Source organism: Suncus etruscus, chromosome 11 (genome assembly GCF_024139225.1).
Source record: "Suncus etruscus isolate mSunEtr1 chromosome 11, mSunEtr1.pri.cur, whole genome shotgun sequence".
Lineage (NCBI taxonomy): Eukaryota > Metazoa > Chordata > Mammalia > Eulipotyphla > Soricidae > Suncus > Suncus etruscus.
In genome coordinates, this window is record NC_064858.1 from 57,385,228 (window position 1) to 57,457,316 (window position 72,089).

The following is a 72,089-nucleotide window of genomic DNA, read 5'->3' on the forward strand; positions in this document are numbered from 1 at the left end:
CGCTAGCCTAGGAGACGGACCGCGGTTCGATCCCCCGGCGTCCCATATGGTCCCCCAAGCCAGGAGCGACTTCTGAGCGCATAGCCAGGAGTAACCCCTGAGCGTTACCGGGTGTGGCCCAAAAACAAAAAAAAAAAAAAAAAGAAAGATGTGAGGGGCCAGAGGTTGGGCGCAGCGGCAAGGTGTTTGCCTTGCACGCATCTGACCTAGGATGAACTGTGGTTCGACCGACTGGTGTTTCATGTGATCCCCCCAAGCCAGAAGTAATTTCTGAGCACATAGCCAGGAGTAACACCTGAGTGTCACCGGGTGTGGCCCAAAAGTAAAAGAAAAGAAAAGAAAAGAAAAGAAAAGAAAAGAAAAGAAAAGAAAGATGTGAGGGGAGAGAAAGGGAGAAGTACATATTTGAGAAAGAACACAGGACACTAGAAGAAGAAAGCAAGCAAAGAAACAAGAGACAAGTGACATATATGTTCAAAGGACAATATGGGCTTGAAAAGCAAGCCCTGTAGTGATGTTCTATTTGGATCATATAAAGCCTGGTTCCTGGAGCCTGACAAGTTGGCCCACCCTTAATCCGATTCAGCATTTGACTGTAGGGCAATTGATTCAGGCTATCAAAGTGTATGAGAAGTCATGGACTACCACACCCTGCACCCATCCCTGCAGTAATCTTGCCCTGTAGTAAATTGCTTTAGACTTGACTGTTCTCCTGTCCTGGGTAAGTCCTCGCTTTTGAAGCACTTTTTTCCATTTTTTGACTCTCCTTGTCCACAAGGGTTCATTTTACTCTCCCAGATGACTTCACAAGGTCAGTATTATTTTTCCCCTTTCCATACTCCAATAAGAACTATAATATGGATCTCACCTGACATTCAGGACTTGGCATAAATCTGACAATTGAATCTTTTACTTTTTCAACTAAACCCAGCTATTCTCAGGAGTACTTATGACTCTACACTCAGTAATCACTCCTGGCAGTGCTCAGGAGACCATATGCCAGGGACTGAACCGTGGTTGGCTGCAAGCAAAAAAGGTACCTTACCCACTGTAAGAAAAATATCAAAGTCAAAGGAAAGCACTAAATTATTTAGAATATTTCCATGAGGGGCTTGAGAAATAACTTTGCCCACCCAGGAGGGACCCGAAAGAATTCCTGGCAGCCCATATGGTCCCCAGACTGACAGAGGTGATTTCTGAGTGCAGAGCCAGGAGTAATCCCTGAGCATTGCCAGGTGTGACCCAAATGCCAATCAATCAATTAATAAGTAAATAAAGTTTTAAAACAGAATATTTTGAGGGGCCTGAGAGATAGCATGGAGGTAGGACATTTTCCTTGCATGCAGAAGAATGGTGGTTCGAATCTTGGCATCCCATATGATTCCCCCAAGCCTACCAGGAGCAATTTCTGAGTGTAGAGCTAGGACAGGTGTCGGCAACCTGCGGCTCCGGAGCCGCATGCGGCTCTTTTGAAGGCTTGCCGCGGCTCCGGAGCCGATGTCAGAAAAAAAAAATACTGCTTTAATCTCAGCTCCGCTTCTCTCCGCTATATCTATAGCAGTGAGGCGGAGCTGAGGAGCGGAGCCAATGGAGGCAGCCGTACCTGGTGACGTATATAGCATTAAGGTAAGAAACAATATATGCAGTGTTATATTTGTTTTAAATGTTGCAATGGTTTTGCGGCTCCCAGTTTCCTTCGGAAACGGGTCCAAGTGGCTCTTTATGTCTGAAAGGTTGCAGACCCCTGAGCTAGGAGTAACCCCTGAGCACTGCAGGGTGTGACCCAAAAGCAAAACAAAAAAGAATATTTTGAGCAGAGAGGGGCACTTTAGTGCTCTCCTAAACTACAAAAGGAAGGGTATGGTGAGTAAGATAAAGCAGAATTAAGATTAGAGAGATAGGGGCCTGGAGAGATAGCTCAGCAGCATTTGCCTTGCAAGCAGCTGATTCAGGACCAAAGGTGGTTGGTTTGAATCCCGGTGTCCGATATGGTCCGCCGTGCCTGCCAGGAGCTATTTCTGAGCAGACAGCCAGGAGTAACCCCTGAGCACCGCCGGGTGTGGCCCAAAAAACAAAAACAAAAAAAATAAAATAAAAAATAAAAAAAATAAAGATTAGAGAGATAATGTCTGAGTGATGCTTTCCTAAAGAAGACCTGGGTTTGACCCCAAGCACTGAATACTGCTGGGTATTCAAATACAAAAAGACAAAAAAAAAAAAAAATAGCCCCAGGATCAAAGATTGGTCTACTGTCATCAATGGTGTGTGATCTACACTGTGTAGATCTACGCTCCTGGATATAAGGCTCTCAATGACTTTCATGTTATTCATGTCCCCATTCACCTTGCCAAAGACAAGGTGTCCTCTTATGGTTCCCTCTTGGCAGTGCGGATAAAGAACTGGGAATTCTTTGTAATGAATCTAGTGCTCGTCCTCAGAATAGTTCTATGAGAATAAAAACGTCATCGTGTCATTTCTCCCCACAAATGGATGGATGTGGTACTAGTGTCTCTGGTTTGCCAGTCTCCACCATGGTATCATGAGCAATCCAGGGATAATTCTGGGAAAGGAGGAAACACTAAATCCTTTTCCCCAGGGCTCAAAATACAATAGTTTTTCTACTGCTTTTGGAAATTGGTTTGCCAAGAGCTCAAGGAAGATTCTGCCAAAAGTCAGGAATGTGACGAACACATGGAGTTGCCCTGGACTGTCCTACACAGGTGGACCATTCTGTCCGCAAGATGTGCTGATTTCTCATTAACCAATGCAAGGCAGACTCTGGGTGCTTTCCCAAGAATAATTAAAACCAGGTGGGTTAACTATTATATTTTTCCAAACTGATGGGCTTGAGAATCCACATGATAGATCCAGTGTTTTTTTGTTTTTGGTTTTGGGTCACACCTGGCAGTGCTCAGGGGTTACTCCTGGCTCTACTCTCAGAAATAGCTTCTGGCAGACTCGGAGGACCATATGGGATTCCGGGATTCAAACCACCGTCCTTCTGCATGAAAGGCAAAAGCCTTACCTCCATGCTATCTCTCCAGCCCCAGATCCAGTGTTTTCTGATGGAAAATTATTTCCACTTGAATATAAGGCTGCAATCAAGAAGCAACACTTGAAATTTATTGGCAAACAATTGAGACAGAATCTATTCTCTAAACTGCCACCCTTCTTCATAACTTATTCTCCTTTACTTGTCATAATTTTGCAGTCTATGTTTAAGTTATGCAAGATTTTTAATAGAATGAGTATTGTTTTGCAAAGCTGACTAAGTGTTTTTTCTAATAAAAGCAAACTATTTTATTCATTGGCCTATGGATGTGTGACCAAGACATACCTGAGAAGTCTGAGAGAGGCAGGATAGCTTTATTTGCATGCAGATTCAACCTGGCTATTGCTACAAGTGGGTTGAGTGTTGACAACAATTCACAAAGAACTTTTATAAACTAAAGGTTTTATTTTATTTTATTTTATTTTATTTTTTTGGTTTTTGGTTTTTGGGCCATACCTGGCGGTGCTCAGGGGTTACTCCTGGCTGTCTGCTCAGAAATAGATCCTGGCAGAGGGGGACCATATGGGACACCGGTATTTGAACCAACCACCTTTGGTCCTGGATCGGCTGCTTGCAAGGCAAACGCCGCTGTGCTATCTCTCTGGGCCCTAATTTTATTTTAATATAATATTTTATTTAAGTAAAGAATTGATTTACAATGTAATTGATAGCTGAGTTTTAAACATATATTAATCTAGCACTAATCACATCACTAGGTCAACTTTTCTCCACCAATGTACCCAGATTAAATTATTTCTAGGGAAATATATTTCATACACAGTAGTTATATTAATGGTTGCTAATATATACATAGTTGGTACAATCAGTTATTAATACAATATGTTTAAATATTAATATTTGGAACCAGAGAGATAGCATGGAGATAAGGCATTGGCCTTGCATGCAGAAAGTTGGTGGTTCGAATCCCAGCATCCCATGTGGTCCCTGAGCCTGCCAGGAGCGATTTCTGAGCACAGAGCCAGGAGTAACCCCTGAGCGCTGCCGGGTGTGACCCAAAAACAAAAAACAAAAAAAATATTATAAATATTTATTACTGGCTGAAAAGGATTCTGAGAAACTTGTGCAGGGATGTTGATACTCTGTGGTAGGTGTGGTGTTGGAATAGTGTGTATATGAAACTATTATGAGCAGTTTGTGAATCCCAGTGCCTAATTTAAAGTTGAAAAACAAGCAAAAAACAGAAACAAAGCAAAATTTCTTCTCCAGAATATTCAATTTTGAAATATCCCCTACTGCATTAATGACCTTATATCCCTAGATCCTTTTGTCCATATAGTTTAATTTGTTACATTATTGAGACACATAAATGAATAATGTTCTCTCCTTTCACTAAAACAAACTCCTATGAATTTAAAATTGCAAATTTTCACCTTGCAAAAATATATTTGCCATACCCTAAGGTGCTCAAAGCACTGCACTCAAGAATAAGTCCTTGCAGTGCTTGGGAACCATATGGTGTGCCAAAGATCAATCTCGGCTTTGCTGTGTGCAAAGCAATCACTTCACCCTTGTTTTAGGGCTTAGGTCCTAAAATGGTTTGTTTTGTTTGTCTTGTTTTGTTTTGGATCACACACTATTTGGGGTTATTACCATTTTGGTGCTAGGGAGAACCATATGCTACTGGGGATGGAACTTGAGCCTCCTGTACCAAAGCTCAGCCTATTGCGCTCTTTCTTTCTTCCCTCCCCAAACTAAAATCACTTTTCTTTTTAGGAGGTCAAACCAGGCTGGGCTCATGGCTTACTCATAGTTATGAGCTCAGGGATCTTACTGGAGAGGCTCAGGGGGCCATAAGCTGGGAATTGAACCTGGGCTTGGCATGTACAAGACAAATGCCTTATTTACTATATTATTGTTTTGTTTGTTTTGTTTTATTTTGTTTCTCTTGAGTTTTAGGCCATCCCTGTGGTGCTCAAAGGTTACTCATGGTTTTGGACTCAGGAATTACTTTTGGTGGTGCTTGGGTGACTATGTGCAATGCCAGAAATCAAACCTGGGTTGGTTGCATGTAATGCAAACACCCTATCTGTTGTACTGTCATTCCAGTGACCCACTGTACTATCCTTTTGGCCCTTTGTCTCCTAGAGTCCCCTCTCTCTGCATTCCCTCCCCCCAACTTAACTGCTGACATCAGTCAGAATGAGGTGCTGCTTCTCCATAAGAAAGTTTGTTTCTCCACTAGTGATGATGTTCCTTGTGCAGGGCCACATCCAACAGTGTTCAGGGGCCACCAAGGTGACATCAGGTGGTAACAGGATGGAAGCATGTGGTGCTGGGAAGTAAACTCCAGGCCTTCCACTCTCCAATACTACTTGAGCTTTCTCCCTGAGCCCTGTTAATGGGTTTTTGGTAAAAACTACTTTCTGAAAGTTACCTAGCTAGTTTGCAGTAGAGATAAGTTTCAAGCAGTTCTTTTCTTTTCTTTTTTTTTGGTTTTGGGTCACACTTGGCAGCGCACAGGGGTTACTCCTGGCTCTAGCTCTGAAATTGTCCCTGGCAGGCTCAGGGGATCATATGGGATGCCAGGATTTGAACCATCGACCTTCTGCATGCAAGGTGAACTCCTTACCTCCATGCTATCTCTCTGGCCCCTCAAGCAGTTCTGATGCCTATCAAAGACATTTAGCCATTCAACCAGCACTAGTACTTTGTTTTACTTTGTACTGTATGGATCAAACTCAGGGCTTCACACATATAAATGCTCTACCATCCACCTCCATGCTTGTCTTCATTCAGTGAGGGTTTGAATGGTAGCACAGTGGATAGAGTGTTTGCCTTACATAGGGCTGACTCAAGTTCAGTTCACTTCATCTAGTCTCCTGAGCTCTGCTATAAAAAAGAATAAAAAAGAACCAGGAGTAAGCCCTGAACACTTAAAGGTGTGCTCCAAAAAACAAAACAAAAAAGAATTGAAAACTGGGCCCGGAGAGATAGCACAGCCGTGTTTGCCTTGCAAGCAGCCGATCCAGGACCAAAGGTGGTTGGTTAGAATCCCGGTGTCCCAAATGGTCCCCCGTGCCTGCCAGGAGCTATTTCTGAGCAGACAGCCAGGAGTAACCCCTGAGCATTGCCGGGTGTGGCCCAAAAAACAAAAAACAAAAAAAAAAGAATTGAAAACTAAGAATATAAATGAGAATAACGTATTGCTAGTTCTTTTTGGTTTTATTGTTTGTTTTTTGGGCCACAGCCAGCTGTGCTCAGAATTTACTGCAGGCTCTGCACTCAGAAATCACTCCTGGCAGGCTTGAGGGACTATATGGGATGCCAGAAATGGAACCTGGGTCCTTCCCAGGTTGGCAGCGTGCAAGGCAAATGCCCTACTGCTATGCTATCTCTTCAGCTCCATACTGTTAGTTTAAAAAAAAAAAAAGGTATGTTAGGGGGACAGGGATATGATTCAGTGATAAAAAGTCAGTTTGAGAGTGTAAGGCGCCTGCCCTGTACGCGGTTGACTCAAACAGCCCGAGGTTCGAATCCTTTTTTTTTTGGTTTTTGGGTCACACCCGGCAGTGCTCAGGGGTTACTCCTGGCTGTCTGCTCAGAAATAGCTCCTGGCAGGCACGGGGTGGGGGGGGGGGGACCATATGGGACACCGGTATTCGAACCAACCACCTTTGGTCCTGGATCGGCTGCTTGCAAGGCAAACACCGCTGTGCTATCTTTCCGGGCCCCGAGGAACCCCTGAGAGCCACCAGGTGTGACCCCTAAACAAACAAACAAACAAAAAACACTCTCCCTTTGGGGCCGAAGAGATAGCATGGAGGCAGGATTTTTGCCTTGCAAGCAGAAGGAAGGTGGTTCGAATTCTGGCATCCCATATGGTTCCCCGAGCCTGCCAGGAGCGATTTCTGAGCGTAGAGCCAGGAGTAACCCCTGAGCACTGCTGGGTGTGACCCAAAAAAACAAACAAAAAAAAGTCAGTTTGGCATGAATAATTTCTAATATTACTAACTCATATATATATTTCTAATTCTTAATATTGCAAAATAAACATATAAATTAAAAGCATTCTGTCTAAGCTTGCTTTTTCAAACCTGTGTTCTTTTTTGTTTGTTTGTTTTTTGTTTTTGTTTTTGGGCCACATTCGGTGATGCTCAGGGATTACTCCTGGCTATGTGCTCAGAAATCGCTCCTGGCTAGGGGGACACTGGAGGGATCAAACTGCAGTTCCTCCTAGGTTAGAGTATGCAAAGCAAATGCCCTACCGCTTGTGCCACTTCTCCGGCCTCTACCTGTGTTCTTTTTTAATATGTATTTCTCTGGAGGATGTTGTTATTGTTTATTTATTTATTGTTTTTTTTGGGGGGTCATGCTTTACCTCCATGCTATTTCTCTGGCCCCTGTTTATTTATTTTCAGCTCTGGAGTAACCATTGTACTTTCTTGAACATATATACTTCCCTATCTTTCCCCTCTCATATTTCTTCTTTTTTGTTTTGCTTTCGGGCAACATTCGGTGATTCTTAGGGTTTGCTCCTCACTCTACACTAAGGAATTACTCTATTTGGGGGGGGGGGTTTGGGTCACACCCGGTGGCTTTCAGGAACTACTCCTAGCTCTGTGCTCAGAGCTCCTGGCTCGGGGGATCATATGGGATGCTGGGGATTGAGTCAGTGTCCATCCTGGGTCTGCTGTGTACAAGGCAGACACCCTATTACTGTGCTACTACTCCAACCCCAAGGAATTACTCTGTATAAGCTCAGTGAACTATATGTGATGCCAGGAATGAAGCATAGGTGGGTCCCATACAAGGTAAACAGCCTACCTTATCTATGATCACTTTGCCCCCTCCCCTTATATCTTTCTAGGTAAACTCATTTCAATTATTTCATTTAAAAATAAATTCTAAAAAAAAATAAAATAAAATAAATTCTATTCTTTATAATCATGTCCGGGTCACCAAAACAACAACAACAACAACAACAACAACAATTCTATTCAAAAGCATCTGGAGTTGAAGCAGAAGCAATAGCAAGAAGCCTGTCTTCATAGTGAACTAGAAAGCGAAACTAGACTTGAAAAAATCCAAAAAAGAAGAAAAGAAAAAGAAAGATGGTGGGCTGGGGAGAGTTCAGGGACAAGGGACACATGCCTTTTATGCATGAAGTGTGATCTCCTGCACATACCCCCTCAGTCATGCCACATTGCTAGGCCCAAGTATTGAAATGGTTGGTCTAGTGTCTGGGGAGTCAGCATGGGGGTTAAGGCAGTTGCCTTGCATGACACCACATATGGTTTCCTGAACACCTCCAGGAATGATCTCTGAGCACAGAGCTAGTAGTCATCCTCGAACACTATTAGATATGGTATGGTCCAACATCCAACTCTCACAAAGAAAGAACTATCTATGCTGAAAGATTTCAGGGTTAAACAGTCCCAAGAAACTGAGGTAGACAAATATTGCAGCAGCAGGATCCTCTTTGTGCCTCAGAAGTGCCATTTTTTGGACCTCAATCAGTGTTGTTTGGGGGTCATACCCCTGATGCTGAAGGCAATTCACTGAACCTGAGCTTAGTGGTCATTCCTGGCAGTGCTGAAAGACTCTATGGAGTGCCATAGCCCTATATGAAGAGTAGCTTTTTGAATCCTACTTCGACCCCATTAATATGATGATCTTTCAAGAATAAACTGTGGGGGCCGGAGAAATAGCACAGCAGCATTTGCCTTGCAAGCAGCCCACCCAGAACCTAAGGCATCCCATATGGTCTCCCATGCCTGCCAGGAGCTAATTATGAGCAGATAGCCAGGAGTAATCCCTGAGCACCGCAGGGTGTGACCCAAAAACAAAAACAAAAACAAAAACAAAACAAAACAAAGAATAAACTGTGAAGTTGAAGAAGTTTCTGTCTACTAGAATACAATCAGACACATCTGAGATCAGAGAGCACTCAGACCCAGAGTGGTGGGGTCTAGAGTACAGGACTGACAGGCCATAGTTTCCATGGAGACTGAGAACAGATCTGTCACCTGGCCTTCTCCCTGCAGATGTTGCTCTCTAAGAGCTACAATAGCAGGAACTTTCTTCATCAGTAAAGAATACTAGTAGGAGTTACTTGTTTGATTTTTCTTTATGTTTGGGTTGGCAACCACACCCATTGATGGTGAAATGAACCAAGACTGGCTCCATGTCAGGCAAACCTCTTCACTCTTTTCTCTCTCTCAGGTTCTGGTAGGAATTATTAAACTCCTCCATTGTACAGAGAGTCCTGGAGATTGTGCAACCCAGGCATCAAGAAGAGGCCCTGGATCTGGCAAAGTAGGCAGTGGTAAGTGTTCAGCCTCTGCCACTTGCCTGGTGGTATCAGTCTCCAAGAGGGCAAATTAGGAGTCCTTTGAGTGACTTTACTGCATTCAGAGTATTTACTACTCTTCAGCCCTATCTTGGGAAAACCCTCCCAATAGCCCATAGTCACAACTCCTTTATCAAACTCTCCTCATTCACTCCATAGATAAGGAGTTTAAGTTGGGATAGAGTGATAACAGGATTTGTGTAGGAGTTGGGTAGAACTGGTTTGTGAACTTTCACCTCTGCCTCTGCAAGGATTAGCAGGGTGACCTTGACCTTCAGAAGAATATCTAGCTTCAAAAAAAAAAAAAAAAAGAATATCTAGCTTCCTTCATCTGTGAAATCCAGGTTATTACAAATCAGGACCTATCCCATGGCTAAGGATGTAGTATAGTCCAACAAAATACTAGCCAAGAAGACAGGACACAGTAACTTTAGGCTATAGGTAAACAAACTCACATTTCATACAAAACAGACATTTTTTAATATAATTTTTATTTTAATCATAGTGGCTTACATATCGTTCACAGTAATATATGTTTTGTTTTGTTTTTGTTTTTGGGCCACACCCGGCATTGCTCAGGGGTTACTCCTGGCTGTCTGCTCAGAAATAGCTCCTGGCAGGCATGGGGAACCATATGGGACACTGGGATTCGAACCAACCACCTTTGGTCCTGGATCGGCTGCTTGCAAGGCAAACACCACTGTGCTATCTCTCCGGGCTCCGTTCACAGTAATATTTTAGGTACATATTAACATTGAATCAGGGGAATTCCCATCACTAAATTGTCCTCCCTCCACCTCCATTCCTGTCCTGCCTCCCATATCCTCCACCCTCACCTCCGGGGCTGCTAGAATGAGCGGTCCCCTCTGTGCCTAGCTTACTACTTAGTGATTTTACAACTGTTTGGTCATGGTACCTCCATTATATTCCCCCTCTAATTGGGAGGCCGGACTAGATAGTTCAAGTTATGTGGTTTTGTTTGAAGAAGAGAAAAGTAATAAAATGGGGTAAAAATCAAATACACCGAAAATGGGCGGAGTCCTTCTAGAGGCTCTCATCCTTGGTTTGAGAGACTAAGGGGGGGAAAAGAAGGTGAAACACCACAACAGTATAAAAAGCAGTATCAAATAAAACAGACATTTCATACAAAAGAAATGGAGGGGCCCAAGTGGTGGTAAAGCTTCTGCTTTGCAATTGCCAGCCTAGTATGGACCGTGGTTTGATTTCCCCCAGCGTCCCATATGGTCCCCCCCAAGTCAGGAGCGATTTCTGAGCGCATAGCCAGGAGTAAACCCCTGAGTGTTACCGGATGTGGCCTCCCCCCCCAAAAAAAAATAAATGGAACAAGGGAGCAACTGTGCACATTTATGCTGAGAAAGGACAGAGTCACAACAGAGGTCCATGGATGACAATACCATCATGCAGTGTCATTACTAGGCAGGTCTGGCTATTGATAACACATGCAGAAACAAATACTTGATGGGTTTTATAGAACATCACAGGGGTATAAATAGAATTATATTCTTATGAAATTCAGAGATCCCCAAGTTCAGAGATCTCCAAATTTATTTAGTCTACCACTTCATTTTCAGAAATAAAAAAATTATACAGTAAGCTCTCTCTTCCCCAAAATCTACCTTCTTTAAGTTAATGAGTACAAAGCAATGTCCCCTTGTCCCCCATCACACCACCAAAAGATATTCAACAGGCTGAGCATTTGCTTTGAGAAGCAATTTGAACCCCAGCACCAGAGAGAACTTAGCATTAAGCCAGAGTAGAGGCTGGAATAATAATACAGTGGGTAGGGTTCTTGCCTTGCATGGAGCTAACCTGGGTTCAATCCCTAACATTCATGTGATTTCTTGAGCCAACCATGAATAATGCTCAAGTACAAAGCTAGACATAAGTTCCTATGTATTGCAGGGTATGACCCCAAAACTAAAAATAAACAAAACAAATTCCCAAACCAAAGTTGAAACAATCCCCTGAATACCATTGATATGTCCCCCACATTAAAAATAAAGCAAAAAAAGCACATCCCAATTCTATCTGATGCTACTATTACTCCATCACTTACTGTTTCAGTCACCAGAGAGGAGGAGTATTTGTTTTCTAGTTTGGAAATTTTTTGCATAAGGTAGTTAATAGGTGGATTAAGTTGGACAAAGATCAAGATTCTATTGTAATCCAGAAAAATAATGGAAAATAAATTACAGGGGTTGAATTGACAGTGAGTAAAGCACTTGCCTTGCAGGTGATTGATCTAGGTTTGATCCCCAGCACCTCCTATAGCCTCCTGAGCACCACCAGGAATAATCCCTGACTGCAGAACCAGGAGTAAGCCCTGAGGATCACTGGATGTGCCCCCCAAATATTAATAAATAAATTAAGCAGTGTATCATACACATACATTATATAGTATGATATTTTGGTTAGTTGGTTCTTAGTTGTTAATTTTTTTTTGGTCACATCTGGCAGCATTCAGGGGTTACTCCTAGCTCTATGCTCAGAAATGGCTCCTGGCAGGTTGGCGGACCATATGGGATGCCGAGATTTAAACCACCGTCCTTCTGCATGCAAGGCAAATGCCCTATCTCTATGCTATCTCTTCGGCCCTTTTTTGCCATTATTGGTGTTGCTCAGAGGTTCTTCCTGGCCTTGCAGTCTAGAATCATTCCTGATGGGCTTTGGGAACCATATGAAATGCTCGGGGTCAAACTTGGGTCGGTTGTGTGTAAGGCAAGCATCCTACTTATGGACTCTAGCCCCAGTCTGACATTTTTTCAAAGTTATGAAAGATTTATGAAAACAGTATGAAAAGTTATGAAATAAAATAGCAGTAGTTCGACAATAGGAGGAAAATAATAGTTATGAAAAATAATAAAGCCAAAGTAGGAAAATTTGTGCTGGAGAGATAAGTAAAGCACTTTCCTTGAATGTAGCCAATATAGGTTTGATGCCCAGCATCTCATATGATGCTTGAAGTGATCCCTAAGCATAGAACTAGTAGTAAGCCCAAAGCATAGCCGGGTGTGGTCCAAAAACAAAAAATACAAAACCAAACCAAAACCAGAAAAAAAAGCAAAATGGGGCCAAAGAATAAAAAAATGAATGGAATAGACAAAAACAAAACAAAACAAAACAAAAAAAACAAGTGTTAGACTTACATTTAACCAATTGTTAAATTGAACTTATCACTGGAAAGCAAAGCTTATCAAATCGACTTGTTTAAACTCTCAGAATTTGGGAAGATAACTCAGTAGGTGGGAGTCCATCTTTGCACTACAGGTCCAGGCTGAATTCTTGGTACTGTGTGGTCCCCAAACACCAGAAAGAAGCAAGAAGCCTGAGTATCACTGCTATGAGCTTGTCTGCACCAGACCCCTGGCACCTCATATTCCTTCACTTGCTATCACTGGAGAAAACCTGGTGGATCCGAGAACTACTGGATGCTAGCAACACAGCTGAGCCTGAGCACAGCTAGATAACAACAGCAGTGGCCCATTGACTCCCTTTAGAAGAATCCCTCCAGCCCCAAAGAAGCCAAAATTCACTTAAATGATCTTTATTTATAAAATTATTTTTTTAATTAGGCACTATGATCTACATAACTATTCATAGTTGAGTTTTAAGCATACAATTCTCCAACATCTATGCCATCACCAATGTCAGCTTCTCTCCACCATTGTTCCCATTTACCTTTCAAACACCCAGCCTGCCTCTTTCTTTTTTTTTTTTTTTTTTTTTTTTGTGGTTTTTGGGTCACACCCGGCAGTGCTCAGGGGTTACTCCTGGCTCCATGCTCAGAAATTGCTCCTGGCAGGCACGGGGGACCATGTGGGACGCTGGGATTCGAACCGATGACCTCTTGCATGAAAGGCAAATGCCTTACCTCCATGCTATCTCTCCAGCCCCAATTTTTTTTATTTATTTATTATGAGAACAAGGGTGCAAAGAAAGAGGACAAGGTAAAGTTACAGTGGAAGGACAATCACCCATAACATAATTCTCAGAAGTCCCCTTGCTGATATCTTAACTTTGAAATTTCAGCCAAAGAACATTAAGATAAATAAGACAGAATCCATGTACAAATACTTTGTCCCTCAAGTACCCAGATTGTAACACATTATAATATTTCTTAACAGTACACAAGGCAATCTAAAGCATAAAACTTACGTAACTCCTTAAACATTACAGGCATAGTATTTTCTTACATTTCCATATACATGCATATTAGCTTAAGTTAACCTCAAATTTTAAGTGAGTTCTTTTTAAGGATTAGAGTTAAAGGAGCACAGTAAAAGTGGTGTTAGAGTGGCAATTGTTGTTTGCATAGGCCCACCAAAATATGAGGGACATGGAAAGAAATAACCTTGGCCTAAGTACAAAAAGACCAGACCCCTGAAGTTTCCTGGCACAAGACCAAGTCTAGGCTCCAGGCAAGTTAGATTGTCCAATCCAATACATTGTCTGTAGTGCCAACACACTTTTATTTTTCACACAGTCTCTGTTGTTGGTATCATGTTTCTGTATTAAAGATCCTGGAATCTGCATATCTTACATTGAAGTCAGGATGTGGAGCATCCTCTCCTTTTTCCTCACAATCAAAGGGCAACGCAGGGAGCCCTGTCCTGTAAGCAGGTCGTTGTTGTTGTTAAGTCTTCTCAGTGTTAAGGGAAGTCTCTTTTGAGCAGGTCGAAGTCTGAGCAGTGTAGGTCTTCTGTGGTAGAGGATTGCTTCCAGGTGATGTTATAGACCAGCCTGGATGTTTCGTGGATGGCTTCCCTGGTTCAGGGGAGAATGGATTATGCCCTTTCTTCTGAGGTCTGTGCCAGGTCGTTATGTCAATGTTCAGGGTGTAAGGTCCCTTTGCACTACGTGATTTGTGTGTTCCAATCGCTATCAGATAGGATCTTATTTGTATGTATAGTATTTTCCCATTTTAATGTGCCTATGCAAATAAGAAGCAATGCCACGTGGTGTTATTGGTGCATATGGGCCAGCCTGCCTCTTTCACAGGCATATTTTAAAGTTTAATTATTGTAGTTTGGATTTCATGCTTTCAGTTTCATTGATTCTATGGTTCAGCTATATAGTTAAGTAACACATTTCCCCCACCAATGTGCCCTTGCTCTTTTAAAAGATACAAAGATACAGGGGCTTGAGATATAGCATGGAGGTAGGGTGGATGCCTTGCATGCAGGACAGTGGTTCAAATCCGGGCATCCCATATGGTGCTCTGAGTCTGTCAGGAGTGATTTCTGAGCCAGGATTACCCCTGAGCACTGCTGTATGTGACCGCAACCCCCCTCCCCCCAAAAAAAGATACAATATACATTATTGTTCTTTTTTGCAATATTGGGGGGAGTCAAACTCTATCTCACACATGCAAGTATCCTATTAATGAACTATATTTCCAGTCTAAAGACATATATATAAATAAGACTATGGTCACAACATACTCAGCTCAGTGGTGAGGGGTCGTAACTGAGCAATGCTTGAGAGTTGAACAACTTTATTTGCTTATTAGATTTTTCAGAGATCTTCCTTGATCTTGATCCTAAAATCAAGATTAGTTCTTTGAAGCCGGAGAGAAAACATGGAGGTAGGGTGTTTGTCTTGCATGCAGAAGGACAGTGGTTTGAATCCTGGCATCCCATATGATCCTCCCGGGCCTGCCAGGAGCCATTTCTGAGAGTAGAGCCAGGAGTAAGCCCTGAGCACTGCCAGGTGTGACCCAAAAACCCAAACCAAAACAAAACAAAAAGATTAGTTTCTTAGTTTTTGAATTAGTTAAATATAAATCACAGGGAATGATAAAACTTAAATCTAAATTTAGCTCAAGTTTAGTTTTTTATTCTCAGGAAATGCTACTTTCACCTAAAACTTGACATCCTACAATTTGGACAACAGTTTATAGGTTACTTAAATAAAGCCCAGAGAGATAATATGGTCAGGAAGGTGCTTGCCTAACAAGCAGCAGACCTGCGTTCAATCTCTCGCACCTCACATGGTCTCCCGAGCACCACCAGAATGATCCCTGAGCACAGAGCTAACAGTAAACCCTGAGAATGGCCAAGTGTGGCCCCCAAAACTAAAACCCAAACAAGACCAAAAAAAAAAAAAAAAGACAAAACAAAAAGCTAACTAGCTTAAGTCTGTAACTGATATTCACTTCTTTTCTCTTCCAGTGCTCTGCATGCATGTGTTTGTATGTATATGTGTTCTGAACAGTCACAAACACCAAGATCTTAAATAATGTGAGAAGAAGCAAACCGAATTCAGTGAGATACATGGCAAGTGTCTTAATTCCTATATTTTCTCTTCAGACCCTCTCATATTATTATTATTATTATCATTATTTTTTGGTTTTTGGGTCACACCCGGCAGTGCTCAGGGGTTAATCCTGGCTCTATGCTCAGAAATCGACCCTGACAAGCACAGGGGACCATATGTGATGCTGGGATTTGAACCACAGTCCTTCTGCATGAAAGGCAAATGCCTTACCTCCATGCTATCTCTGTGGCCCCAATTCCTATATTTTCTCTTCAAACTTCATATTATTTTAATAGTGCCTATAATTTGACATTTTGGTTCTTTGTTAAACACATTTATCCTCATCAGAACTTGTTCAGGGATGAGATCCTGGACATAGATGGCGCTCATCAAGAAAAGAATTCAGTAGTACGTATATCTAAGGACAAAATAATAAGTGGTTCAGAAAGTACATACAAAGAGAAGATTAAAAATTCAGCAGCAAGGGCCAGGGAGATAGTACAGAGATACGATCTCCAGCATCCAGCATCCTACAGGGTCCCCTTAGCATCTCCAGGAATCACTCCAGAGTGCAGAGCCAGGAGTAAATCCAGAGCACTACCACTACCACAAGTGGGAAAGGAATGAAAGTAAAAAAGAAAGCAAGAAAGAAAAGCAATAAAGAAAGCAATGCAAGCAAAACATTTCAACAGCATCATTAATTAGCATTACAGGCTGTTGAAAATTTACATTTCAGAAGGGGAGTGGATATCTATGTTGTATTTGCATAACAAATGATTTTAAAATGACTTAGTTGGTTTAGAACAATAGTCCATATCACAGGTGAGGCAGATTAAGAAGACACAAAACAAAACAATCTCTCTCCACCCAAAAGGTTTCCAAAAAATTCATAGGTGGGTTTCCCCCTGGCCAAATATAACAGCTTTAAATGTCTAGGTTTCCAAAAAATTCATAGGTGGGTTTCCCCCTGGCCAAATATAACAGCTTTAAATGTCTAGGGTGTTGGAGAAACCTCCTCTCTGGTAAATGTGAATGCCCGACTGGATGGATGCTGATGGACAGGTAATGTGGTTTGGGCAAATAGGCAGATACGTGGAGATGGGTGGACTGGAAAGGAAATTTTTAATTTTATTTTGTTTTGGGGCCACACCTGGTGACACGCAGGGGTTACTCCTGCTATGCACTCAGAAGTCGCTCCTGGCTTGGGGGACCAAATGGGACGCCGGGGGATTGAACCGAGGTCCATCCTGGGTCAGCCGCGTGCAAGGCTAACGACCTACCGCTGCGCTATGGCTCCAGCCCCAGGAAAGGAAACTATAAGCGGAAGAAGTGTCCTATAATTTTCAGCAGAGACACCCCCAAACCACATCACATAAACTAGCAGTGCTAAATAATGGAAGTGGGCCCGGAGAGATAGCACAGTGGTGTTTGCCTTGCAAGTAGCCGATCCAGGACCAAAGGTGGTTGGTTCAAATCCCGGTGTCCCATATGGTCCCCTGTGCCTGCCAGGAGCTATTTCTGAGCAGACAGCCAGGAGTAACCGCCGGGTGTGACCCAAAAACCAAAAAAAAAAAAAAAAAGAAGTGGTTCTGCTCTGCAGTTGGAGGTGCCTCACAATTCCAATCCAGTAGTTTAGGAGGCTGGAGCTGAGGGTAGGGCATTTGCCCTACACACTGCTAACCTAGGTTCGATCCCCTACATGTGGTCCCCTGAGCCACTACCAGGAGTGATTTCTGATCGAAGAGATAGAGTAACCCCTCAGTATCTCTGTGTGCCCCCCCAAAAAAGAAATCAGGTGTCTTCTCATAAGCCTCTCTTGTGGGATTTCTAGAGGAATGAAATGTGAGCGTGAGTTCCAGCCCTTTGGCTTTCTAAGTAAATTCATCAGTGAAGAATAGTATGAGTACAGTGGATTGACAGCAGAGATCTGTTTGGGGATGCAGAGGGCCAGAAGTGAGGACTGTTACAAGTCCAGACAATGTGGCCAGATACCTAGTATCATGGTTAGGGGCCGATGCTCTCAGCAGATACTGTCGATCCACACTGCATTTGGCTCCCAAACACTGCCAGAAGTGATGCCTGAGCACAGCAGAGAGTCACTCCTGAGTACAGTCAGGTATGACTCTGGTTTCTTCTATAAAAAATCCAGAGAAGTGGGCAACAGAGATAACTTAGCTGGGTTAAGTGCAGGCTTTGCATGTGGAAAGATACTTGGGAGCAATTCCTGAGGAGGAGAGTAGCCCCTGAATACCACCAGCTATGGATAAAATAAAAATCAAAAAGTCCTGACAAGGGGCCAAAGTGATAGCACAGCGGTAAGACATTTGCCTTGCACATACCAACCCAGGACGGACCCCAGTTCAATTCCTGGCATCCCGTATGGTCCTCTGAGCCTGTCTGGAAGGATTTCTGAGCGCAAAGCCAGGAGTAACCACTGAGCACTGCCGGGTGTGATCCCCAAAACAAACAAAGTCCAGACAAGAAAGTGAAAAAGAGTTTAAAATGGACTTGAGTTCTGCATGTCGGATGTTTCTGGTGTGTAAGTAAAGCTGGCAGGGGTGGTGGTGTTCCATGGGGCTTCTTCTAATGCTTTTGGGGGCTGGAAATGGGCATAGGACAAACTGTTTCTGGACTTCTTCAAAATAATAGTCTCTGGTGTCTTTGGCCCTGCCATGGAATAGAAAGTACAGAGTCACTGCATCTTTTAACAAAAATCCCCTTTTATAGCACTTCCTTAAAAACAGCTATTTAATGCGACTGGGCCAGTGAGTTCTTGACAGCTCTGTCTTAGGGAGTTTGATATTGGTGAAGCAGAAAGGGTTGAGGAGTCTCCTTGGTAAGTGTTAGACTAAGTTTCTATAATGTGGGTGATAACTTAATTCTCTCCTTTGCACTCTTGGATTTCTCTTTGCCTGTTCTCTGGTGCAAGAAGTAAACGAACAATTGGAGTTATTGACGCTTTCAAGTTTTGTGTTGCTTTGGATTTGTGATTTAAAAACATTGTCACAGTTGTAAAGAATGTTGTAGTTAAAAAGAGTACCTTCATTATTTTATTCAAAATAAATGTACTTGTATTGGCTTTCATGTTTGAGATGGGATAATGAATTTTGTCTAGGGCTTTTAAAATATGCATGTTATTGGCAATATTCATGAATTACTACATATACTGTCACATTAGAAAGTGATTTATATCATTTGGGGGGGGGGATTGGGCCACATCCGGTGGCGCTCAGGGATTACTCCTGGCTCTGTACTCAAAATCGTTCCTGACAAGCTCATGGGATCTTATAGGATGCCATGCATAGAACCTGATCAGTCACATGCAAGGCAAATAACCTACCCACTGTGCTATCATTCCAGTCCCTTGATTTGTATCATTTTTATAGAATTTTTCAGCATGTTCCATATGAAGATGCTGTCCTCCACAGTTTTTTTTTTTTTTTTTGGTTTTTGGGTCACACCCGGCAGCGCTTAGGGGTTACTCCTGGCTTATGCTCAGAAATCTCCCCCGGCAGGCACAGGGGATCATATGGGTTCCGGGATTCAAACCACCGTCCTTCCTGCATGAAAGGCAAACGCCTTACTTCCATGCTATCTCTCCGGCCCCTGTCCTCCACAGTTTTACTGAGAAAACTGACATATAACATTGTGTAACTACAGGTGCTTACTGTGATTATCTGACATAGGTGTAATAGTATATGTGTGGAAAACTTGTGTAAACAGTCTCTTGTGATGAAGTGATGAAGAGTGTTGTGCCTCGCATTTTCCAGTCAGGGAGATTTGTTTTGTGTGTGTAGAAAACATGGAGAAAAAAACATAAAATGTGAATCTGTGTGATAATTACTTATTTAAAATAAAAGCTGTATGGGGCTGGAGAGATAGCACAGTGGTAAAGCGTTTGCCTTAGATGCAGAAGGACGGTGGTTCGAATCCTGGCATCCTATATGATCCCCCGAGCCTGCCAGGAGCGATTTCTGAGCATAGAGCCAGGAGTAACCCCTGAGTGCTGCTGGTTGTGACCCAAAAACAAACAAACAAAAAAAGCTGTATTCCATACAGAGATATGAACATTGATCATATAAAATTAAGGATAAAGTTTCTTAGGATTTTAAGAGTTTACAGATGAGGCTTTATAGTTAATATTTTATTTGTAATATAAATCATGTAATGTGGGGTAGGAGAGACAGCATGAAGGTAAGGTGTTTGCCTTTCATGCAGAAGGTCATCGGTTCGAATCCCGGCATCCCATAATGGTCCCCCAAGCATGCCAGGAGTGATTTCTGAGCAGAGTCAGGAGTAACCCCTGAGCACTGCCGGGTGTGACCCAAAAACCAAAATAAATAAATTATGTAATGTAAATTTGTAAATGTAAATTTATGTGAGAAAAGACTCACTAAATTCTTGAGCTATTATGATGCTCCCAAATTTCATTGCTAAAAAGTTCACTTGAGACTTGCAGTGTAGCTCAGTGATAGAGCATTTGCTTTGCATATATAAGGCTCTGGGCTCGATTCTCAGCATCTCAAAATAAAAGAAAATTAAAAGGGCCTATTTTTTGTTGTTGTTTTTGGGTCACACCTTTGATGCTCAGGGGTTACTCCTGGCTATGCACTCAGAAATTGCTCCTGGCTTGGGGGACCATATGGGATGCTAGGGGATTGAACCACAGTCCAGTGTCACTGCTCCAACCCCGAAAGGGCCTCTTTTATCTATTTCTTTACCTTGTAATTTGAAAATTAAAATTTTCTGTCTCTCCCAATTTTTTTTTTAATTTTTGGGTCACATCCAATTACACTCAGGAATTACTCCTGGCTCTGCTCAGGTGTCACTCTTTTTTGTTTGTTTGTTTGTTTGTTTTTGGGCCACACCCAGAGACACTCAAAGGTTACTCCTGGCTATGCACTCAGAAGTTGCTCCTGGCAGCTTGGAGACCATATGGGATGCTGGGGATGGAACCTGGGTCAGTCCAAATGCAAGGCAAATGGCCAACAGCTGTGCTATCCTCCAGCCCCGTCAGGGTTCACTCTTGGAAATGCTTGAGGGACCAAGATCCCTGGGATGTAACTCTGGTCAGACACTTGTAAGGTAAAGACCTTACCTGCTGTATTATCTCTCTGGCCCCCTAATTTTAATTGATACAAATACAGAGCTATGCTAAAGTAAACATTTTGATTTTTATGATTTTTAAGTACCTAGAAGACTTTTGAAATACTTCTGACTTTACACTCAGGGATCACTACGAGCAAGTGTACTCTTCTGCTTAAGGGACCATATGTGGTGCCAGAATCAAACCTGGATCGGCTGTGGGCAAGACAAGCTCCATACATGTTATACTATCATTCCAACCACTTTTGAGTAGTTTCTATATTCTCTTTGCTAAGCACTTTTGGGTAATTAATACTATAAAAATCCTGACATTAAAATTTGTAATAATGAAAAAGCAGGAACTGGAAGGACAAGAAATGCTAAACAAAATGTCTGTAGGAAATTTTATAAAAAGAATGTATTCATCAGATAATTTTGTTTTTGTTTTGAGGGTCAAAATTCCTGGTTCTATATTTGCCCAATTGCATGGCATGCTGGGGATTGAACTCAGGTTGACTCCATGACTTCTCTGCTGTATATCTCTCCAGCCTCTCAGAATTCTTTTTCTTTTCTTTTCTTTTTTGTTTTTTGGTGTGTTTTTTTTTTTTGTTTTTTTGTTTTTTTGTTTTGTTTTGTTTTTTGTTTTTTGTTTTTTTTGGTCACACCCGGCATCGCTCAGGGGTTACTTCTGGCTCTCTGCTTAGAAATCGCTCCTGGCAAGCTCTGGGACCATAAGGGATGCCGGGATTCTAACCACAGTCCTTCTGCATGCAAGGCAAACACCTTTACCTCCATGCTATTTCTCCAGCCCCTTTTCTTTTTTTTTTGGTTCATGTATAATATGATAAAATCAATTTAGTAAGATTGTATTAATTCTCAGGTAAATTAGGCTGTATTTAGCTTTCTATTTAATATGTGGGTTTTTGTTTTTCAGAAATTGGCCAATTTATTCATGAAGCATGGTGAGTTGATATTTCAATATTTTGATTCTTCCTCCACTTTGAACATATTTGTATTAGATAAGAATTTATCTAATTTATCTAAGGTAAATTGTAGGTCTTTTTGTTTGTTTGTTTTGGGGCCACACCTGGTGGTTCTCAGGGTTTATTCCTGGCTCTGCGTTCAGAAATCACCTGACAGAGCTTGGTGGACAGACGATATGGGATATAGAACCTGGAGGGCTTCAGCAAGGCAAGTTACCTGTTTGTTATACTATATCTTCAGCCAAAGTATAGGTCTTGAATGTATGATTTTAAAATGAATAAAATTGTTTTCAGCTTTTAAAATATATTTATCTTTTTAATTTATTATATTTAAGGTAATAATGTGTTTACAATGCTATTGACATTTATGATCACAATGTAGTTACCTCAAAATCACCAGAGGGGGCCCAGAGAGAGCACAGCGGCTTTTGCCTTGCAATCAGCTGATCCAGAACCTAAGGTGGTTGGTTCGAATCCCGGTGTCCCATATGGTCCCCCGTGCCTGCCAGGAGCTATTTCTGAGTAGACAGCCAGGAGTAACCCCTGAGCACCGCCGGGTGTGGCCCAAAAACCAAAAAAAAAAAAAAAAACCCACCAGAGGATCCCTGAGAGCACTTTATTATTATTATTATTATTATTATTATTATTATTATTGTTATTTTAGTTATTGGGTCATATCCAGCAGTGCTCAGGAGACCATATCGGGCTAGCCGTGTGCTAAGAAAATTCCCTACCTGCTGAGGATACTTCATTTTTATATTAATTTTATCTTAACTGATTAATTTGATATATTTTAATTAATTTTTGGAGGAGGGAGGACAACTGCTGATTGTACTAAAGGCTTACTCCTGACTGGTCAAGACAAATGCTCTACCCACTACCCACTGTACTACTATTTCTTTGACACCAATATTATTTTTTTGAACTGGTTGCACTAATTTGTTTTATTTTCCTGATTTTTATTATAAAACTGATTTACCAAGTTATTCATAATGTAGTCATTTCAGGCATTAAATCGTCAAACTCCAATCCCACCACCAATGTGATCTTTCCTTTACCAGTGTCCCCAAATTCCCACACACCACTATAACCTGTTCCCCTGTAGGCACAAGGGAATTAACTTCATATTGTTTATTACAAATCACAGGCAAATGGAATGATCAAGGAGTCGGAAGAAAAAAAAAAAAATGGAATGATCAAAACAGGTGCTGGAGCAATAGCACAGTGGGTAGGGTGTTTTCCTTGCACTTGACAAACCTGGACTCAATTCCTGGCTTTCCATGTGGTTCCCTGAGCCAGCCAGTAGCAATTTCTGAGTGCAGAGCCAGGAGTATCCCTGAGTGCCACTGAGTGTGCACTCCCCAAATAAAACTCTGAAAAACAACAAAATTAACTTAAATCAGGGCCGGAGAGATAGCATGGAGGTAGGGCATTTGCCTTGCATGCAGAAGGATGGTGGTTCGATTCTGGCATCCCATATGGTTCCCTGAGCCTGCTAGGAGTGATTTCTGAGCATAGAGCCAGGAGTAACCCCTGAGCGCTGCTGGGTGTGACCCCCCCAAAAAAAAAATAAAAGAAAAAAGAAAAAAAATAACATAAATCAGCAAGGGTCAATTTGAAATAACTGTTATATCTCTCCATTACTAAATGTTATGCTACTAATGTTATTTTCTAAAGATTTAGTGGGTTGTGGTTGGTACTAGTTGAGCCTTCTGTATTATTGGTTAGGCTCACTGAGCTTGGGAGATATTACTACCTTTCTCATCAGGTTTCCTGGGATACTACTGAAATGATACTACTATAAAAGAGTCCCAATAATTCTTATACAACTTTAGCAAGAAGCTTCATCATTGTTACTTAAAAATGAAATGCTGGAGCCAGAGTGATAGTACTTTAGGTAGGGTAGTTGCCTTGGCAAATGGCTGGCCTGGGTTTGATCCCTGGCATCCTATATGGTTCCCTGAGCCCACCAGGAGTTATTTCTGAGCATAGAGGCAGGAATTCCCCATGAGCATCGCTGGGTCTGACCTGAAAACAAAACAAAAATAAAGTGCTTAGGCCAAGCCAGGTTTGATTTCTTTCTTTTTTTTTTCTCATTTTTTTCTTTCTAGGTTTGATTTCTTACACACTGTATAGTCCCCTGAGTTTTCCAGGCTTAATTCCTGAGTGAAGAGCCAGAGGTAATCTCTCAGCACTGCCATGTGTGTCCCAAAAAAACCCCAAAGAAACCCCAAACAAACCATTTAAGTGCTTGGTTGGAGATATACCCTGCATAGCATATGGTTCCCAGAGTGATCTCTGAGCACAAAGCCTGGAGTGTCCTGAGCATCTTTGAGTGTGGCTCCCAAACACTCCATTCAAAAACAAAAATAAGTTAATAATGATACTATAGAATGGGTGCTGTGCTCTAATGCAGTGGGGTTCAGCCTTTTTATACCTGGATCTCTTGTTAGGTTGAAAACTCCTGTTAGTTTACAGCAGTATCGACAGGAAACTTGTTCCCATCCAGGTGGGCTGAATTTTGGGATCATACAGTGATTAAATCACTGGATTTTGGTATCATACAGTGCTCAGGGGGTTACTCATGGCCCTGTACTCAGGAATTATTTCAAGCAGTGCTTAGAAACATGGACTGCTCTTAAACATTGGCACTTGTGTTTCTCTGGGTATTTGGTCTCCACCAAGATTTGGTGCCACTCCTGTGAGCATGCACTGGCATCTAGTGGATGAAGGGCAGGATCTGGCTGCACATTCTCGTTGCACCTCACCAGCTTCTTGCCACACTCTGAGACTTAGCCAGTGCCATTGAGCCTTGGTAGAGAAAACTTTTTCCATTTCCATCTAAAGAAGTCCCCAACTGGCACTTTCATAGCTTGTCTATGCCACTGTCTTCATAGGCCAGTATGGATCAAGACAAGTTTGGTCAAGCATTTGAAGATGCTTTTGAAGTACTGAGACAACATTCAACTGGAGATCTTCAGTGCTCCCCAGGTAAAGATTTTAGTCTCCTGTCCCATAGGCTCATCAAATGTGATGTGTCAATGTAATGGGTCAAGGCAAAGAAAACCATTTACACACAGTGCGTCTAGAATTGGTTGGTTAGTTGGTTTGGTTGGTTGGACTACATCCAGTACTGCTGGTGGGTATTCCCAGGTTTGTGTTCCAAATTACAAAGGGACCATATGGTCCTGGGCATCCATCTTGAGCCTCCTGAAAGTAGTGCATGTGCTCAGCCTGTTGTGCTTTCATTTTAGGACCTTCTAGAGTTAATTCTAGTGCTCCTAGTTTAACTATATATATAGAGTTTCCCATATGAAAATGCAAGTTACCCAGATAATCAGAGTCCCCATTAGCATAAAAAAGATATGATTAATGCATAGCTGATTGACATATTTATTTATTGGTTTGTGGGGTTTTTTTGGTTTTTTTTTTTTTGTTTGTTTGTTTGTTTTTTGAACCATACCCAGTGACACTCAGAGGTTACTCCTGGCTATGTACTCAGAAATCACTCCTGGCTTGGGAGACCACATGGGATGCCAGGGGATAGAACCACAGTCCATCCTAGCTTAGTGTGTACAAGGCAGACAACCTACAGCTTGCGCCACCACTTTGATTTGTGGGGTTTTTTGTTTTTGCTTTTTGGTTTTGGTTTTTGGGCAAACACCTGGCGATGCTCTGGGGTTACTACTGGCTCTTTGCTCAGAAATTGCTTCTGGGAGGCTCGGGGATGCCGGGAATCAAACTTGGGTCTGGCTGGGTTGGCCTCGTCTCGGTTGGCCTCTTGCAAGGCAAGTGCCCTATGGCTGTGCTATCTTTCTGGCCCCAGGCTGTTTTTTGGGGGGGTGGGGGGAGGTTACTCATGGCCCTGTACTCAGGAATTATTTCTAGCAGTGTTCGGGGGACCATATGGGAAACCTGGGATCAAACCCCAGTCAGCAGTGTGCAAGACAAGGACTCTACCCTCTATAGTAGCTCATTGGCCCCTATAAGGGGATTTCAGCTTTTAAAAAGCACATATTTAGTATTTTCACACCAGTCTAGCAAACAACTTCCTAGGGAAATACAAAATGATAAGAAAACACAAGAGAGGGGCCAGAGAGATAGAATGGAGGTAAGGCATTTGCCTTTAATACAGAAGGACGTTGGTTCGAATCCTGGCATCCCATATGGTCCCCCGTGCCCGTCAGGGGCGATTTCTGAGCATAGAGCCAGGAGTAACTCCTGAGCGCTGCCGGGTGTGACCCAAAAACCACAAAAGAAAAAAGAAAAGAAAGAAAGGAAGGAAGGAAGGAAGGAAGGAAGGAAGGAAGGAAGGAAGGAAGGAAGGAAGGAAGGAAGGAAGGAAGGAAGGAAGGAAGGAAGGAAGGAAGAAGGAAGGGGAAAGAAAGGAAAAAAGAAAAAGAAAGGAAAGAAAGAGAAAGAAAGGAAAGAAAAAGAAAGAAAGGAAGAAAGAAAGAAGAAAGAAAACACACAAGAGAACAATCAAATATAGATGCAAATAAACATTAAAAGACACGCAAATGTAAACCAGTTTCTTTCTTTTCTTAGATTACAAAAATTATCTGGCTCTATTTAATCACTGTTCATACATTCGAGGAAATCCCAGCTTCTATCCCATGATGTCAGCAGAGGAACCTCTTCATAACTGGAGAACAGTTCTTGTGAGTTGCATCATGTTTCCTTTTCCAAGAGGCCTTCCCTCAATAACAGGCAAAGAGCAGGTGTGTGCACCTGTCCACATTCTATGTCCACTTGGTGCTAGCCTGTGGAGGCCCAGCATGCACGTTCCTGGCAGGCTGTGCCATGGCATTGTGAAGCTGAGGGTCCAAGAGGCATCTTTCACAGCACTGTTAAAGAGAAAGCTGCTCTTCATCCTGCTTAAAGGCTTTAAAGGGTGCCTTTCAGCTATCTTGTATTACTATTGCTCCATTTTTCATTCAGTTTAAAATATGTTCTGACTTCCCCCAAAAGCTAAAGTGCAAAGGTTCAAACTATCCCTTTACTGACTTTTCCTAAAATCCTGGCTGCTGCTGCTACTATTTTTATGGTATAGAGATCAAATTCAGAATATCACACAACTAAGGAAGTACTCAATGGTTGAACATAACATTCCTGGTCCTAAAATTCCATTTTTTATTATTTGGAGCAGGGGGTGGGTTGGCTGCACTTAGCAATGTTCAAAGGCTACCTCAGCTCTGCTCAAGAGAACCATATGTAGTGCTGGAGATTAAAGCAGGCTTGGCCATATGCAAGACCAATTTCTTTTTTTGTTTTTGTTTTTGTTTTTGTTTTTGGGCCACACCCGTTGACTCTCAGAGGTTACTCCTGGCTATGCGTTCAGTAATCACTCCTGGCAGGCACAGAGGGACCATATGGGATGCCAGGATTCGAACCACCGTCAGTCCTGGGTGGAGAGCTTGCAAGGCAAATGCCCTACCGCTGTGCTATCTCTCTGGCCCAAGACCAATCTCTTTTCTCTTCTTCCTCTTTATTTTATTTTATTTCTTTTTGTTTTGGGCCACACCCAGTAGTGCTCAGGAGCTACTCCTGGTTCTGTGCTCAGAAATCGCTCCTGGCAGGCTTGAGGGACCATATGAGATGTCGGGGATTGAACCCGGGTTCATCCCAGTTCAGCCACTTGCAAGGCAAACACCCTACTGCTTTGCTATCTATCACTCCAGCTCCATTTTCTCTTCTTTTGATTTATTTGTCAGGTTTTTTGTTTTTCTGGCTTTGCACTTAGGGATGGCGTAGGGATGATGGTGCTCAGGGAACCTTATGTGGTTCTGGAAATTCAAATTGGATTTATTTGTTTTATTTTGTTTGCCACTCCCAGAGGTGCACAGGGCTTACTCCTGGCTTTGTGTGTGCTTAGGGATCATTCCTAGAGGGCTTAGAACTCTATAGGGTGTTGGGGATCGAATCCAGATCAGCAGCATGCAAGACAAGTGCCTATCCACTGTACTATTGCTCAGGCTAGCCTCCTACTAAACAAAAAACAAACTGGGTTAGTAATATGCAAACCTAGCTCTTTAACCTTGTACTATTTCTCCAGTCCCAAACCATATTAGCTTGCTCTATTTCCTTTCCCAACTAATTTTAAGGATTGGGCCAATGGTTTACTTTTTCATCCACTTATTTATTATAATAACAAATATGTTTTTGCAGAGCCAGGGCTCACCCAGGTCTGAGGTCTCATGCATGTGCATTTGAGTCCCATCCGGCTTGATTCATTAATACTACAGTGAGCATTACAAAGGGAAAGATGTGTTTGTTTATTTGGGGGCCACTCCTAGCAGTTCTCAGGGGTTAGTCTTGGCTCTGGAGTAATGCCTGGAAGTACTTGAAGGAGTACATAGTCAAGGACTGTTACCAGTGTTGACTGCATTGCAAAACAAATGTGCAACTATCTCTTAACCACTATAGGAATTTGCTTTTGTTATTGCTTTTTTGGGGGGCCACACCTCGCTGTGCTCAAGTGTTACTCCTGGCTTTGCACTCAGTAATGCACTTACCACTCCTGGTGGTGCTTGGGATCAAACCCAGGACCTTCATATGGAAGGAAGCATCTTGCCGGGGTTACTCCTGGCTATGGGCTTAGAAATTGCTCCTAGGGCTTGGGGGACCATATGAGACATCGAGGGATTGAACTGCAGTTCATCCTAGGTCAGCAGCGTGCATGACAAATGCACTACCACTGCGCTGCCACTCCGGCCCCAAAAGGAAATTTTATTTTTCATCTCATTCCACCATGTCTCTCTCCATGTACATTTTATGTACATTTTTTTCTTTATAATTCAAGTTCAAAGAAATTTTATATTTCATTTTGTTCCTTTGGTCATTCAGCTAGGTTCTGAGCGCAGGGACCAGTTGGCAGGTCTTGGGGAATTATACAGGGTTCTTGGGGATTAAATCTAAGTTGGCTGCATGCAAGGAAAGGGTTTTACTTGCTATACTATTGCTCCAGCACCAGAGGTTTTGTGATGGTGGTTGCTGTTGTTTTGGGTCACATCCAGAGGTACTCCAGGAGTAAACACTCCTGTCTCTGTTCAAGGATTACTCCTGGTGGTATCAGGGGACCATATGGGATTCTAAGAATCCAACTCAGGTTGGCTATATGCAAGGCAAGCACCTACCCACTGTACTATCATAACTCACCAGCATTATGATCCCCATTCCCCCACTGTCCTTTACTGTTGTCAGGATGGCAGGGGGTTGCATATGTGCCTGATCCTCTTGCTCACACATTAGGCTGAGGTGCTCACCATCTACACACTAGTGGTTTCCTTTTTTTTTTTTGTTATGGTGCTTCTACATGTACTTCTGCATTGCACTCGTGTGTGTGTGTGTGTGTGTGCTTGTGTAGAAGGTATCACCCAGTGGTGCTTAGGGTTTACTCCTTGCAGAGATCAGAGGATAAATTGGATACTAGGAATTAAACCCAGGTCAGACAAGTACAAAGCAAGTACCCTATCCACTATACTGTTGTTGACTCCATGTTTTTGTTGTTACTTTTGGTTTTTGGGCCACACCTGGTGGTGCTCAGGGGTTACTCCTGGCTATCTGCTCAGAAATAGCTCCTGGCAGGCATGGGAGACCATATGGGAATCCGGGATTCAAACCAACCACCTTAGGTCCTGGGTCGGCTGCTTGCAAGGCAAGCTGTGCTATCTCTCTGGCCCCTGTTGTTACTTTTGGGTCACATCTGTCAGTGTTCAGGGGTTATTCCTGGCTCCAAGTTAAGGAATCACTCCTGGCAAGCTCAAGGTACCATATGGGATGCCAGAGATTGAACCTAGGTCAGCTGTGGGCAAGGTGATACATTTTTTGCAGTGATATTTACATGCATTCTACTGGTAGTGCTCCCTGAGACACTGCTATTGTGATCATTAGAGGTTGCTCCCTTTACTGTGTGTTTATGCATCTGGCTGTGATGTGGCAGAAAAAGGTGGGACTGGCAATCACAGGGAGTGGAGTTGCCAGGATAATCTTGGCACTTTTGGGTGTCCTGGGGAAGGAATAGAAGGGTAGAGAGGAGGGGAAAAGAAAGGAGGGGTTGGGTAGGAGGAGGGAGTAAAGAAGAGAGAAGATGAGATGGGAGAGAATAGGGAAGAGGAGGGGAAGGGAAGAAAGGAAGGAGAGAATATGGGGGAGAAAAGGGGAAGAGGAGGGAAGAGGAGATGAAAGGAGAAGGGATAAGCAGGGGGTAAAGATAGAGAAGAGGGCAGGAGAAGAGAGAGTGAAATAGGACTGGAGGGGACTGGAGAAGGGAGGAGAAGAGGGGAAGGGTGGGGGGAGGAGGGAGACTTGAGGATAGAGATGATATGAGGGGAAGGAGGAGAGAGTCAAGAAGAGGAGAACAAGGAAGGAAAGAGGAAGGGAGGAGAGATGAAGGGGAAGAGGGGTAGGGGAAAGGAGATAATACAAAGGGAGGGAGGAGGAAAGGACAGAGAGGTGAAGGGGAAAGGAAGAGGAAAGGGATAACTGATAACTTAAAATTTAATCAGTGGATTGCTGGCTACATAATCAAATATTTTCATTTTTTGATTTTTGGGCCTCAGTACTCAGGGCTTGAACTAGTCCCTGGTAGGACTAGAGGAACATGTTCAAGCCTGGGTCAGCTGTGTGTATATACTTTGCCCACTGGACCCTCTAGTCCTTATAAATTTTAATTAGTCCTTTACTACTACTACTACTAATAGTAATAATAATAGTCCTTTAATAATTTTTTAAAATCTTTCTCATTGGGTATTTTCAGGGAGAACTCTCCTTTTTTTTCTCACAGGGAAGGGAGGATAAAGAGATTCTCATAAACCCAGCCCCAGTTCCTCTCATCCCTGGAACACTCCCTAAGTGGTTTGCAGCTAAATCTGCCTTGGGAGATAGCACAGACTGCAGTTAGTGACCTCAGGAAGACAATGGGCACATTTAGTCCTCAGATTTATCTATCAACTGAGGATCACACAAAATCTTGCTGCTTTATTTCTACAGAACAGTACCTCAGACCTCTATCTTGATGGAAATGTTCCTCAGTCTCTGCAGAGCATCCCTGAACACCAGTTGACACAACCTGCTGTTATCCAGCAAAAGGCAGGAAAAGGTTTGTCACCCCCCGTTTTTGTTTGTTTGTTTGTTTGTTTGTTTTTTGTTTTGCTTTTGGGTCACACCCGGCAGCTCTCGAGTTGCTCCTGGCTCTATGCTCAGAAATCGCTCCTGGCAGGCATGCAAGGCAAATGCCCTACCTCCATCATGCTATCTCTCTGGCCCCGTTTATCACCCTTTTCTTTTTTCTTCCTTTCTTCTCTCTCTCTGTCTCTCTGTCTCTCTGTCTGTCTCTGTCTCTGTCTGTCTCTGTCTCTCTGTCTCTCTATCTCTGTCTGTCTGTGTCTCTGTCTCTCTATCTCTGTCTCTGTCTCTGTCTCTCTCTATCTCTGTCTCTGTCTGTCTCTGTCTCTCTGTCTCTCTATCTCTGTCTCTGTCTCTCTATCTCTGTCTCTGTCTCTCTATCTCTCTCTCTCTGTCTCTCTCTCTCTCTGTCTCTCTCTCTGTCTCTCTCTCTCTGTCTCTCTCTCTCTCTGTCTCTCTCTGTCTCTCTCTCTCTCTTTCTCTCTGTCTCTCTCTCTCTCTCTCTCTCTCTCTCGGTTTCTGGGCCAAACCCGGTGTCACTCAGGGTTTACTCTTGGCTATCGATCCTGGGGACTATCTGGAATGCTGTCTGTCCTAGCTTAACGCATGCAAGGCAAAACGCTGAGCTCCTTCCTTCCTTCCTTCCTTCCTTCCTTCCTTCCTTCCTTCCTTCCTTCCTTCCTTCCTTCCTTCCTTCCTTCCTTCCTTCCTTCCTTCCTTCCTTCCTTCCTTCCTTCCTCCCTCCCTCCCTCCCTCCCTCCCTCCCTCCCTCCCTCCCTCCCTTCCTTCCTTCCTTCCTTCCTTCCTTCCTTTCTACTAGTGCTCAGGGGTTATTCCTGGCTCTGCATTCAGAAATCACTTCTGGCAGTGCTCAGTGGGCCAGAGGGGATTCTGGGGATTGAAATTAGGTCAGCCACATGGAAGGCAAGTGACCTACTCACTGTACTATTGTTGCTCCAGCCTCCAAATTGTTATTTCTTAAAAATATGAATATGAATATATTTTTCAAAATGAAAAGAAAGTTTGAAAAATCCAAGAATCCATTGTAGCTGATGCAAGTACTCACATCAATGAGTGGTGAAAGGCAGAGAGTTGTTTAAAGATGGAACTGAAATTCATGATTTTTGGTAAGTCCCTTTCTGAATTTATAAACTCCAGAGAATACAACATAAGAGATAATCTTTGTGAAGGCCTTTGATGTTTTTGAAGAGATAATAACTGTTGCAAGATGACTACTCCACAGAAATCGTTCAAAGCAGTTCAAGATCTATTATTCTCTGGGGTAAAGTGGAATGTAGCTACTGATGGATCTGGCAAGGCAAGGCATTTTCAAGCCCACTCAGAAGTCTCAAAGCTGGGCTGTCACCTTGCTGCTTTGTTAGGTCAAAACAGTTTGGTACCTTCCAAACAAACGAAATCACAGACCTCCTCCAGACGTACCTACCGAGTTATTCTGACATTTAGGGCAATGTTCTGAAACTATGCAAACACACACAGTGACCTTTTATTTACTGTTAGGGAAGACATCACAGCACCCTCTGGCATGGTTTATGAACATTCAAAATAGCTGAAGATAACTTTGATTTCCTTTTTCTTTATAAGTTTTTGAGCCATACCCAACAACACTCACTCAGGGGTCAATATTGGTTCTGTACTTAGGAATCATTCCAGTACTTTTTCTTTTCCTTCCTTCCTTCCTTCCTTCCTTCCTTCCTTCCTTCCTTCCTTCCTTCCTTCCTTCCTTCCTTCCTTCCTTCCTTCCTTCCTTCCTTCCTTCCTTCCTTCCTTCCTTCCTTCCTTCCTTCCTTCCTTCCTTCCTTCCTTCCTTCCTTCCTTCCTTCCTTCCTTCCTTCCTTCCTTCCATTTATTGGGAAGGTGGGGAATGGGTGGTTTGTTCACAACCAGATGTTTCCTGTCCCTGCTTCTGCTCAGGAATGACCCCTGGTGGTTGGGAGGGGCTATAAATAGTTCTGGGAATCCAGCCAGGGTTTGTTTGAGATAGAAATAGAGAAAGAGATAGAGATAGAGATAAAGATAAAGATAGAAATAAATATAGATATACACATGTGTATATTTTAAACATATTTCTCTTTCTTTTTTTTTTTGATTTTTGCGCCACACCCGGTAATGCTCAGGGGTTACTCCTGGCTATGTGCTCAGAAGTTGCTCCTGGCTTGGGGGACCATATGGGACACCGGGGGATCAAACCGCGGTCCGTCCAAGGCTAGCGCAGGCAAGGCAGGCACCTTACCTTTAGCGCCACCGCCCAGCCCCATATTTCTCTTTCTTTCCATTATTTTGCTCTTTGTTTCTTTCCTTGCCCTTTCCTTCCCTCCCTCCCTCCCTCCCTCCCTCCCTCCCTCCCTCCCTCCCTCCCTCGCTCCCTCCCTCCCTCCCTCCCTCCCTTCCTTCCTTCCTTCCTTCCTCCCTCCCTCCCTCCCTCCCTCGCTCCCTCCCTCCCTCCCTCCCTCCCTCCCTCCCTCCCTCCCTCCCTCCCTCCCTCCCTCCCTTCCTTCCTTCCTTCCTTCCTTCCTTCCTTCCTTCCTTCCTTCCTTCCTTCCTTCCTTCCTTCCTTCCTTTTCCTCTTTCTCCTCACCCCTACCCTTCCCTTTTCTACTTTAGTTTTGCTCAGGAGTGATGCCAGGACACACTCAGAGGATCATATGTGCTGCCAACAACTCAAACTAGAATACAGTGTTCAAAATGGGTCTTACCTCTTACTATTTTTCTGGCCCTTTTTCTTTATTTATTAAGTAATGATGCAGATTTTCTGATTTATTGGTTATGGTTTTACTTATATTTGCTTCTTGTTTTGCATTGAATAAAGCCCTTCCAATGATTTCCTTCCCAGAAATGACATCAGGGACTCTGCCATACATGACAGTTTTCAGGTCTAGTTCTGACACAGTGATCAGGGATAGATCCTGTTGGTTATTGGGGGACCATATAATGCTTTGAATTGAATTTCAGTGAAGCATATGCTTTAGATCTCTGATCTATCTCCCTAGATCAGTGCTTCTCAAATAGTGGGGTGCGCTCCCTGGGGTCCTTAAAGGAGGATGTGTTTCGGCAAACACTGCCACAACAAGCTAAGCCCCGTGTTTATGTCTCTGTATGTCTCTGGAGCTGAGAGTTGCTGTGTCCCGCTTCAAACCCCACTTTGAAAGCTATGCATTGAAAAATGTGCTCATTATAGCCATTAATCCAGACATCACCTCTGATTAAAGATTCAGCTCAAATTATTTTATATATTTTTGTTTTGTAGGTTAAAGTTGTTTTAATAAAGATACTATTTACAGTCACGTGGGGGGCGTGAAAAACGTTTTCTTCTTCCTAGGAGGGCATGACAGAAAATAACCGAGAAGCACTGCCCTAGATCTTGGGGAATTCTCATTAGAAACACTAACTTTAGCAGCAATACATTTTACTCAGTTTTGTAGAAAGTTTAGTATATTTGGGCTAACTATGTATTTCAGTGGTAGATCTCTAATGGGAGAGTCCTTGTGGTGCCACATACACAAACAAGAATCCTTACAAAAGCATGTAAGGTTTGGCCAGAGAACTAGCACAGGGAGTAAGATGCTTGTCTTGAACATGATGCAAACCTTTTAGATCCTGGGCACTACATTTGGCCTTTGAGCACCACTAGGAGTGAAACCTAAGCATAGAGACAGTGTATGTCCTGAACTCAGCTGACTGTGCCTTCCCTCCCTTTGTTTTTAGTTTTGGGGCCACACTTGGCATTGTTCAGGGCTTATTCCTGGCTTTGCACTGGGGAATCACCCCTGGTGGGCTTGGGGGTTGCCAGGGATCAAGTCCACATTGGTAGTGAGCAGGCGAGCATCTTACCTGCTGTACTCTCTCTCTGGCCCTGCCCTTTTCTTACAAAGGTTTAGCACAGGACTAAAGTGATCAGTGAATGCAGGGTTTGCATGCAGGAGTTCCAGAATTGGTCCTTGGCACCATATGTTACCTGAGCACAGCTATGAGCAAGCCCCAAAGCACAGATCTGGGGGTTGCCTTTGAACACGGCCAAGTGTGACTCCCAAACAAAAACAAAACTTAGTAGACCACATAGGAAGTTTTCAGTGGCACAAAGTTTTCAGTGGCTAAAAGAGAGACAGACAGAGACAGACAGAGACAAAAGGACAGAGACAGAGAGAGTACAGTAGGGAAGGCACTGCATGCCTTGCATAAAGCTGTCTCTAGTTTGATTTCCAGACCCCCAGATGGTCCCCTGAGCCCCCATCAGGATTGATCCTGGACCACAGAACCAAGAGGAAACTGAGCACTGCTGGGTTTGACTCTTAAACCAAAAACAAAACAAATCAAAACAAAATTCATTCTTTTCTCTTCCCACAAAGGACAGAATGTTCTGATAACTTCTTCCAGAGAAAGGTCCAGCTGAAGCTTCAAGGCCAGAGATACTTGAGCAGTCCCCAGAGGGGATGCCACAGCTGTGATTTAGAGGAGAGAGGGTCTAGGAGGAAGAGAAGCCTCCAAGAAGGCATCATCCCTAAAGCAGCCCCCACTGAAGATGTCCTTTTTGTCCAGTCATGGTAGAAGGTGATCTTCCTTTTCTCTCTTGCAGGCCGCAAGAAGCTCCGCCTGTTTGAATATTTGCATGAGTCCCTGAATAATCCTGAGATGGAGTCTTGTATCCAATGGGTAGATAAAGCCAAAGGCATCTTTCAGTTTGTGTCCAAAAACAAAGAAAAGCTGGCCCAGTTGTGGGGGAAAAGAAAAGGCAACCGAAAAACCATGACATACCAGAAAATGGCCAGAGCCCTAAGGAATTATGGAAGAACAGGGGAAATTACCAAAATCCGAAGAAAGCTAACATACCAGTTCAGCGAAGCCATTCTCCACAGACTATCTCCCACATACTTTCTGGAAAAGGAGTTATTCTACTCACAGTATGTCCAATCTGACCAAGAGTATGTCACTTTACACCCCTGGAATGGAAATTATAATTATGTACCTGCCAGTTATCATGAGCTAAATCATCCCAATTGCCAGGTGTATTCTTATATGTCCTGATTTTCCAGGATTAGAAATCTCCACACATTTTATGAGTTTCTCTTTAAAGCAAACATTAGAGGAAAAAAACAACTAACTTTATTCTTGATCTTTTGAATGGCATATAATCTATATGTTGGAGAAAAATCCTGCCAGAGAAAACCTTTAAAATGATCTAATCCCATTTTAAAGGGCAGACTGTACATCCTTGCCTGCACTATTGTTGAAATGCTGCTTTCTTATAGATTAACAATGCTTAGTAGAGATATTTTTATTTTTTCAAAAAAGTTTTTAAAGTTTAGTAAAATAGTCTCTTTTAAGAGAGGGTGATAATTCTAAGGAGTATGTACAAGAGAGAGAGAGAGAAAGGTAGAGAGAGAAAGGTAGAGAGAGAGAGAGAGAGAGAGAGAGAGAGAGAGAAGAGAGAGAGGAGAGAAAAGGTCCAATAGTAAAGAAAATTTGTACCCTAAGGAAGGTTTTGGGAAACTCCCCAGAAGAGATAATTTTATATGTTGATTTAAACATTACTTTAATGTCATATTGACAAGAAATGTTATTCTGTAGCATATGTATGATACCTAACTTTTGGGGACAAAACAATGATGACATGTAATATTCTTTATGCTAAAATCCACCCCAAGGCTTCAGTGACTGTATTTAATCAATCTTGTACCTATATTTTCTCTGTATTACAAAAAACGTGGTTTGGAACCATCAGCATGGACAAACCAGTGGTCCAAGGCAGTGTCTTCCAAACACTGGTGGTGGTACCAGTCTGGATGGGGAAGGAAGCAAGGTTCTTGGAAGACACTTTCTGTCCATTCTTTTTGTCTCTCTCTGTCTTTATTTCTCCCTTGCCCCCTCTCTGTCCCTATTTCTCCCTCTCCCTCTCTCCCTCTCTCCTCTCTCTCAATCTTTTAATTTTTTAAATCAGTTCACCATGAGCCAGAGTTACAAAGTTGTTGATGACCAGAATGATAGTACAGTGATCCAGATTCAACCCCCAGCATCCCATATAGTCCCCTGAATACTACCAGGAGTGATCCCTCAGCCAGGAGTAACCCCTGAGCATTGATGGGTGTGATCCAAAATTAAAAAAAAAACTGATGTTGGTAGTTGAGTTTGTCATACAATGTTCCAACATCCATTCCTTCACCAGTGTATACTTCCTGCCACAAACTTTCCTAGTTTTCCTTTGTTCCCCCTCCTACTCTGCCTCTATGTCAAACACTTTTTCTCTCTCTATCTTTTCCTTTTTAGGCGCTATGGTTTGCAATACTTTTAATGAAAAGGTGATCTATCACTTTATCTCCTTTCAGTGCCCAGTTCTTGTCCAGACCGATCATTTCTAACTATCATTGTCATAGTGGCCCTTTCTCTGTGTTGACTACACTTACCCTCATTTCCACTTCTATTGTCTATGCTCATCCTATTATATATTTACATATATATGTACATATACATACATATATAAAGTCTTCTGTAAGTGAGTATTATATTTCTATGTCTGTCTCTCCTTCTGACTTATTTTACTTTGATACTTTCCATAACTATCCATGTATAAAAAATTTCTCTTTTTTTTTTTGTTTTGTTTTGTTTTTTGGGCCATACCCAGTGGTGCTCTGGGGATACTCTGGCTCTGCAGTCAGAAATCACTCCTTGCAGGCTCTGGGGATGGTATGGGATCCTGGGGATCGAACCTGGGTCCATCCCAGTAGGCTGCATGCAAGGCAAATGACTTACTATGTTATCACTCCAACCCTGTATAAGCAAATTTCATGACTTTATTTTTCCTAACAGCTGTGTAGTACTCCACTGTGTAGATGTACCATAGTTTTTTTTATCCACTTATCTGTTCTTAAGCACTTGGGTTGTTTCCATATTCTGGCTATTATGAATAGTGTTACAATTAACAGAGGAGTTAAGATGCCTTTTTTACATGTATTTTTGGGTTTCAAAATTCTATTTTCAGGAGGTTTTTTACTGGATCATATAGAAGCTCAATTTCTAGTTGTTTAAAGAATGCCCATATTGTTTTACAAAACTCTTCTGTTAAGGTGGATTCTGACTACAGAGTAGGATCAGCAGGTTGGATCACATGCTTTATAGACAAGAGGCCTGCGTTTGATTTCCAGCACCTAGTTGTCTCCTAAGCACTTTATGTCCTGCAAAAACAAACAAAAAAAAGTCAGAGCCACAGAATCATTTTGCTTCTGAAAAGAGCTAGTTATGATGCTAGAGAGATAGTTCAGTGGGTAGGATATTTGGCTTGCATGCAGCCAACCTGGGTTTGATCATCAGCACCCCATAAGATCCCTCAAGTCCTATCAGAAGTTCAGGACTAAGCCCCGAGCACTGAGCACAACAGTGTGGCCCAGGAAACTTAATAAGTAAGTTTTTTATTGAATATAATTTTTTACCAATTGGTTTAAGAGGGGGAAGCTCCAAGTTTGATCTCTCCTTAATATTCATTGCATTTGTCTTTTGGGCCATACCTGGCTGCCTTCAGGGGCTTCTCCTGATTGCACTCAAATTACTTAGGGCAGGCTCTGGGGACCAGGAATTGAACCGTGGTTGGCCATGTAAAAGGCAAATGCCCTACCCACTGTGCTATAGCTCCAGCCCCACATTGCATAATTTTATGTCAGTTTAGTTTTACCCAAAGAGAGTGGGGTATAATCAATTATATGTAGCTTTCTTAAAGGCTACAATGAAACTTTTATACTAAAAGGTAGGAGTGCAATGATTGTGCAGTTATATTTGATATGCCTCCATAAGCCATTTACTTGAGTTTCTCCATTGCTTAGGGTAGACTCAAATTAACATACTCTGTTTTCCTGATATCTAGCCACAGGGAGGTGCTTTTTCCTCCTTCTATTGTTGTGTCCCAACTTTAGAACATGATCTTTCATCTTGCTTTGCTCTATCCATCTTCCATCTTGCTTTGTTCTACACCAGACTGGAATAGTTATAGGGGTAAAAAAAGAAGCTTTGGGGCCAGAAAGATAGTGGAGCAGCAGGGCATTTGCTTTGTATGTAGCCTACCCAGGTTCAATCTCTCAGACATTTTTTATGGTTTATGTAGCACTGCTAGGATTAATTCCTTCTTTTTTTTTTTTTGTTTTTTGGTTTTTCGGGCCACACCCTTTTGATGCTCAGGGGTTACTCCTGGCTAAGCACTCAGAAATTGCCCCTGGCTTGGGGGGACCATATGGGACGCCGGGGGATTGAACTGTGGTCCTTCCTTGGCTAGCACTTGCAAGGCAGACACCTTACCTCTAGCGCCACCTCACCGGCCCCCCCTTTTTTTTTATAATTTTTTTTTCTTTTTGGTTTTTGGGCCACATCCAGCGGCTCTCAGGGGTTCTCCTGACTCTATGCTCAGAATTCACTCCTGGCAGGCATGGGGGATCATATGGGATGCTGGGATCCGAACCACCAACCTTCTGCCTGCGAGGCAAACGCCCTGCCTCCGTGCTATCTCCCCGGCTCCAATACCTAAGTGTAGGGTCAGTATAAGCACCACAGATTATAGTCCTAAAACCCACCCTCCTCCCCAAAAAGAAGAAAAGCTTTGACAGAGGATAGTATAAGCAAATTCACCCAGAGAGAACAAGTGTGTAGGCAAACTAATTTGAAATTATGGCTTATTCTCCACTTTTTTTTTTTGTGTGTGTGTGGCTTTTGGGTCACACCCGGCAGTGCTCAGGGGTTACTCCTGGCTCCATGCTCAGAAATTGCTCCTGGCAGGCACAGGGGACCATATGGGACGCCGGGATTCGAACCGATGACCTTCTGCATGAAAGGCAAACGCCTTACCTCCATGCTATCTCTCCGGCCCCATTATTCTCCACCTTTTACAAGAAATTAGGAGCAATCTTTTGTTTCTTCCTGCTAGCCAGGTCCATACAAATGTCACTAATATTATCACATATCAAGAGTGCAATCCTAAACGACGAGCTATTTTTAGGCAAGGTGACAGGCACTTGGCTAGCAAAAGCTCTTGCAACCTGCCCACTGAGATTCACAGAATTCACCATCCCTCCACTTTTTTTGTTTGTTTTTGGGCCACACCTGGTGGGTTACTCCTGGCTGTGTGCTCAGAAATAGCTTCTGGCTTGGGGGACCATACGAGACGCTGGGGATCGAACCCTGGTCCATCTTGGATCTGCCACATGCAAAACAAATTCCCTACGTGATTGCTCCGGCCCTCTCCCTCCACTTTTTGTGTCCCAATAATTTTCCTTCCCCAGATTTTTTTTTACCCTGATAGGTAAAAGTGAGATCCTTAGGGACTATTCCTGATTCAGTCCTATAAAGTGACCCTGGTGATTAGGGACCACATATGGTATCAGGGATTCAAACCAGAGTCTTATAAAAACAAGGCCAAAGCTGTATTTTTGTATGAATATACAAAGATATATTTCCTTTAAAGAAAAATTTTAATTTAATCACATGAGATACACAGTTACAAAGCTCTTTAGGATTTAGTTTAAGTCAAGCAACACCCATCCCTTCACCAATGTTCATTTCCTACTGCCAGTGTCCCCAGTTTTACTCCCATCTTTCTCACATCTGTCATGCTTTTTTTTTTTTATCTCTTTTCCTTTTTTATTTTTGGGCACTGTGGTTTACAATACTGTTACTGAAGAAGTATCATTCATACATATTACTTTGCTACTTTACCTCCTTTTAGCACCCAATTCTTGTTCAGAGTGATCATTTCCAAATATCTTTGACATAGTGGTCCCTTCTTTGCCTTAACTGAGCTCCATATTCCTGTTGCAAGCTTCCTATCAGGGTCTGGTCCTCCTGGCCTATGTCTATAGTCATGGGGTATTATTATTACCATACTACCTTTTCCCCCTACAAATGATTGCAATCATTCTGTCTATTCTTTTCCCTCTGACTCAATTTTCTTCAGCATAATACTCCCCATATCCATATACATGACTGAAACCCAAACACAATCATGTATGTAATTAAGGTGTTTAAATAAATTAAAAAAAAACAAATTTCATAACTTCAATTTTCCTAACAGCTGTGTAGTATTCCACTGGGTAGAAGTACCACTGTTTATTTATTCAGTCATCTGTTCTTAGGTTATTTCCAGATTTTGGCTATTGTGAATAGTGCTGCAGTAAATACAGGAGTGCAGAGGGTTTTTCTGCATTATGGTTTTGGGCAACTGGGGTATGTTCCAGAATTAGGTCATGAAAGTTTAATTTCTAGTTTTTTTGAGAAATGTCTAATTGTTTTCCAAAAGGCTGTATCAATTGACATTCCTACTGGCAGTGAGTGAGAGTCCCTTTCTCTCCACATCTGTGAAGCACTGGCTGTTCTTTTCAGTCTGTGTGGTATAAGATGATTTGCATCTCTTTTGATAATTGATGAAGCACTTGTTTATGTGTCTTTTGAACGTTTGTATTTTTTTTTTGATTTTTGGGCCACACCCGGTAATGCTCAGGGGTTACTCCTGGCTATGTGCTCAGAAGTTGCTCCTGGCTTGGGGGACCATATGGGACACCGGGGGATCGAACCGCGGTTCGTCCAAGGCTAGCGCAGGCAAGGCAGGCACCTTACCTTTAGCGCCCCCCCCCCCGTTTGTATTTTTTATTGAGGAAGAAAGCACAATACAATCTCTCCAATGCCTATCTAGAAAATTTAAAAACTTGGCATACCCTCAATAACTTACAATAGAGACGGAATGTGTTATTATAAATATGTAAGTTGAAATCTGATTCCCATAGTGATGGTATTTGGAGTTGACAGGGGAGCTATTCAGGCCAGGGGAGAATCATTCCTGAATGGGACCGAACCCCCACTAGTAGCAGAATTCTCCTTTGCCCCTTCACTACCTGAGGAGCTACAACTGTCCATGAGCCAGAGAATAGACACCTTGAACTTTCCAGCCTGTAGAACTCTTATAAATGTATTCTTCAAGAAGCCCTCATTTTATGGTACAAGTAACTGCAAAGGTACATACAAAAGGTAATAAAGTGAAATGTGGGCTGGAGTGATAGTGCTGCAGTAGGGCATTTGCCTTGCATGCTGCCAACCCAGGATGGACCTGGGTTCGATCCCCTGTGTCCCATATAGTCAGTCCCCGAGCCAGGAGCTATTTCTGAGCACAGAGCCAGGAGTAACCCCTGAACATCACCGGGTATGGCCCCAAAACAAACTATAACAACAACAACAAAGTGAAGTGTTTGATGCATTTTACCTGTACTGCAATTTTACACATCAAATGTTTGTTGTACTGCTGTGTTGAGCAAATCTTTGAGTACTATTTACACAATAGCTAATTATACTTTAGCAATAAATTGTTTTTTTTTTTGTTCTTTGATTTTTGGGCCACACCCAGTAATGCTCAGGGGTTACTCTTGGCTATGTGCTCAGAAGTTGCTCCTGGCTTGGGGGACCATATGGGACACCGGGGGATCGAACCGCGGTCCGTCCAAGGCTAGCGCAGGCAAGGCAGACACCTTACCTTTAGCGCCACCGCCCGGCCCCAATAAATTGTTTTTAATTAAGGTTGTGCACTTAAGTCTTTAAATTTCTCTGTTTTATTTTTGAGCCATATTCATCTCCAGAGGTATAGGCTTCCTGTTTATTTTTCTCTGCCTAAAATGGGAATTCAAAACACCAAATCTAAAGCCAACTACAACAGAATCGATATCCAATCTACAACAGGCTAGACACAGAAGGGACCACTTATACTAGCAGCCCAGGGTGGGGTGGGGGAGCATAGGAGGGTCGATATGGGATGCATGCTGGGAACAGGGGTGGAGGGAGGACAACATTGGTGGTGGGAATGCCCTTGATTCAATATCACTTTTGAATTTGAATACTATTGTGAATGATTTGTAATTAACTTTGGTCAAAATAAAAATTATTAATAAAAAAATAAAATGGGAATTCAAATGAAGTATTTTCTTAGTCCTTAGCAACACATTGAACTATGGTAAGTTTAGTTTTAAAGTTTGAAGTCTGAGATCCCAACTCTGGATTTGTGTTTTGAAGCAGCGAACTTTGCAGCTATGTGAACTCAATACTAATGGATACACTAAAAAGTTTTTACTTTGAAAATTTCTTTTCAAGTTTTGCCTGGGGGGCTGGGGTCACATCTGGTAGTGCTCAAGACTTCCTCTTATCTCAGTTCTCAGAGATCACTCTTAGCAGAGGTGATCTGAAGTCAGAAACTTCCAGGCAAGCCCCTAATCCACTGTATTATATCGCTCTGCTCCAAGTGAAATAATTTTTTAGGGCCGGACTAAAGCCATAATACAGGCTGTAGGGCACTTGCCTTGCATGAGGCTGATCTAGGTTTGATACCTGTCACCTCATATTGTCCTATGATACCTCCAAGATCATTCAAGAGTGATCCCTGAATGCAGAGCCAGGTGTAACCTCTGAGCACCACCAGGTGTTACTCCCCCCCCCAAAAATCGCCCCTAATGGAATTTCTGAGAGAACTAAGAAGAGATCAGCTCCAAACCATGTCCAAGTGAGGACAAGATACTAACGTATAAATGTATTCGATCATGCTGTCTTCCATGTACGCTAATGAGTGCCTACTGATACTGAAGACCCTGACTTGTAGTCTGCCACCCCAGCTTCTGAACAGCACCAAGTTCAGATGCTGAACAGCACCAAGTAGAGGTTGACTGTACATCATGTGCTCATAATTGCATGCACAGAAAGCTAGGAAAGTGATTCTCCAGAACTCTCCAGAGAATATACTGGGATACAGTTCCTGCTCTTACCAACACTCAAAAGGTCATAAATTCCCCAAACACTGGAAGGAGTTCAGATGCTGGGCAGCCAACAAAATGACAAGTCCATTAAAATTTTAACTGCAGTAATGAGGATAAGCACAGAATTGTTTTCGATTTAAAGACCTGAGCCCCACCTGGCTAATCTCCAAAATCATTCTTTGTTCTTAGATGTGTGGCCACAGGAATTTAAGTCTGAACAACTTTCCTTACCTTTCTATAAAAGCAGTTTCAATACTGCTTCAATCCAAATTCTCCAAATAACAACTAAAGAAAAAAATTTTTTATTGGTGTTTGGGTCACACCCAGCAGTACTCAGGGATTCTCCTGGCTCTATGCTCAGAAATCGCTCCTGGCAGGCTCGGGAGACCATATAAGATGCCGGGATTCGAACCACCGTCCTTCTGCATGTGAGGCAACGTCCTACCTCAGTGCTATTTCTCCAGCCCCTTAACTCAAATTTTTTTTTTTTTTTTGGTTTTTGGGCCACACCCGTTTGACGCTCACGGGTTACTCCTGGCTATGTGCTCAGAAATCACCCCTGTCTTGGGGGTACCATATGGGGCGCCGGGGGATCGAACCGAGGTCAGTCCTAAGCTAGCGCTTGCAAGGCAGACACCTTACCTCTAGCGCCACCTTCCCGGCCCCTTAAATTTTTTTTTTTATGGTTTTTTGGGCCACACCCTGTGATGCTCAGGGGTTTCTCCTGGCTATGAGCTCAGAAGTCGCTCCTGGCTTGGGGGACCATATGGGATGCCGGGGGATCGAACCGTGGTCCGTCCTAGGCTAGAGCTGGCAGGCAGATATCTTCTAGCGCCACCACGCCAGCCCCTCAACTCAAATTTTTTTTGTTTGTTTTTTTGGGGCCACATCCGGCATTGCTCAGGGGTTACTCCTGGCTGTCTGCTCAGAAATAGCTCCTGGCAGGCACGGGGGACCATATGGGATACCGGGATTCTAACCAACCACCTTTGGTCCTGGATCAACTGCTTCCAAGGCAAACACCGCTATGCTATCTCTCCGGGCCCTCAACTCAAATTTTTTTTTTTTGGGTTTTTGGGCCACACCCGGTGACGCTCAGGGGTTACTCCTGGCTATGCGCTCAGAAGTCGCTCCTGGCTTGGGGGACCATATGGGACGCCGGGGGATCGAACCGCGGTCCGTCTCCTAGGCTAGCGCAGGTAAGGCAGGCACCTTACCTCGAGCGCCACCGCCCGGCCCCTCAACTCAAATTTTTAACTTACATTTTAATAGCCAAATCTAACCAAAGGCACTGAAAATTCTATGAGGAGGCTTTGTGTTTTCCTTAGTTCCAGAAGTGTGCGTTATGTCCTGGTTGGGAACTTTCATTTCACTGGGATTAAGTTCAATTTAGTTGCAATCACAGAGGGAAAGTGATGTGGATTCTATTTCAGCCAAGAAGTAGTTTCTGGTGGCCAGAGCTTGTTCTGAGGATGCACAGTACTGCAACAGATCTAAGATCAGCTCTTATTCTAGGATGTGATCCTTGGACAGGCTTTTCTGGGCTTTTTTTTTAAATTTTAAACTTTTAAACTTTATTGATTGTTTGATTGATTGGTTTTTGGATCATACCTGGCAATACTCAGGGATTACTCATGGCTCTGCACCCCTGGCAGGCTGGGGGACCACATGGGAGGTGGGAATTGAATCTTGTCTTTCCCTGGTCAGCCACATGCAAGGCAAACACCCTACCACTGTGCTATCTCTCTGGCCCCTTTCCTGGGCTTTTGGATTCCCAATTGAGAATTATTCATCAAAGACTTGTTCTTACTCCACCCTGTTCTGGTAACTCTTTTGTTTTTGAGTCACACTCGGCAGCGCTCAGGGGTTTTCCTGGCTCTATGCTCAGAAATCGCTCCTGGCAGGCTCGGGGGACAATATGGGATGCCGGGATTCGAACCACCGTCCTTCTGCATGCAAGGCAAATGCCTTACCTCCATGCTATCTCTCCGGTCCCTAATGTCTAATATTTTTATCCCCAAAATCAGGTGCAGAATATGATTGGAAGCCAGGGACTCCCACTGCAATGCTCACTATCAGTATGTTTTAGTGTCTTAGTTTTACTATGTATAAAATAACTCTTCAACTTCTTTGCCCACAGAGGTTCTTGGAGATATAGATTGGACACTCTTAACTTTGCAATTCAGTGCTCTATCATATACTGCAAATACAGTGTGTAATATGACAATGTCTTGACAAAATACTCCAATTATCCATTTCCTTTTGATTATGTCTACTATTAAGATTTAAAACTTATGACCATAGAGACCACTGAAATAGGCAACAGCACACCATAGACTTTTGTTACAGATCCCATTCATTGATATGTTTTTGCAAATTATTATTATTATCTTTTTTTGTGGTTTTTGGGTCACATTCAGCAGTGCTTAGGGGTTACTCCTGGTTCTATGCTCAGAAATCGCTCTTGGCAGGCTCGGGGAACCATATGGAATGCCAGGATTTGAACCACCATCCTTCTGCATGCAAGGCAAAGCTTTACCTCCATGTTATCTCTCTGGCCCCACTCCCCCCCCTTTTTTTTTTTAACTCAAGCTACTTTCTATTAAATGCTCACACTGTTAATTTCCTTCCAGGAAAAGGAACCTCTATGCATAAGACATGGTGGATGATAATACATAGGGTAGATTTCTTATAGTGCTCACTACCATATGGCTTACTACTCTAGACATAAAAATTATGGTTATCCTAAAATGTTCCATGTACTGGGGCCGGGCGGTGGCGCTAAAGGTAAGGTGCCTGCCTTGCCTGCGCTAGCCTTGGACGGACCGAGGTTCGATCCCCCGGTGTCCCATATGGTCCCCCAAGCCAGGAGCAACTTCTGAGCACATAGCCAGGAGTAACCCCTGAGCATTACTGGGTGTGGCCCCTCCAAAAAAAAAAGTTCCATATACTATCTAATCCTGAAAGCTTTACTTAGCAAAGTTCATCCCAGCCATTGATGAAGTGCCTAGAAATAGGAAGACCTTACCACTCCCATGTGCAGGCCTCCAACTACAACCTATGAATAGATCTCTAATGTCTGTCTATAAATGGGTGTGAATGTGTATGTGGTGGACTCCTCTATGTTTGTTTAGTCTGTATTGTAAATAATCCATACTTATACTGTATATAGTCTCTGTTATATATTATCCCTCTTCCCCCTTCCACCCTGTTCACTACCTTACACAACTCCTGGGGTCGGCAAGGTGGTGCTAGAGGTAAGGTGTCTGCCTTGCAAGCGCTAGCCAAGGAAGGACCATGGTTTGATCCCCCAGTGTCCCATATGGTCCCCCCAAGCCAGGGGCAATTTTTGAGCGCTTAGCCAGGAGTAACCCTTGAGCATCAAATGGGTGTGGCCCTAAAAACCAAAAAAAAAAAAAAAAAAAAAAAAACCAGCAACCAAAAAAACCCCCAAAAAACTCCTATCCTATCAGCATCTCAACCCTGATCCATTATCTCTACCTATTTATTTACTTGTTTATTATTATTATTATTATTATTTTTTTTTTTTTTTTTTTTTTTTTGTGGTTTTTGGGTCACATCTGGCAGTGCTCAGGGGTTATTTCTGGCTACACGCTCAGAAATTGCTCCTGGCAGGCACAGAGGACCATATGGGGCGCCGGGATTCGAACTGATGACCTCCTGCATGAAAGGCAAACGCCTTACCTCCATGCTATCTCTCCGGCCCCTATTATTATTATTTTATTATTATTATTATTATTATTATTATTATTATTTGTTTTTTGGGGTCACACCTGGCAGCGCTCAGGAGTTACTCCTGGCTCTGTGCTCAGAAATCACTCATGGCCCGAGGGACTATATGGGATGATGGGATTCCAACCATTGCCTGTCCTAGATAGGTTGCGTGCTAGGCAAACACCCTACCACTGTGCCAACTCTCCGGCTCCTGTCTCTACCTATTTAACCCTCTTTACTCTCAGTTCCTAAATCCTCAGGAACTGAGACCACCCCTCCTCCCCAGTAAGCTGCCATCTGGCTCTCAAAGTAAAAGGACACCCTTTCAGTCTTTTATCTCTTGCCCCAGCAAGAAGCTACAGCCACGCCTCCTGCTGACTCATTCTATGTGGCCCTTTTTCTTCTACCTCCCCTCAGTGAGGACTGTTGCTTGCTACTGAATTCAGCTCCAGAGGGACCTCCAGCTCGAGGACACTCTCTGATCTCTTATTGCTGCAAACCATTTCTTAGATTCCATAAGACCACAGTGCGGAATGAAAATGTACCTTCACTCTTATCCCCCCTCCCCAGATCATTTCAAAAGATTTAATGGGGATATCGATATTTTTGTATGTTTATTTCCTTAATAGTTATAACTCAGTGTATTTATTTCCAAATGTAGAGGTAACCTCCTCCATCCTCTCTTTTTCTTCTTTTTTATTTTTACTTCTTGTGGTTCTGCTTAGTTAGAAATTCTAGTAGAAGAATCTTTTTTTTTTTTTTTTTTTTGGTTTTTGGGCCACACCCGCCGGTGCTCAGGGGTTACTCCTGGCTCCATGCTCAGAAATTGCTCCTGGCAGGCACGGGGGACCATGTGGGACGCCGGGATTCGAACCGATGACCTTCTGCATGAAAGGCAAACGCCTTACCTCCATGCTATCTCTCCTGCCCCGTAGAAGAATCTTGATTGGGATAAGACTCAAGTGAAAACCAGGGCACAGAGTATAGCTTGTCTTTTTTTTTTTTTTTTTGGTTTTTGGGTCACACCGGCGCTGCTCAGGGGTTACTCCTGGCTATCTGCTCAGAAATAGCTCCTGGCAGGCACGGGGCACCACATGGGACACCGGGATTCCAACCAACCACCTTTGGTCCTGGATCGGCTGCTTGCAAGGCAAACGCCGCTGTACTATCTCTCCGAGCCCCAGCTTGTCATTTTTACCCTCAAAAGCACCAATAATGTAATACGGCATCTTTTCTTTCTGCAAAGACACACAAAAATGGTAACTTTTTTTTTTGTTTTGTTTTGTTTTTGCATCACACCCGGCAGTGCTCAGGGGTTACTCCTGGCTCTATGCTCAGAAATCACTCCTGGCAGGCTCAGGGGACCATATGGGATGCCGGGATTCGAACCACCGTCCTTTTGCATGCAAGGCAAATGCCCTAACTCCATGCTATCTCTCCAGTCCCAAAATGGGAAAATTTTATTCACAGAAATATGTTCTGTGGTCAAAGTTTTGTTTGAGATTTGTCTGAGACTTGTCAGACAAGATTGAGATTTGAGACTTGAGATTTGTCAGACAAAGATTTGTCTGAGATTATCTCTTCAGCACAATTATATGTGGCCCAGAACAGAAAATAAAATAAAACACCAGAGAGATAGTACAGAGGTGACACACTGGTTCGATCTCTGGAGCCAAAAACAGTTCCTCCAAGCATACTAAGGGGTCACTACAAAGGAAGAACCAGGAACAATACCTTAGCACTGCTGGGTGTGATCCAAACTTTCTTTCCTCAAACACATCAAAATCAGATATAAGAAAATAATAGGGGCCGGGTAGGTGGCGCTGGAGGTAAGGTGTCTGCCTTGCAAGCGCTAGCCAAGGAAGGACCACGGTTCAATCCCCCGGCGTCCCATATGGTCCCCCCAAGCCAGGGGCGATTTCTGAGCACATAGCCAGGAGTAACCCCTGAGCATCAAACGGGTGTGGCCCAAAAACCAAAAAAAAAAAAAAAAGAAAATAATAGATCTGGAGACATAGTACAGAGATAAAGGTGCTTGCCTTGCATGTGTTCAACTCCAAATTGATCTTTGGTACAGTACATGGTTCCTCCAACTATGACCTGGAAGTCAGGAATAAAACCTGAGTACTTCAGGGTGTGGCTCCCAAACCAACACACACAAAGAGGCACACACAGAGATATGTACCTATATAAGCCACTTTATGTATTTTGGGAGATGGTCACACTCAGTAATGCACTCAGGGGTTACTCCTAACTCTGTGCTCAGGAACTACTTCTGGTGGTGCTTGAAGGAATTTATGGGAACCCAGAGATTAAACCCATGTTGGCTCCATGCAAGGCTCCTGCCCACTTTATTATTTATTTATTTATTTAGTTAGTTTTGGGTTTTGGATCACACCCGGTGACACTCAAGGGTTATTCCTGGTTCAGAAAACACTCCTGGCAAGCTCTGGGGACCATATGGGATGCCGGGAACTGAGTACAGTTCAGTCCCTGGATCCACTTGCAAGGCAAACGCCCTGCCACTGTGCTATCGCTTTTGCCCCTCCTGCCCACTTTTAAAATACAAAGAAACATATTAGTTCTATGCAGTCACAAAAAATTAGTAATTATTTTAGCTTTCCCTATAACAAAAATTTTAAGAGGCAAAAGCAACTCAAGGTTTACTATGGATATATTTAGAAGCATTTATATGTAGGGACTACATGATATCAGGATGATGTAAACACATTTTTGTAGCGCAAGACTATCCTATCATGTCACCTGAGTAGCAGATGGAATATAGCATTCCAGTTCACAAAAATACTTCTGCTATCTCATTACCTCCATGCAGAGAAACATATTTGGCTCATTTGTGTGGTATATTAAAAAACTTACTTTGGCAAAAATAAATAACTGAACTCTAAATAGTATGTCTTAAATAAAACAAAAAAATTAATCAAATTTTAAATTAAATGAAAACAGTTTCTAAAACAAGGAACCAATAGAGTCTCTGAGTACCTAATAAGGATAACCCTTTTGCCTTTCACACATCTTTTTAGTTGCAATTCTTGCAACTCCTGTTTTGTGGCACTAACACAATTGTTTGTGTTACATTTAGAAATGACCTTTGGCATCAAGAATCAAAGACAACAGAGCTTCCAGGATCAGGCTCCAGGAATGAGCTGCAGGATCAGGCTTATGGAGTTTGAGACACAAAAAATTTGAACATTTGCAAGTCAGGTGCTCTAAATCTCTGAGCTGTTCCCCTAGTTCTTTTTGTTTCTCTAATTTTTTTTATTATACAGTAAGATTTTCCAAGTTGTTCATAATACAGCTGTTTCAAGAATTAAATACACCCATCCTATCACCAGTGTGACCTTTTCTTCACCAGTGTCACTAATTTCCTACTCACTACCATAACCTGCCTCCATGCAGGCACAAATTTACTTCATATTGCTTGTTACAACACAATGACAACTGGAATTCTGAAAAGTTAGATCAATAAAGGTCAATTTAAAATAATTATATGTCTGTGTATGGTGTTACTAAAATCAGTGTTTAAGAATATATGGGCTGGGGCCAGAGAGATAGCATGGAGGTAGGGAATTTGCTTTGCATGTGGAAGGACAGTGGTTCAAATCTCGGCATCCCATATGGTCCCCTGAGCCTGCCAGGAGCAATTTCTGAGTGTAGAGCCAGGAGGAACCCCTGAGGGCTGCCGGGTATGACCCCACCCCCCCAAAAAAATTTATGGGCTGTTGTTGGTTCTAGTTGAGCCTTTTGTGTTACTGTTTAGGCTCACTAAACTTGGTCGATTACTGTGATGTAACTTTCCCATTGTATTTCCTGTAATACTATTGAGATAATACTACTATAAGATATTGAGGAGCCCAGGATTTATAGACATAAAACAATTTGGTGGCTTTTAAGCTTGATAAAGTTTGATAATGTTGCAGCGCTAGACTATTTCTGTTGCAGGCTGTGTAGGGTATGGCCTTCAGCTAGTGTAGTTCATGTAGAAAGGGGACTCTACCCCTAGCCCTTTTCCAAGAATGCCAAAGAGGTATCAGCCAGAACCAGGCTATTTGGGAAATATCGGCGGCCATTATTTATTTTGGAGCTTGGTGGAAAAGCAGGGCCATTTGCCTCCTCAAGTCCTATAGCATATGGGATTGAACCCAGGCTTCCAGCATATAATGCATGTGCTCCAGCTCTTTGATATGTCCCCATGGCCTCATTATCTCATGTTATTCTTATGTATAAGTAAAGAAAATTAAAAGTGATATTTAGGGTGCTAGAGACATAATATAGTGGGTAAATTACTTGCCTTGCATGCTGGCACCCCATAAAGCTCCTCAAGCTTAACCAGAAGTAATTCATGAGCACAGAACCAGTACTAGGTCCTAAACACTGCCAGGTGTAGCTCAAAAACAAACAAACAAACAAAAAAAGAAATTTTAAGTAAGGGACCAAGAATAAATATAAATAAATAAAATCAGAATTTTTGTTTTGGGGCCACACCCAGCAGTGCTCAGGGGTTACTCCTGGCTCTGCACCCAGAAATTACTTCTAGTAGTGTTCAGGGGACCATATAAGATGCTGGAAATCAAACCCAGGTCAGCTGATTGTAAAGAAAGTGCCCTACCTGCTGTACCCACTTTGGCCTCCTAAACAAATATTTGAAAAGTTCTTTTTTGGGGCCGGCGAGGTGGCGCTAGAGGCAAGGTGTCTGCCTTGCAAGTGCTAGCCAAGGAAAGACCACGGTTCGATCCCCCGGTGTCCCATATGGTTCCCCCAAGCCAGGAGCAATTTCTGAGTGCTTAGCCAGGAGTAACCCCTGAGCATCAAATGGGTGTGGCCCGAAACCACCCCCCAGAAAAAAAAGAAAAAAGAAATGTTTTTTTTTCTAGGCTGAAGCTATACTATAGTTGTATTTGCCTTGCATATAGCCAACACAGGTTTAATCTCCAACATCCCATATGGTCCTTCAAGCCAACCAGGTATTCAGAGCCAGGAGTAACCCCCAAGTAGCTCCTGAATGTAGCCCCCAAACCAAAAATATTTGAAAATTTTAATTTAAAAAAGAAATAAAAATCCTCTTTCTAAATAAAAAAGCGAAGATTAATAGAACTAGACTATGAATTTGAGATTCATATCAGTGAGGTGAGTTTTCTCTTTCCTTTTTACATTGATGTTCAAGATGCTATTTCAAGTCCCTTCCAAGCAAGTAGTTTACTGCAGCCCCTAAATAAACAATTGCCTTGACACCATCCAAATCTTCTAATGTTAATTGTATGAACTAAGTAAACATTTGGCTCTGACAATGCTTAATTTTTGTTTTTGTTTTTGTTTTTCGGGCCACACCTGTTTGATGCTCAGGGGTTACTCCTGGCTAAGGGCTCAGAAATTGTATGTCTGGGGAACATTCTCTGAGTATTCAAACCTATTCCACTGATCTGAGGGCCTGTTTTTATTCCAATACCATGCTGTTTAGATAACTATTTCTTTGTAGAACAGTTTAAAGTTGGGGAAAGTAATTCCTTCCATATTCTTTTTCCCAATGGTTGCTTTAGCTATTCTAGGGTGTTTATTGTTCCAAATTAATTTCAAAAGTGCCTGATCCACTTCTTTGAAGAATGTCATGGGTATCTTTAGAGCACTGGTCCTCAAACTATGGCCCGCAGCCCACATATTGTATTTGTATCTGTTTTGTTTCTTCATTGCAAAATAAGATATATGCAGTGTGCATAAGAATTTGTTCATAAGTTTTGTTTTTACTATAGTCAGACCCTCCAATGGTCTGAGGGACAGTGAACTGGCCCCCTGTTTAAAAAGTTTGAGGACCCCTGCTTTAGAGGGATCGCATTAAATCTGTACAATGCTTTGGGGAGTATTGCCATTTTAATGATGTTAATCCTGCCAATCCATGAGCAGGGTATGTGCTTCCATTTCCGTGTGTCCTCTCTTATTTCTTGCAGCAGAGTTTTATAGTTTTCTTTTTATAGGTCCTTCACATTTTTAGTCAAGTTGATTCCAAGATATTTGAATTTGTGTGGCACTATTGTGAATGGGGTTGTTTTCTTTTTTTTTTTTTTTTTTTTTTTTTGGTTTTTGGGTCACACCCGGCATTGCTCAGGGGTTACTCCTGGAATGTCTGCTCAGAAATAGCTCCTGGCAGGCATGGGGGACCATATGGGACACCGGGATTCGAACCAACCACCTTTGGTCCTGGATCGGCCGTTTGCAAAGCAAACGCCGCTGTGCTATCTCTCCGGGCCCAGGGTTGTTTTCTTAATGTCCATTTGCTCCTTATTACTATTGGTGTATAGAAAGGCCATTGATTTTTGTGTGTTAATTTTGTAGCCTGCCACCTTGCTATATGAGTCTATTGTTTCTAGAAGCTTTTTCATAGGGACTTTGGGGTTTTCTAGGTAGAGCATCATGTCATCTGCAAATAGCGAGAGCTTGACTTCTTCCTTTCCTATCTGGATTTCCTTGATATCTTTTTCTTGCCTAATCGCTATAGCGAGTAATTCCAGTGCTATGTTGAATAGGAGTGGTAAGAGAGGACAGCCTTGTCTTGTGCCAGAATTTAGAGGAAAGGCTTTCAGTTTTTCTCCATTGAGGACAATATTTGCCTCTGGCTTGTGGTAGATGGCCTTAACTATATTGAGAAAGGTTCCTTCCATTCTCATCTTGCTGAGAGTTTTGATCAAGAATGGGTGTTGGACCTTATCAAATGCTTTCTCTGCATCTATTGATATGATCATGTGATTTCTATTTTTCTTGTTGTTGATGTTGTGTATTATGTTGATAGATTTACGGATGTAAACCAGCCTTGCATTCCTGGGATGAAACCTACTTGATCGTAGTGGATGATTTTCTTAATAAGGCATTGAATCCTATTTGCCAGGATTTTGTTGAGGATCTTTGCATCTGTATTCATTAGCCATATTGGTCTGTAATTTTCTTTTTTGATAAAGGAGCAAGAAATCCTAAATGGAGCAAAGAAAGCCTCTTCAACAAGTGGTGTTGGCACAACTGGCTAGCCACTTGCAAAAAAATTGAACTTAGATCCCCAGCTAACATCATGTATGAAGGTTAAATCCAAATGGATGAAAGACCTCGATATCAGACCCGAAACCATAAAATATATAGAACAACACGTAGGTAAAACACTCCAGGACATTGAGACTACAGGCATCTTCAAAGAGGAAACTGCACTCTCCAAGCAAGTGAAAGCAGAGATTAACAGATGGGAATATATTAAACTGAGAAGCTTCTGCACCTCAAAAGAAATAGTGCCCAGGATACACTGAGTGGCAGAAACTATTCACCCAATACCCATCAGATAAGGGGCGAATCTCCAAAATATACAATGCACTGACAGAACTTTACAAGAAATAAACATCTAATCCCATCAAAAAATGGGGAAAAGAAATGGACAGACACTTTGACAAAGAAGAAATACAAATGGCCAAAAGACACATGAAAAAATGCTCCACATCACTAGTAATCAGGGAGATGCAAATCAAAACAACTATGAGGTACCACCTTACACCCCAGAGATTGGCAAACATCACAAAGAATGAGAACAAGCAGTGTTGGCAGGGATGTGGAGAGAAAGGAACTCTTATCTACTGCTGGTGGGAATGCCGTCTAGTTCAAACTTTATGGAAAGCGATATGGAGATTCCTCCAAAAACTGGAAATCGAGCTCCCATACGATCCAGCTATACCACTCTTAGGAATATAACCTAGGAACACAAAAATAGAATACAAAAATCCCTTCCTTACACCTATATTCATTACCATAGCAAGACTCTGGAAACAACCAAGATGCCCTTCAACAGATGAATGGCTAAAGAAACTGTGGTACATATACACAATGGAATATTATGCAGCTGTCAGAAGAGATGAAGTCATGAAACTTTCCTATACATGGATGTACATGGAATCTATTATGCTGAGTGAAATAAGTCAGAGAGAGAGAGAAAGATGCAGAATGGTCTCACTCATCCATGGGTTTTAAGAAAAATGAAAGACATTCTTGCAATAATAACGTTCAGACACAAAAGAGAAAAGAGCTGGAAGTTACAGCTAACCTCATGAAGCTCACCACAAACAGGGATGAGTTTAGTTAGAGAAATAACTAAGTTTTGAACTATCCTAATAATGAGAATGTACGAGGGAAATAGAAAGCCTGTCTAGAGTACAGGCGGGGGTTGGGTGGGGAGGAGGGAGATTTGGGACATTGGTGAAGGGAATGTTGCACTGGTGATGGGTGGTGTTCTTTACATGACTGAAACCCAAACACAATCATGTATGTAATAAATTTGTTTAAATAAAAAAAAAGAAAAAAAAAGAAATTGCCCCTGGCTTGGGTGACCATATGGGACACCAGGGGATCAAACAACGGTCCTTCCTTGGCTAGCACTTGCAAGGCAGACACCTTACCTCTAGTGCCACCTCACCGGCCCTGACAATGCTTAATTTTTATTGCTTTTTTATTCTTTTACTGACATTTTTAATGATTTTGGACTTAAAGCCACACCTGGCTATGCTCAGAGCTTATACCTGGGTCCCTCAGGGATTTACTCAGGGATCACTCTTGACAGGGCTCAGAGGACAATATACGGTACTGAAGATTGAATGTGTGTCAGTAGCATGCAAGGCCAGTCCCCTACCCACTACACTATTGTTTCAGCCCCACAAATGATTTTTTCCCTTTTGATAGCAGAAAGATAATAGACTATAAATATGTGTACTTGCCCCTAATGTGCAACATAAATACAGAAGCAATGAGCAAAAGATACATAACAAGTACTGGAACAAGATTCTGTCTGAGCTCAGGTGCATCTCAGTCTAGAATCTTCACACCTTCCAGTTCCTGTTGAAGTCACAGGGCTTATTCTTTTTTTGTCCGACTGTTAGCATTTTTCCTCTCCTGAAATGTGGATTGCACTCCCAGGGAAGCCATTGCTTTGCTGCGGAGCCCACATAAGGACTCTGTGGGTTGGAGGAGGCATTCCAGAAATTGGAGGGAGTCAGTGGGCTGAAGCCCATGGTCAGAACATGCATATGATTACATCTCAACTTTCTATATCTCCTTCCATAGGTTTCTTCACATGCATATAAGACCATGCATATAATTTACAAAATATACCACTTATTATCATCTCTTTGCACAAAAATAGATGCAACATGAATACATCTCTTTGTGACAACTAAGTCATAATATCATTTTGTTTGTTTTCTTTTCTGTTTTTTTGTTGTTGTTGTTGTTTTTTTTTTTTTTGGGTCACAGTGAGCAGTGCTCAGGGATTACTCCTGGCTCCACGCTCAGAAATCACTCCTGGCAGGCTCGGAGGACCACATGGGATGCCAGGATTCGAACCAATGACCTTCTGCATGAAAGGTAAACACCTTACTTCCATGCTATCTCTCCGGCCCCTTTTGCTGTTGTTTGTTTTGAGCCATATTCAGCAGTGCTCAAGATTCACTCCTAGCTCTGAGCTCAAAGATCACTCCTGATTGCTAATTGTGCTTGGGGAACCATATTGTGCTGGGGATTAAACTCAGGTAGCTGCTTGCAAGGTACATGCCATGCCCATTGTACTATCTCTCTAGCCCCAACACCATTATTCCTTTAGACATAACAAGAATATTTAATAGACTGATGCTCTAGTTTTGGTCAATGACATTTTAAAGATTTTGCACTCATAGACCCCTCTTTCTAGGGTCAGTCTTTATAGGTTCAAACTGCTTGTTTTAACAATAAAAATAGAAACAAGGGACACTGGCGCCAGTGCCCTACCTCAGGTCAGGTCACATCCTGTACAAAGTGCCACCGTTTTTCCACTGTGAAACATTACTTAAACAGAGTCTTAAAATAGCTGTACCCCTTTTTAGCATGCCAGTGTCTCACTTGTGTTATCTGGCCTTCCCAAGTGACACAAGAATTCTCTTCAGCCTCCGAGCCTCTCTGTCTGTCTGCCAGATCAGACTTAGTAATCAGGGTGCAATGTCGGGTTGCTGGAGGCAGCTGGACCTGTGGGATTGCAAGTGGGAATGTAGACGCATAGAGCCGGCCAGCTTCCTGTCTCCACCCGTGGCAAGAAATCTGGGTGTCAGGCAGAGAAATGCTCCAAGTTGGAAATAAAAGGTCAAGAGATTAGGTTTTAAAAAAGATGCCATGGTAATAATACCCAAAGACAATAGAGATGAGAACCAGAGGACTGGTTCATGGTAAGGAACTTGTCACAAAAGGAGGGGGGAAGTCAGTTAGGGCAGAGAAGGGACCCCCTATGACACTGGTAGTTGAAATGATCACTCTGGACAAGAACTGAGAGCTGAAAGGAGATAAAATGATATGCATGGTACCCCTTCAATAACAATATTGCAAAGCACAGTGCCTAAAAGAAAATGAGAGAGAAAGAGAGAGAGAGAGAGGAAACTGTCTGCCACTGTGTATCTTATGGTGATTTATTAAAATTATGGATTAATAAAGTGTGTATCTCGAATACAGGCAGGGGGTAGGGAGGAGGCAATGGGGGCATTGGTGGTGGTGGTGGGAAGGTTACACCGGTGAAGGAGGTATTCTTTTTTATAACTGAAACCCAATTACAAACATTTTAGTAATTATGGTGCTTTAAAAAAGGACTAAAAACAAGTGTATAGCTCAGTGGTGAGATCAAAATTTAGCAGAACATATTCTGCCTTTGATTTTCTCTTCCCTACAAGTTCCAGAGCTTATTTAGGAAGTTAGCAATCACTCCTTCCCTCACTTTTCCTAACTGGAGTATAAGTGACAGTAAGAGTTTCAGAATCATACTGTTTCAGATTCTAGACAAGATCTGCCATCCATGAGTAGTAACACATAAAGAAATACTCATTGAATAAATATGTTGAAAGATGGGGCCGGAGAGATTGCATGGAGGTAGGGTGTTTGCCTTGCATGCAGAAGGATGGTGGTTCAAATCCTGGCATCCCATATGGTTCCCTGAGCCTGCCAGGAGTGATTTCTGAGCATAGAGCCAGCAGTGGCCCCTGAGCGCTGCCGGGTGTGACCCCACCCAAATAAGTTGAAAGAGTGCTTGTGACATCAGTTCCCCCAGCTCTAAAGGTGAGAGAAGACAGTCCCACTTCATAGGGTTGTGGTCAGGACTTGTTAGTAAGGTGTTATTTATCAGATTCTGATTTATCAGATTTTGATGCTCAAAAATTTTTGATTTCTTTCACTGAATTCTGTTTTATTGTGCCTTCACCAGATTTATTCATTTGAAGTATAGCTCTATGTTGGCATTGTGATAAGTCCTGAGGAAGTATGTTGAATGGGACACTGTTCTGGGCTGTGATTAATACCTATTTAGCCATAAAACACAAATTTAACTAATTTAATTTTACTAAATTAACTTATTTGAGGGGGTTGTTTGTTTGTTTTTTTGGTTTTGGGCCACATCCTGCAGGGCTCTGCACTAGGAAATTGCTCCTGGTAGGCCCAGGGGCCATATGGGATGCTGGGGATCAAACCCAGGATCAAATCCTGGGTCTGCCTCGTGCAAGGCAAACGCTCTACCACTGTGTTATCACTCTGGCCCTTCACTGCCACCTATTAATCAACACTGTCACCACCTATTATTCAGTTGTGTCTGATATATATATTTGCTGTGTCCTTATTGATCCTGAAAACTGCAGTCAGCACTTCCTAAACGTTTACTTCTGTTTCCATTCTGGCCTCTTTCAAACCTTTTTATGCCAGAGTGATCTTTGAAAACAATAAGTTAAATCATGCTGTTCCTTTTTTAGAGCATAAAATCTCATTTAGAATAGCATGCAAATGTAAATGCTTACCTGGACACAGTGATCCTCCATTATATGGCTCTGGTTACATCTCCAAACAAAACCTTGCCCACCCAGATAACTCTTCCCTGTTCCTGCATTCCTATGTTCCACAGCTTGGACGTTTTTAGAACTAGCCATGCCTGGGGTATGATATTCTTAGGGACAAGTGTAGCATCGTTCTGTATACCTTGATGTATCCTGGCCTGAGAACTCTTACTACAGGCCTGAACATTCATGTCTATTATTTCAATATGTTTAGGCATTACTGTTTCATATTGTGACTCTGAGACATTTCTTTAGTCCTTAAAGTAAACTTTAGGATGGTATTAGGAATCCCAACATTCATGGCCCACTTTTCTTTTTTTGTAAAAGTAACTTGACTATTTACTCTAATATCTTTGGATTTTCAGATTACAACTAGGCCTTACATCCTTAATAAAACTTTAGCAGAGTGGTTAGAAGCAAGGAGGGACAGGAGTTCATCACAGTCTGCAGGGTTTGGTACCTCCTCTGTGTCCTGGCTATGAGCAGTATAGTCACTGCTTTCACAAGTTCCCTGTCCTGCCCTTATCCTCCTTTGCATGACTTGGAGTCTTTGCTTTTTTTGAATCCACAAGAAGGAGAAAGAGCCCTTACCAAGACAAAAAGATCTCCTCTAACTTGGGAATAAAGGAGAAAAGTTCATGAATGAATGAAGTTGCTGGATAGAGGGCAGAGTTATATTGGTGGCCCTAAGAAAATCACCATGAGGATTCATTTCATTTTGCTTCATGGGGAAGTTGGAGATTGGTCGCTGGCATCTATCCATCCTGGGCTTGAGTCAGGAAATTCTGAAAGAAAGAGATGTTCTATGCATTGAAGCTCACCATGGTGCTATTCATGCTGAAAGCACTAGCGAACGTGCCTCACTGCTTCAAGATTTTACTGCTAGAGTGAGTAAGAAATGGCTGCATGTGGGGGTTTCCAGGCAGAGTGCTGATTGCTCTACCTGCAGAGTCTCCACCCGGCTGTGCTTCTTCTGAGGAAACTGAGGTCCTGAAGGGAGCCCTGTCCTACTCTTCTCTGTCTTTCCTGAACTCTGGAAGCTCTCCTCAGAGCCCTGGGAAGTGAACTCCAAAAAAACTGAAGCTACCCAGCAAGTGAGTGAGTAAGAAATGGCTGGATGTGGGGGTTTCCAGGCAGAGTGCTGATTGCTCTACCTGCAGAGTCTCCACCCGGCTGTGTTCCTTCTGAGGAAACTGAGGACCTGAAGGGAGCCCAGTCCTACTCTTCTCTGTCTTTCCTGAACTCTGGAAGCTCACCTCAGAGCCCTGGGAAGCAAACCCCCCAAAAACTGAAGCTACCCAGCAACTTTCCTCAGAGTCTTGGGAAGCGACCCCAAAAATACAGCATTCTGAAGCTGCCAAGCAAGCGAGTGAAAACTACGCCTGTTCAGTGGGGCCTGACTGTGAAAAACTGTGAGTGCCGCCTGTGTGTGTCTCTCTACTATCCTGCTGCGTGAACCTCCTGAGAGTGGGCTGAAAAGAGGCTCCAGAAGGCACTTAGCTCCACTTCGCTACGCAGCCGTGCGCTCTTTCTAAAAAAATAACACCATCACAAGAAGAAAAAAAAACACACTAAGAACTGTGTTGGATCACAGAAGCAAGAACTTCTCTCCAGACTGTCTTCTCTGCTGCATGCTCGGGCCTAAGATTTGATCCTGTGTGAGGCTTCATCCACGGAGGACTCCCCTACCTTGGAGGCAAGCAGGCCCATCCAGAAAGAGCGGAGCCAGAGAAGTGTGCTGCCTGCATCATATAACCAATGAATACCACCACAACACGTAGAAAAACCCACAATACAAGTGTGACAATGGGGAAACAACGCAGGCCAGCATCAGACATAGAGAATGAAGATGACAATTCTGATGACCAGTTAATGACCAACCAACTAATCAACCTCTCAGATAAGGACTTTAGAGTAGCAATATGGAAGATGCTCAAAGACCTCAAAAAAAACCATGGATAGAGTGGAACAGAACACTAATAATAATCAAGAAAATATGAAGACAGAAATCACAAAACTCCAAACTGAAATAACATGTCAACTAACAGGCCTGAAAAAATCAGTAAACGAAGTGAATGACAAAATGGATAAGCTCTGGGACAGGGTATCAGAAGCTGAGAATAGACTTGGTGCTGTGGAAGATGAGATACATAACAATTCCATACAGCAGGAGAGATTGGAAAAAAAACTTAAAGCAAATGAACAGACAATGGAAAAATTAGTCAAAGAATGGGAACAGATGAAAATAGAAGTCTATGATAAGATAAACAGAAACAACTTAAGAATCATTGGAGTCCCAGAGACCCAAAAAGACAATTTCCAGGAAGAATCAACGGTCAAGAACATCATTAAAGAGAAACTTCCAGAGCTAAAGAATATATGTGATCAAATCCTGCATGCTCGAAGAGTACCAACCAAAAGAGACCCAAGAAAAACCACCCCAAGACACATCCTAGTCACAATGACAAATCCCACAGATAGAGACAGAATTCTGAAAACAGCAAGATCAAAAGGGGAAATTACATTCAAGCAAGCATCCTTGAGATTTACAGCAGACCTGTCACCAGAAACACTCAATGCCAGAAAACAGTGGTGGGATATTGTGACAAGACTGAATGAAATGAATGCTTCACCTAGAATACTGTACCCAGCAAAACTCACTTTCCGGTTTGACGGAAGAATACATGGTTTCTCAGACAAAAAAACAGCTCAGAAACTTTATAGACTCAAAACCAGTCTTAAGAGAAAAACTGAAAGACCTAATTTAAAACAAGACTAACCAAAAGACACACCAAATTTCGATATAAAGATGGCATTAAATCCCAGGACAATTCTTTCTCTCAATGTCAATGGACTAAATGCACCAGTTAAGAGACACAGAGTGGCTAAATGGATCAAAAAACTCAATCCAACCTTCTGCTGCCTACAAGAAACGCACCTGAATAGTCAGAACAAACATAGACTCAAAATAAAAGGCTGGAGAAAAATTATCCAAGCAAACAACACCCAAAAAAAAGCTGGAGTGGCCATACTAATATCAGATAATGCAAACTTTATACTCAGGAAGGTTGTAAGGGACAAAGATGGACATTTTATATTAATCAAGGAGTATGTAGAGCAGGAAGAAATAACTCTCCTAAACATATATGCACCAAATGAGGGGCCAGCAAAATATTTAATACAACTGTTGACAAATCTGAAAAACAATTACATAACAACACAATAATTGTGGGGGACCTCAACACTGCTTTGTCAACATTGGATAGGTCAACAAGACTGAAACCCAACAAGAATATACTAGACCTGAGGAGAGAAATGGAAGGAAGAGGCCTAGTGGATATATATAGGACACTCCATCCCCAGAAACCTGGATACACATTCTTCTCCAATGTACATGGGACATTCTCCAGGATAGACTACATGCTGGCACATAAAACATACCTCCATAAGATCAAGAGGATAGAAATTTTGCAGACTACCTTCGCTGACCACAAGGCTCTGAAATTATTTGTGAATTCCAAAGGGACTCAGAAGAAAAACTTTAACACCTGGAAGTTAAACAGCCTCATACTGAATAACCAGTGGGTCCGAGATGAAATCAAGGAGGAAATAAAAAGGTTCCTGGAAACAAATGACAATAAAGACACAAACTATCAGAACTTATGGGACACAGCAAAAGCAGTACTGAGAGGAAAATTTATAGCTTTGCAAGCACACATCAGGAAGGAAGAAGGAGCTTACCTGAGTAGCTTAATGACACAGCTAATAGAACTAGAAAGTACTCAACAAAAGGACCCAAAAATAGGAAGACAGAAGGAAATAACAAAGCTGAGAGCAGAAATCAACGAAGTGGAAACCCAAAAAACAGTCCGAAAGATCAACGAAAGCAGAAGTTGGTTCTTTGAAAAAATAAACAAGATTGATAGACCACTGGCAAACCTAACAAAGAAAGAGAGAGAGAGAAACTTGATAACTCGTATCAGGAATGAAAAAGGAGAGATCACTACTGATATGACAGAGATTCAAAGGGTAATCAGAAACTACTTTGAAAAACTCTACGCCACTAAAAATGAGAACCTGGAAGAAATGGATAAATTCTTGGACTCTTGTAATCTTCCACGGTTGAAAGAAGAGGATGTAGCATATCTAAACACCCCCATCACCATTGATGAAATAAAAATGGTAATCAAAAGTCTGCCCAAAAACAAAAGCCCAGGCCCAGATGGATTCACTAATGAATTCTATCAAACTTTCCAAGAGGAACTACTACCAATCCTGGCAAGACTCTTTCATGAAATTGAACAAGTGGAAACACTCCCAAATAGCTTTTATGAAGCCAACATCACCTTGATACCTAAACCAGACAGAGATGCTACGAAAAAAGAAAATTACAGACCAATATCGCTGATGAATGCAGATGCAAAGATCCTCAACAAAATTCTGGCAAATAGGATTCAATACCTCATTAAGAAGATCATCCACTACGATCAAGTAGGTTTCATCCCAGGAATGCAAGGATGGTTTAACATCCGTAAGTCTATGAACATAATACACAACATCAACAACAAGAAAAATAAAAACCACATGATCATATCAATAGATGCAGAGAAAGCATTTGATAAGGTCCAACACCCATTCTTGATCAAAACTCTCAGCAAGATGGGAATGGAAGGAACCTTTCTCAATATAGTTAAGGCCATCTACCACAAGCCAGTGGTAAATATTATCCTCAATGGAGAAAAATTAAAGCCTTCCCTCTAAATTCTGGCACAAGACAAGGCTGTCCTCTCTCACCACTCCTATTCAACATAGCACTGGAAGTACTTGCTATAGCGATTAGGCAAGAAAAAGATATCAAGGGAATCCAGATAGGAAAGGAAGAAGTCAAGCTCTCACTGTTTGCAGATGACATGATGCTCTACTTAGAAAACCCTAAAGCCTCTTCCAAAAAGCTTCTAGAAACAATAGACTCATATATCAAGGTGGCAGGCTACAAAATCAACGCACAAAAATCAATGGCCTTTCTATACACCAATAGTAATAAGGAAGAAATGGACATTAAGAAAACAACCCCATTCACAATAGTGCCACACAAACTCAAATATCTTGGAATCAACTTGACTAAAAATGTGAAGGACCTATACAAAGAAAACTATAAAACTCTGCTCCAAGAAATAAGAGAGGACACGCGGAAATGGAAACACATACGCTGCTCATGGATTGGCAGGATTAACATCATCAAAATGGCAATACTCCCCAAGGCATTATACAGATTCAACGCTATCCCTCTAAAGATACCCATGACATTCTTCAAAGAAGTGGATCAGGCACTTTTGAAATTTGTTTGGAACAATAAACACCCTAGAATAGCTAAAGCAGTCATTGGGAAAAAGAATATGGGAGGAATTACTTTCCCCAACTTTAAACTTTACTACAAAGCAATAGTTATCAAAACAGCATGGTATTGGAATAAGGACAGACCCTCAGATCAGTGGAATAGGCTTGAATACTCAGAAAATGTTCGCCAGACATACAATCACCTAATTTTTGATAAAGGAGCAGGAAATCCTAAATGGAGCAAAGAAAGCCTCTTCAACAAGTGGTGTTGGCACAACTGGCTAGCCACTTGTAAAAAATTAAACTTAGACCCCCAGCTAACATCATGTACGAAGGTAAAATCCAAATGGATTAAAGACCTCGATATCAGACCCCAAACCATAAGATATATAGAACAACACATAGGCAAAACTCTCCAGGACATTGAGACTACAGGCATCTTCAAGGAGGAAACTGCACTCTCCAAGCAAGTGAAAGCAGAGATTAACAGATGGGAATATATTAAGTTGAGAAGCTTCTGCACCTCAAAGGAAATAGTGCCCAGGATACAAGAGCCACCCACTGAGTGGGAGAAACTATTCACCCAATACCCATCAGATAAGGGGCTAATCTCTAAAATATACAAGGCACTGACAGAAATTTACAAGAAAAAAACATCTAATCCCATCAAAAAATGGGGAGAAGAAATGAACAGACACTTTGACAAAGAAGAAATACAAATGGCCAAAAGACACATGAAGAAATGCTCCACATCACTAATCATCAGGGAGATGCAAATCAAAACAACTATGAGGTACCACCTCACACCACAGAGAATGGCACACATCACAAAGAATGAGAACAAACAGTGCTGGCGGGGATGTGGAGAGAAAGGAACCCTTATCCACTGCTGGTGGGAATGCCGTCTAGTTCAACCTTTATGGAAAGCAATATGGAGATTCCTCCAAAAACTGGAAATCGAGCTCCCATACGATCCAGCTATACCATTCCTAGGAATATACCCTAAGAACACAAAAATACAATACAAAAATCCCTTCCTTACACCTATATTCATTGCAGCACTATTTACCATAGCAAGACTCTGGAAACAATCAAGATGCCCTTCAACAGACGTTTGGCTAAAGAAACTGTGGTACATATACACAATGGAATATTATGCAGCTGTCAGGAGAGATGAAGTCATGAAATTTTCCTATACATGGATGTACACAGAATCTATTATGCTGAGTGAAATGAGTCAGAGAGAGAGAGAAAAACGCAGAATGGTCTCACTCATCTATGGGTTTTAAGAAAAATGAAAGACATTCTTGCAATAATAAATTTCAGACACAAAAGAGAAAAGAGTTGGAAGTTCCAGCTCACCTCAGGAAGCTTACCACAAAGAGTGATGAGTTTAGTTAGAGAAATAACTACATTTTGAACTGTCCTAATATTGAGAATGTATGAGGGAAATGCAGAGCCTGTTTAGAGTACAGGCAGGGGTCAGGTGGGGAGGAGGGAGATTTGGGACATGGGTGATGGGAATGTTGCACTGGTGATGGGTGGTGTTCCTTTTATGACTTAAACCCAAACACAATCATGTATGTAATCAAGGTGTTTAAATAAAAAAAAATAATTTGAGCTGATTTTTTAATCAGAGGTGATGTCTGGATTAATGGCTACAATGAGCACGTTTTGCAATGCATAGCTTTTCCAAGCGGAGTTTGAAGCAGGACACAGCATCTCTCAGAGACATAAACAAGGGGCTTAGCTTGTTATGACAGTATTTGCCCAGGTCAAATGCGTCCCCTTTACGAAGCCTCACGCCTCCCCTGGGGGGCGCGCCCCACTATTTGAGAACTACTGCGTTAACTCAAGACATCATGCCTAGAAGTGAACACTGAGCACTGCAAGTGTGCCCCACAAACAAACATAAAACATGCAGGTGAGACATCTATTTGCACATCTAAATGGTTTTTGTGTGAGGCTTACATGAAAGTTTAAAAGGTTTTAATAGAACCTGTTAAATCATTATTTTAGAGCATTGCTCCAAATGTATCTTTAAATTTTAGAGTTTAGGAGGGCTCTCTAGTTCTAGATAGATAACTTCCTGAGATTGTGGCTGATTATCAAAATAATCCTTACTTTCATTCTAACTGGAACATAAGAAATGACATTTTCATTTTTTAAGTGAAAATAGAAAAGTCAGGTAAAAACAGAGACCAAAAAAAAAAAAGATTTTACTGCTAATATTGGAAGACATCTATTTCTTTTCCTTTGCTCCTCTTTACATTCTCCATTTTGTCATTCATCCCTACAGCTCATTCAATTTAAGCATGCTGCTAATAATCTTATGCAAAACGCAACCTTGAAAAGCTATCTCAGATGAAAAGACAATGTAACGGTATGAAATGGGAAGAACTGTAGGGGGGTGGTTTAGTTGCAAAAGGCCCCATTTTCAAGCAGGAAGCTGCAAGTTCCACCCATGGTGTAACCAAGAGGCATAGAGCATGATCTTAGCACTTTTGCTGTCTGAAACCACTGGTGTTAGCATGTGTGAGCACTGCAGTGACATGTGCCATCACCCTGCCAGAAGTGCAACCCCTAGTAAATGCATGTTCCACAGCAAACTTGGAGTGAGCACCACAATTGAATGTGATCACAACCAAGTGTGTGTGCAGCTTCTGATCATGGAAACAACTAAAGGAATGGGGGGAAATCTTTATTAAATAGCTGTTCAGTATAGAGTTGAAATTATGAATATAACCACAATTTTCCAATAGACATGTTAGGAAATGATAATAAATAAGAGCTTGTGGCTTAGCAGTAGAGCATATGTCTAATCTGAGACTCAGAGCATGTCTGATGCCTGTCTGGGAAAGAAAGAAAAGAAGGAAAGAAAGAAGAAAGATGAAAGGAAGAAAGGAAGAAGGAAGGAAGAAAGAAAGGAAGAAAAAAGAAAAGAAAGAAGAAAGAAAAAGAAAGGGAAGGAAGGAAGGAAGAAGAAAGGAAAGAAAGAAGGAAAAAAGAGAGAGAGAGGCTGGAGAGATACATGGAGGTAGTGTGGTTTGCCTTGCATGCAGAAGGATAGTGTTTCAAATCCTGGCATCCCATATGGTCCCCCCAGCCTGCCAAGAGCGATTTCCGAGTGTAGAGCCAGGAGTAACCTTTGAGTGCTGCCGGGGGTGACCCAAAAACCAAAAAAGAAAAGAAAGAAAGAAAGGAACGAAAGAAGGAAGGAAGAAAGAAAGAAGGAAAAAGAGAGATGAAACCCATAATGTGTTTTTTTCTGGAGGTCACTCATGGCAGTACTCAGGAAAACATGTCATACCAGAAATCAGATCTGAGCCTATCCCTGAACCTCCCTCAGGAAAGCATGTACTCAACCCTTTGATCTAAATAAAACTCATTTTAATTTGATTTCTTTAAACCTGTATATCCAGAGTATCATTTTATCATGTAATCAATATAAAGAAATGTAAATGAGGTCTTAAAATAGAATGTGCAAATCACACAGCACATCTCATTCTGACCAGTGACAGTTCTTGTGCTTAAAAGCCACAGGTTGGGGACAGAGTACTATTGTACAGTGAATAAGGTTCTCATCTTGCATTCATCTGTTCCGGGTTCAATCCCCATCATCTCATATGGTCCTCTGAACACTGCCAGCAGTAATTACTGAGTACAGAGCCAGGGACATTCAACAGGTGTTGCCCCAAACACCTAGTAGTATACTAGTGGACTCTTAAATAAGGCCTGTGCTTTGGTCACCCACCTTGTTCAGAACTGTTATGAAGATTACCTGAGCTCTTGGAACAGTGACTGTCAGTTTTGGTGCTCATTGTTTCCTCTCACTGACATCAATATATGTCTAATCATATCCATATAGTAAACAAAATAACCTTTCAGTCAGCCCTTCTTTGAACTCTCAAAGAAATGCATTTCTGATATCCTATGATGCCAAAAAATTCTCCATTCCTTTTATATTCAAAGACAATTTCTGACCATGTTTTTCTTTAATAATATATTTATTTAAGTACCATAATTACAAATATGTTTGTCGTTGGGTTTCAGTCATAAACAGAATACCCTTCTTCACCAGTGCAACTTTTCCACCACCAATGCCCCTATATTCCTCCTCCTCCATCCCCTACCAATATTTGAGACAGGCATTCTAAGCCTGTGCAATTCACAGTGCTGGGTCACCTGGAAATAGATTCTTACCAAATTATCTAAGTAGTATCATATTTTTATTAGGATACAAAATTAGATTCATGACTAGAAAATGATCCCAGGTTGTTTTCTCCGATGATCACATATGAGATTGCAATCAGGCTTCATTTCTTTATTCAGAAGAAAGTACAGGACTTCTTGAAACTATAGTTTACAGTCATAAATGCGTATTAACATTATAGGCTAGATGGAGGGCCTCAGCATTGTGATACCTGCTATAGTATGTATGAGAATTATGAGAGAAGCAATAGATAATATCACAATTATTATTCAGAGCCACTTGAAATCACAGGATTTCAAATTTTTTAATTTATCTATGATTTATACACTCATTTATAAAAATATCTATTTATTTAGAAAAATATTAGGGGCCTGACATTGAACCTGGGGCTCTCACACTCAAAGCCCCTTGAGCTATATCCCTAATCTAGGAAATATATTTTAATAACATATTCTGGGCCAGAAATTTTTGTAGGTACTAGGTATCAACGGCAAATAAAACAGAGCCAACACTTTTGTGAACTTTCAATCCAGTCAGTCTGAGGGAATGCTGCTAATCAAAGAATCAAGCACATAAAATTGTTGATGGGCATAGTGGCTCTGAAAGAAAGTTTCTTTGAAGCTTGAGAAGAGAGAATTTAATCTGTTTTAGTGAGTTTTCCTCTATGGGAGTTCAGGGGTGTTGAGAGCTAGAGGAGAGAAAATTAATTAGATGGGAGTGAGGGTAGGGAGCAGCATTTCAGATGTGTGATAATATGAAAACAGTCCTGATTAGAGTGAGGAAAAGACTTAAATGAGGGCCTAAAACCCTGTGAGGGTAGAATTTTGTTTTGTTTTGTTTTTTAACTTTTTTATTCAAACCATTCTAATTTACAAAGTTATTGTAGTTGTAGTTGGGTTTTAGACCTACAATGTTTCAGGACTAATCCCACCACCAGTGTCAACTTCTCTCCAAACAAAAATATGATTAAACTTCCCTCCACCAATAGACTCCCAGAGTCTATCGTATGATACCACATCCTGCAGCACCTACCATCATAGCAGACTTATTTTCAATTTTGATTGTTAAAGATTGGGTCTTATGATTTCATTGTTGTTGACTCTGTCTTGGATATTTGTTTTGTTGTTTTTGTTTTTTTTTGGGGGGGGGGCACACTCAGCAGTGCTCAGGGGTTAGTCCTGACTCTGTGCTCAGAAATCACTCCTGGCAGGCTCAGGGGACCATAAGGGATCAACCCCCTGTTGGCCACATGCCAGGCAAACATCCTACCCACTGTGCTTATGCTCAACCCTCCCCCCACCTTTTTTGGTTTTTGGGTCACATCCAGCAGCGCTGAGGGGTCACTCCTGGCTCTATGCTCAAAATCATTCCTGGCAGGCTCAGAGGACCATATGGGATGCCAGGATTTGAACCATTGTCCTGCATTCAAGGCAAATGCCCTACCTTCAGGCTATCTCTCCAGCCCCAGTTTTATCTTTTAACACCATCAATGAGCCTGAGATTCCTTGGCCCTTACCCCCTGACATTTCATAGTTATCTTTCTCCTCCTCCACTCAATTTCTTTCCTTCTCCTCCCTGTACTCTGGGACCTAGATTGTTCTCAGCAACCTCTATTTAAGTCAATGCATGTCTTCATGCAATTATTCTAAATACCACATATAGTGATATCACCCTATATTTATCCTTTGTCTGTCTTACTTCATCTAACATATCATCTTCCAGTTCCATACATGTTGCAATGAACTGCATGACTGCATCATTCTTTACAGTTATGTAGTATTCCATTGTATATATGTACTACATATTCATGATCCACTCATCCGCTGGTGGACATCTAGGTTGATTCCAACTCTTAGCTATTATTCTGAGGGCTATGATGATAATGGTGTGTGGTAGAATATGAAATGAAAATTTTCATTGTAGCTTATATAACATGATTACAATAAATGTTTAATAACATTAAAATATTAAAAAACGACTTACAAAAAGTATTTGTGGCAGGATGTAGGAGACATGTGGGTCCTGCAAAAGAGGGGAAGCTGAGCTCTCCTCTAAGCATGCCCAAATTTAGTCTACCAAAGGGCCCTACTGACTCAGAGTAAGAAGTGGCCACTCCCTTAGGAGGAAAGAGGTGCTTATGGAACAGTTCAGCTGGCCTCCTAAAACCAAATCTGCAGGGCCAGAGAGATAGCATGGAGGTAAGGTGTTTGCCTTGCATGCAGAAGGTCGGTGGTTTGAGTCCCGACATCCCATATGGTCCCCCGAGCCTGCCAGGAGCGATTTCTGAGCATAGAGCCAGGAGTAACCCCTGAGCGCTGCCGGGCGTGACCCAAAAACCAAAACCAAAAAAACAAAAACAAGGGGCCCGGAGAGATAGCACAGCGGTGTTTGCCTTGCAAGCAGCCGATCCAGGACCAAAGGTGGTTGGTTCGAATCCCGGTGTCCCATATGGTCCCCCGTGCCTGCCAGGAGCTATTTCTTTTTTTTTTTTTTTTTTTTTTTTTTGGTTTTTGGGCCACACCCAGTGACGCTCAGGGGTTACTCCTGGCTATGCGCTCAGAAGTCGCTCCTGGCTTGGGGGACCATATGGGACGCCGGGGGATCGAACCGCGGTCCGTCTCCTAGGCTAGCGCAGGTAAGGCAGGCACCTTACCTCGAGCGCCACCGCCCGGCCCCAGGAGCTATTTCTGAGCAGACAGCCAGGAGTAACCCCTGAGCACCGCTGGGTGTGGTCCCAAAACAAAAAAACAAAAACAAAAACAAAAACAAAAAAACAAACCAGAATCTGCATTCTGTTTTCCATGTTCAAGCCATGTTGACTAGGGCAGCCTCCACCATTTATGTGATAAAATCTTCCCCCTCCCAGGCAATTCTTTGAACCTATTGTCTAAGCACATGTATAAAGACCCTGTTCCTACTGCAATGAATGAGCTATCTCACTGAAGTTGCTCTTGGAGGGTTATTTCTGCAACTTCCCCATCCTGCCCCATCCTCTTCTGCTTCTTCCAGGCTTGATCTGGAACTTGCCTGGGACTCAAAACCACTGGCAACAAGTGTTAACATTTATGGGTTTGGTTGTCTTTGGAAGGCCATTCTTGGCTCTTTATTCAGAAGTAATCCATGGCAGTACTCAGGAGACTACATATATTTTTGGAGATAGAACCAGAGTCAGTTGCATGCTAGGCAAGCACTTTAACCATGTACTGTTTCTCTGAACATATATTTATGTTGATATTACAGTGGGTAGGCCCCTTCCCTTGCATGCAGCTAATCCCAGAGTCAATCCCTAGGACCACACACTCTAGTACCCCTGGGAGTGATCTCTG

At 42.2% G+C, this 72,089-nt stretch overlaps 1 protein-coding gene across 1 annotated transcript; it reads left to right on the forward strand.

Moving 5' to 3' along the window:
* Nucleotides 1–24,609: 24,609 nt before the first annotated feature.
* On the forward strand, nt 24,610–35,872 carry SPIC (Spi-C transcription factor). The gene is made up of 4 exons (XM_049782942.1): nt 24,610–24,697; nt 26,255–26,367; nt 30,698–30,806; nt 35,424–35,872. The coding sequence occupies exons 1-4, from the start codon at nt 24,610–24,612 to the stop codon at nt 35,870–35,872; spliced, it is 759 nt and encodes a 252-aa protein (XP_049638899.1).
* Nucleotides 35,873–72,089: the final 36,217 nt, after the last annotated feature.

Bases quoted from the DNA above. Each gene is read 5' to 3' on its own strand.
- SPIC (XM_049782942.1), top strand. From the start codon at position 24,610: ATGGATCAAGACAAGTTTGGTCAAGCATTTGAAGATGCTTTTGAAGTA. The intron at 26,368-30,697 runs GTGAGTTGCATC...TTATTTCTACAG, and splicing joins ATAACTGGAGAACAGTTCTT to AACAGTACCTCAGACCTCTA. The intron at 30,807-35,423 runs GTTTGTCACCCC...TCTCTCTTGCAG, and splicing joins CCAGCAAAAGGCAGGAAAAG to GCCGCAAGAAGCTCCGCCTG.